Genomic DNA, 72089 nt, shown 5'->3' with positions numbered 1-72089 from the left:
GCACAGTAAATTTTATTTATTAAAGTTTAAAGCTTTAAGGTTTTAGTATTTAGTTATCTGCTCAAATCTATATTTGTTGCTCGACTAGGAAGGTTTCGTTTTTGATATTGTGTGTACAAGTGAATACTTGATTTCCTAGTTTTTTAAAGGTTGTAATCTAGTTTTGTTATTAGTTTGGTATCATGGTTTGAAACCTTTTTAGGTATTAAGATTAAATTAATGTGTTTCATTTGCTCTCTGTTTTCTAAACAATGGATTCAGTTGATTTTCCAATTGAAATGGTTGGTAATAGTGATGAAATGACATTTTTTGTGCCCATTGCAGATTGAGTCTCTGTCAGTTACCTTCCATGGGCATGATCTGATAGTTGATTCTGAACTGGAGCTTAATTACGGAAGGTTAGTTGTACATGTTTTATTCAAGTATAAAAAAAATCATGATTTAAGTAATTTTGTTTTACTTATAGATATGCTAAAGTTGTGTGTTTCATGTTCCCTTTCAGACGCTATGGTTTGCTTGGGTTGAATGGGTGTGGTAAATCCACCCTCCTAACTGCCATAGGGCTCCGAGAGCTTCCAATTCCGGATCACATGGATATCTATCATCTCAGCAGGGAAATTGAAGCTTCAGACATGTCTTCACTTGAGGCTGTCATTAGCTGCGATGAGGAGAGGATAAAGTTGGAGAAAGAAGTTGAAGAACTGGCAGCTCAGGTATGCTGTAGTAAATTAAATGTTAGATTTTGTATTACTTTGCTCTTTGGTAATCAAAGTACATAACCAGAGTTTGGTTAGTCGTTATAAATTAATGTGAATAAATTTAAGGGTAAAAACTAACAGGTTTGCATAATTTGGTATGAAAATCCTCTTTAAATGACCCTACACTATGTTTGGATGAAGGAAATAAACTTGGAATTTGGATAAAGGTCAGAATTTATAAATTGACATGCACCAATTCCTTTGTTTGGATTCATAAACATAGAAATTTTGAATTTCCGCATGGAAAAAAACTTGGAATTTGGGACATCCAATTCCCAAGTTTAAATACCATGTAAATAGGTGTCATTTCCCAATTTCTATGATTGAGAGTTTAAAAATAACAAATTCTGTATTCAATTCCATTATTCTTTTAGGTTAACCAAACAAGAAAATTCACAAATCTTAGAAAATAAAATCTCGTCATTTCAATTACCGTGATTTTAAAATTTCTTAGTAATCTTAAATTTCTTGATCCAAACATAGTGTTATAGTTTCTTAGCGTAATGTTACATGGGTTTTGTAAACTTTCCGGGTTAATAACGTCACTAGTATGCTCCAGTAACCTATTCGCAGAAGTCTAGATGCTTTTATTCATTGTGTATCATAGATCATACAGTCATTGCTTCAACTCGTTAGAGAGGATAGAGTCATCGCTTCAACCCATTAGAGGATAGGATCTAGTAATGGAATTGTAATAGTGCTTTTGTTTTACGCAACTTCCTACCTTTGTAAGCATTTCTTATGACTTGTTTTACCTATTTTTAGGATGATGGCGGTGGAGAGCAGCTTGAACGCATTTATGAGCGCCTTGAAGCATTGGATGCAGCAACTGCAGAGAAGCGTGCTGCTGAAATTCTTTATGGTCTTGGGTTTGACAAGCAGATGCAAGCGAAGAAAACTCGGGATTTTTCTGGTGGGTGGAGAATGAGGATTGCACTTGCACGTGCTCTTTTTATAAACCCAACCATCTTGTTGCTTGATGAGCCCACCAATCATCTTGGTAAGTTTAACTGGTTCGAAATTTTAGTTATTGTGTTAGATTTTTATTTACTCTATTCCGTGGTATTGAATAGTCTGTAGTATGGAAGGAATTTTGTTGTTTATGGGTTATATTTCCTTTCTTTTTAAATTGTTTTTACTCTGCATGCCATCGTGTAAAGAGTCTTTATACTGTTGTGAGAAAACGGGATGGAGAAGGAAAGGAAAGGAGAGACCTAAAACAGAAAGTAGTTGGGTATGGTAGTTGTTGGCTTTAGTTTTTCAAATTTGAGTTTTGTGAGTTGTTTTTTATGTTATAGATTGTCTTTTGTATGGCCTGTGAAATCACATTACCTAGTTAATTTTCCACTTTACAGGCCTAATCTTTTAGGTTCTTTTTTTTGCTCATTATATGGGCAGGATAGTTCTCATTACAACTAGACTTTCGTTGTAGCATCAGGTTTGGTGGTGTAGTGGGTTTCACCATTTTCTTATCTGGTTATAAAATGTATAGCCAGTGTCCAAGATTGGTTGGATTGGTCCACTTATCAGTGACCAAAAGTCATGGCAAGTGTCTTCGCCCATGAGCGGTAGGTCTCGGGTTCGAGACTTGGGAGCAGCCTCTCCATAAATGGGGGTAAGGCTAGCCGACATTCATCTCTCCCAGACCCTGCGTAAAGCGGGAGCCTTGTGCACTGGGTACGACCTTTTTAAGTTTAGGTTAATTGGGGGGATCAAATGGTACTTTTTACTGGTGTGGTGTCATTCCTGAACCAGCAAAGGGAGTTATGTGCAGCCATCTCCTTCCCATTGTCTTGTTAATACAGATTTGTCATTTTAGTTTTCTGAGTTATCATGAAAAAGTGGAGAGATTGGATGCATTTTTTTCAAACAGTACAACTTCGCATAAAGAAATTCTGACTCACCCCCATCCCCAACATTTATTTTTCTTGTTTAGGTTGACTTCTGAACGGTATTAGTTTGGCAAACTTATTTCACTGTGGTGATACTCAGTGTCTGTGCAGCTGTTTGACTCCGTTAATATGATTTTGTGTCCGTCTTTTGGTACAACATATTTTTATAGCTTGAGTTGCTCATGGTTAGTTGTCTTACCTTGTTAACAGATCTAGAAGCTTGTGTGTGGTTGGAGGAGATGTTGAAGAATTTTGAGCGAATCCTGGTTGTTATTTCACACTCCCAGGACTTCTTGAATGGTGTCTGCACAAACATCATCCACATGCAGAACAAGAAATTGAAGATCTACACTGGAAACTATGATCAGTATGTTCAGACCCGTTCTGAACTGGAGGAGAACCAGATGAAGCAGTATAAGTGGGAGCAGGAACAGATTTCTAACATGAAGGAATATATTGCTCGGTTTGGGCATGGGTCAGCAAAACTTGCTCGCCAGGCGCAGAGCAAAGAGAAAACCCTAGCAAAAATGGAGCGCGGTGGGCTTACAGAAAAGGTGGCAAGAGACAGGGTTCTGATCTTCCGTTTTGTCGACGTGGGAAAGCTGCCGCCACCAGTTCTTCAGTTTGTTGAAGTCTCATTTGGTTACACTCCAGATAATCTGATCTACAAGAACATCGACTTTGGTGTTGATCTGGACTCGCGTATAGCTCTGGTTGGGCCAAATGGAGCTGGAAAGAGTACTCTCTTGAAGCTGATGACGGGGGAGTTGTTTCCTTCTGATGGCATGGTCCGGCGGCACAATCACCTTAGAATTGCCCAGTTCCATCAGCACTTGGCTGAGAAGCTTGATATGGAACTGTCTGCCCTAGCGTATATGATCAAAGAGTACCCAGGAAATGAGGAAGAGAAGATGAGGGCTGCAATCGGTAGGTTTGGACTCTCGGGCAAGGCACAAGTAATGCCAATGAAGAATTTATCTGACGGGCAGAGGAGCCGTGTGATCTTTGCTTGGTTGGCGTTTAGGCAGCCCCAGTTACTGTTATTGGATGAGCCAACAAATCATTTGGATATCGAGACAATCGACTCGCTGGCGGAGGCATTGAATGAGTGGGATGGGGGTCTGGTTCTTGTTAGCCACGATTTCAGGCTCATAAACCAGGTAGCTCAGGAGATATGGGTGTGCGAAAATCAAGCCGTGACCAAGTGGAATGGCGATATCATGGACTTCAAGCAGCACCTGAAGATAAAAGCCGGTTTAGCCGATTGAGACCGATATTGAAGTTCCGTCTCGAGTTTGTAGTAGTTAATTTGCTGGCCTTGCTTACACTTGTATGAGACAATATAGCGAGGGTGTTTAGTATTTCCGAGCCGTCTTCGGAGACTCTTGACTACGACGGAAGACGAGATCGGAAACGGGCGAAGGCTTGGTTATTGTTTCAAGCCGGCGGCAGTTTCTATTGCCCTTTGCCCGGTTTGTAGGTGGTATTTTTCTCTACATACCCTTTCCGCATATTTTGCTTGGTTAGCAGCCAAGTTCGATTAAGATTAGTACTATTATTATGAGATAGTTGTTATTTTAGGTAGACACTGTTTGCCTATGGTATGTTTATGTTATACTATTCCCTCGAACTGAAAGGGTATGTTGTACTTATCTGCATTATTTATTTATAAATACTGGAATTTCTATCTTCTTCTGTGTCGTGGGATGGCATTTGTCATGGAATCTACTATTAAGGTTTTAAAATTGTATTGTTTTGTATAACGTCTGAAAATTGTGTTCCCTTTTTAATAAATGTGTTGTAATGTGATGTATAGATCGACACAATTACGAGTTTTATGCTCAACGTGTCATCAATTTAGCTAAAATTGGACAAAAAAACGTAACTAGCTACAATTTTAAAACATTGGGAGCAATGTGAGAGATTGAAATTTCATGGCTCATTTTAAAAATAACCAAAAAATGGAGTGTGAAATGTAGGTAGCTCTACCCTTTATCTCAAGTCTCATGGAACAGTAAAGATCCTCATCCAAAGGCACCATTAGAGCTAGGGTAATGCAAATGAAACTAAGGATTAGTTTGGTATTGCTGTGTTTTGAAAAAAAAAACTGTTTTTATTGTGCCGTAAGAATAAGGAGTTGTGAAATATAGTAAAGTGTTTGGTAACAATAATTGTAAAAGTGCTTTTTATAAAAAAAACAGTGTTATAGTGTTTGATAAATATTTACATAAAACAGCTGTGATTGTGTAAAATGACAAAAAAAAAAAAAAAACAAAACAAAACAAAACTTATGAGCCTTTCTTCCTTTCTTTTTGCCAAAAAGTTCATGATTGTTTCTTTTTATCCTTTCCTTTGTTTCCCTTTCTTTCTAGCTTTTTCATTCTTCTTTCTTTATATTTCGTTCTACCAAAATGTTTCTGGCTTGTCTTCCATTTTTCATCAATGATCCCTCCTGAAATTTCAAAGTCCTCACCCACCTTCGTCCCTTTGCATTTCTCTTTCAGTTATGGCGATCTAGAACTTTTGTCCTCACTCCCATTTCTATTTCCTGCATTTGGATTTCCAAGGCATTACATGTTTTGGAAGGTGCGGTGGTGGATGGGTGGGTGGGATATGGGTTATCATCTAGCAGGGAGTGGGTTAGGATCATGGTCTGCGAGGTGGCGATGGGTGTATTTGGTGGGGATTGGGAGAGAGATGAGGTGGCGAATCTAGGGAGTAAGAAGAGATAGAGGGGATGAAGTGGTGAATCTGGGTAGTATGGCGTCGAAGAGTGACTAGAAAAAGGGGGTGGAGTACAGAACTGGGATGAAGGAAAAAGAGAGGGTAAGGTTGCCGTTTTGAAAAATTCATTTGATGGCATTGTTTACTCGTGTATTATGATAAAAAACTGGTTTTCCAAAGCTAGGTTTTGCTACTTTGCCTTTTTAGCTTTTTTTTCACCTAAAACTATGAAAAAAAAGCTGATTTTGAAAGTTTACCAAGCACAAACAAACTGGGTGCTTTTTTTCATACCCATATTTTTTTTTACAGTTAAGCAATACCAAATTGGTACTAAACCTTTAAACAAAATTTTATAAACCATATGACATGGTTGTTGATTATTTGATTATTGTTGAAGTGTTGATTAACATGCTTCTTTTTTATTGATGACTCATAATTTGATTTGTAAATTTGGTTAAAAAATTTGGCCTTACTAACACATTATCATTCGAGTTATATCATCTCCTTCAATGCTTTACTTATCTGATATCAGGGAAGTGAATTGAGAAAGTTAAATATCTTTCATGTATTGAATTATTGATTGTGAAATGTTGAAGTCGCATTTTTTATATTATGTATTTAGTATTCGTTAGTAAACACATAGGTAGTAGGAAATGGAAATGGATAATTTCCGGATCCATTTCTCCTAATCCACCAAATTAGGGAATCTGTGCCATTAAAATATGATCCAACAACTGAAGTTATTAGAACTTTTAAAGTAGCCTCCTGTTTGTAGCCGTTTGATCAAATTTCAATGGTACATATTCAATGATTTGGTGGATTATGAGGAAGGGATCCGGAGATGATCCCTTTCCGTAGGAAATTAGGTATTGAAATAATTTCAATACTTAAACGTGTCCTTTCCAAGTATACTTATGTCATTGTAACACCCTCTGCAATGTTATGTATCTGATGATGTTATCCATCTGTAATAATATATTTTGTTCTATTCACCTTGTCTGTGTTTATAGTCTTCGTTTCTTTTCTGGTCAAATTGTTAATAGTAATTTTCATGCTTCACTTTGCCCCCTATAATCTAATCCATGTATGTCAACGTCATGCTTGGGCTGAATTACATTAGTAATGAAATCTGGCGGTTTCTCAAATCATGAACAGAGAACAAAGAGAACCATTGAAGCGGGCAGTACAAGCTAAAGCGGTGTGCAATACCATTGGCTTTGGCAATGCACATGGATAGGAAAAGCTTCAGTGATCCCACCGATGAATGCTTTGGTGTCCTCTTAACAATAAGCTTGACGTGAGACATATCGCGTGAAAATCCTGCATAGCAGCCACAACTAGGGATGGGCAAATACCCATTGGTTATAGGTAACCACGGTTACCCGTTTATTTAAATTTCACGATTACGGTTATGGGTAATTGTTTAGATAAATAAACGGTTATGGGTATAACCGTTTACCCACGAAATTTAAATGGGCGGTTATGTGTATTAATCACGGTTATAAACGAGTAACCATTTACCCATTTATTTTATATATGTAAAATTAACACAAACCATGTTTCTTATCAGACAAAACTTAGATCAATACTATTGACTATAATGCATTATTTCTATAGCTAATATAATATAGTTTTCCTTAACCACTTTAAATTTCATGGTCCATTATATATATTATGGTAATATTTTACATTCCGAGTCAAATAACCCAAGAATACTATCTTTTAACAGTTTTCATAACCCAAAAATACTTAGTAAATTTTATATTACTTTCATTGCTAACAGTTAAAAATATCGTCTGTTAACTATTATTTCAATTATTGGAATGATATACGGACTTAAAAAATTAAAATGCGGAAATATATGATGAATGTACCTATAACGGTGTTTAATTGTTAGAAAAATAAAATTATGACAAATTTTTCTTTTTTAATTTTCAAGTTGTTAAAAAAGACACGTAGACGGGTGAAAAAGAAGTAAATGGTTAAAAAGAAAGGATAAAGGGTTTAAAAATGATAAATGAGTAAACGGGTACTAAACGGTTACGGTTAAATGGGTGCACGGTTATAGGTATCGTTAACCGTTTATAAATGGTTATGGTATGGGTATAACTGTTTAGACAATTACCCAACAGGTAAACGGTTATGCGGATATGAGAATAAACGGTTATGGATAAATAACTGCGGTTATCCGCCCACCATAACCGTTGTCCATCCCTAGTCACAACTTAAAGTGAATCACTCTCAATGACAAGATTTTGAAAATCCCTCCTAAGCCAACGCCAAACTTTCTCTAACCGCCAAAGCCTCAAATTGAAGCGGAGAAAACATACGTTCAAATCTGCACGTTTGGGCTGCAACAATTCTCCCTGATCGGCATGAACCACCATGCCCACACAACCAAGTTTTCTCTCTGGACACCGAGTTCCGTCCACGTTAACTTTAAGGAAGCCTTTATGAGGTCTCTCCCACATAATTAGCCAGTGACCATCAGAAATAGGGATAAAAATACTTAATAATACTTGCAAACGAATAAAGTAATCATAGTATAGTCAGCTCTAGTAAGATCGTCTTCCACATGGATTATTTAAAACAATTTTTGTCAAAGCCAAATCTTAATTAATTATTTAAAACAAGAGAAAAAGATTGTTTACTACCCTCATGTTTCGTGGTTTTCAACATTTAGTACATCAATTTTTTTTCGTCCCAGAGTCATACCTAAAGTGTAAATTTTGGGACAGTCTCATACATCTGTTAGTCAAACTGTTAAGTGTTCCGTTAACTGTGACGTTACGTCCATGTAGACAATGACTGGGCGCCACGTGGGTCACCATGTGGATTTAAAAAAAAAAAAAAAAAAAAAAAAAGGGGTTTTCACTTTTTTTTAGTGGTTCAAAAAAAAATTCTTTTTTTTTCCCTTCTTCTTCCTCCTCTTCCTCCTCCTTCTTCTTCTTTTAGGCAGATTATTTTTTCTTGTTTTTTTCCTTCATCTTCCTCCTCCTCATCCTCCTTTTCTTCCTCTTGGGCAGATTTGTTTTTTTTTTCCTTCTTCCTTCTTCTTCTTCTTCTTCTGGGCAGATTTGTCCTCCTCCTTCTTCAGGGCATATTCGTTTTTTTTTTCTTCTTCTTCCTCCTCATCCTCCTCCTTCTTCTGGGCAGATTTGTTTTTTGTTTTTTTTTTTTCTTCTTCTTCTTCCTCCTTCTTCTTCTTCTAGGCAGATTTTTTTTTTTCCTTCTTCTTCCTCCTCCTCCTCATCCTCCTCCTTCTTCTTCCTCCTTCTTCTTCTTCTAGGCAGATTCTTTTTTTTTTTTCCTTCTTCTTCCTCCTCCTCCTCCTTCTTCTTCTTCTTCTTCTGGGCATATTCGTTTTTTTTTTTCTTCTTCTTCTTCTTCTGGTTTTTTTTTTGTTTTTCCTTCTTCTTCTTCTTCCTGAGCGTGGAGTCGAGGATGGTGATGGGAGGGTGGACACGGGTGGGATTGAAGATGAAGGTTTTGTTTGTTTGTTTTTTTTTTAATAAATAAATATATTTTTAATTTAATTTAATTTTTTAATTTTCACATGGATGACATGTGGCGCCCAGTCATTGTCCACATGGGCGCCACGTCACAGTTAATGGGAGACTTAACAGTTTGACTAACGGTGTACGAGATTGTCCTAAAATTTACACTTTAGGTATGATTCTGGGATGAAAAAAACTTGATGTACTAAATGTTGAAAACCATGAAACATAAGGGTAGTAAACAGTCTTTTGCCCTTAAAACAAAGTTTAAAAATGATTGATTTTGGAATTTAAAATAATAGCAACGAATTTTAATAAAAACAATTAAAGAAATCAGCAAAAGTAAATTAAACTAAAAGAAAACAGGTTTTGAAAATCAAGTTTTAAAAGCATTAGGGATCCACCATCACCTTCACGATATATAGTTTTACCAATTACTTAAAAATTACACATGCAGCTTTGAATATTAGGTTTTCCTTATGCATATTCTCCTCGTGATATTTAATCAAGAACGTATATCTAACATGCAATCTGTATGTGATATTCAAATCAAATATGAATAGGGGTGTGATATTCGTACACCCTTTTTTACTTCTCACACACTTCTTATTAATATATATCATTTGATCTTCTTCAATTCATTTGATTCGACGGTCGAAAAATAAGAGGGTGTGAGAAGTAAAAAGGGGTGTGTGGATAACACACCCCATATGAATATGCAAGGCTCATTAAGCTTTGTGAAAATCTTTTGAAAAACCATGCAACCCTTAAATGCGTGATACTTGCTTTAGTGGAATTACAATTATCAATCACAAGAAGCCCTCTCAATCCTTTGGTGATATTTCGACTGAATTGCATCCAATTACTTATCTAAACATCCTAATGGTCGCAAAGCACTATGACATAAGGACAGTTTAAATACAGTAATTAATAATTCAAAGTATGCATGCATAATATCATAAGCAACTAAATAAAGACTACATATTCATGCTAAGTCTCATGGCCTCGCCCTATCAAAAGAAAGTTGGTTACACATGATCATAATAAAAATCAAAGGAAATATTATTAAGAAAAAGATAGAAAACACCTTGAAAGAAGAATATAAATTGTCCAAACCTAGCCAAATTCTCCAAATGAAGCGTAGAGAACCCTAATGGCCGAATAAGCCTTATTCATACTAATATAAATCCTTCATAGAAAATATCTTCTAAAAACTAGGAAACAAAATAAGTTAAGATAAACTAGGAAATATAATCTTGCACTAATGTGGATAACCTGCCCGTTCAAAGATCTGCCACATCCAGAGCCTTAGACACCCCCAAAACAAGCCCAAAAGAACTCTTTATAAAGCTTCAGATGTCCTGAACATATTTACAAAAGCACCCATTGCCAAAAGACATTAACTTGGACGTCAAACTGGCAGCATTGCGCCATTCGTCACAGTTGAATTAAATTCTGAAATTTTGACACGATCATCTTGAAAGACTAAAAAACCTACTATAAATGGAATTACTCCAAAATCCATTCGTTTGTTCTCATTTTTCCCAAAATAGATTTGCATGTGTAAAGTCTAGTGTTTGGCTTTCCTTGTCAAATATTGTAATTTAACCATCACACATGCTCAATCTAGCTTTAGAATATACTTAGATTATAGGTTGTTGCTGCTGAAGGAAATGTTCAGGAAGTAGCTCATTTCACATCAAGAGGTTTGTTCATGCATGTGCATTTCATATCTCATTTTATGTTGCATTCTGTATAGTTTGATTGTCTAGTTAGTTTTGTGCACTGACTTCTAGTTGTCTAGGCACATAAATTAAGACAGTCCACATGGGTTGACTGACAACTTTCTGATGGTTGTTAGTTTCTGGCCATTGATCTGCCTAGATCTCTTGTGCAGTCAACAAGTGTCATGGGGACAAGTTGGCTAATGGAAAGTCAGATTTCCTTGGGTATATCTGCTCCTAGGGTCTTATTTTGTTCTTGGGGGTTTAGAATTTATTTTAGAGAGAGATAGTGCTTTCAAATCTTTGAGCTTGCCTCTTCTTCATTTATGGAACCCTAGCTACAAAACCAACTTCATGCATTAAACACTCAATCATTGTATATTAGGATGGCAGTGTTTTAAAATTTTGCATTAAGTTCATGGTCTGGTTTTAAGCTTTAAATCCATTTTTAGACCAAACTTTTGGATTCAAGTTAGATTCTTCCTTCAACTGTTTGACTGGATAATCTGACTAGTCATTTGAATCCAGATTTTATATGCAACATCATATCATTTCGTGATTGGAGTTGATATCAGTATCGCAAGGTGTAAAGCTTAGGAGGCGCTGCCACTTAGTGAAGACCGAAGGCGTTCATCTCGTGTAAGGCAAGGTTGTACAAAGGTAAAGTTGCACCGTAAATAGGAATCTAGGAATTGAGCTTGTGTGATCTTTGTATGAAGCTTTGTTTACACTAGTGGATTGGACTCAATGGAGAGTCCCCGGTTTTTTAACCCAGAAGTGAATTTTTCCGGCAAAAAATATCTTATGTTCAAGTTACATTTATTGAGTTCAAGTTATGTTTATTGTGTCACACATCCCACACACACATACATGGTACATATATTTGTTGAACATCTAAATGGCATGTGTTCCCTGTTATGCTCACTTGACACATTGATAACTTGCAACGAACTACAGCTTTGCTGACAAGGATAGTTTTTGGAAATTGAAATTGGTATTTGAATATTAGATTTATTGACTAACAAATCTATCTTAGTTGACTAGCGGGCTTGACTAGTCAGTCTAGCATATTATAATTTTTATATACAGGTTATTCCACCTGGTACCAATTTCAATTGGTATAAGAGCCTTGCTCTAGATATACATAGAGTGATCTCTAGGATTTACTGGTATTGGGTGGAATCTCACCATAGGTCGTATCGTGTCGATAGCTCGTGTAATACACCTTAATTCTTTGATGGTACAAATTATGCTGCTTGGAACGAGAAGTTTCAAATCTTTCTAGAATCACAAGATCTTATTGTTGTTGATTATCTCACTCTTGAGTGGAAAGCTCAATCGAGGCTAGTCAATGGAGAGTCTATGATTAAGCTAAAAGGTGAATGGACTCAAGGAGAAATTGCTTCGGCTATGGCAAATAGGAAAGCAACGAATGCAATTGTTTCTGCCATTTCATCTAATCAATTTGTTCATGTTCGATATTGCATTACTACCAAGCAAGCTTGGGAAAAACTTTGAATTCTTCATGAGCGTGATAAACAAGTGAGAGATCTAAAGCTCCAAATGACCCTTTCAAATTTTGAGAATTTGAAAATGCTCGAGTCTAGGACTTTCTCGATCTTCTATGAGAAAGTTGAAATGTTAACAAATGAAGCCTTGGGGTTAGGGAAACCTATTGAAGAAATAACCATTGTTCAAAAGATTTTGAGATGCTTGCCCAAGAGATTTCAAGCAGAGAATGCTACCATTCAAGAGTTTCAGGACCTAAATGAGATCAAGCTTGAAAAATTGGTTGGGAAACTCATTACCTATGAAATGGATCTTAACATGGATGAAAGTGACTCCAAGAAGAGAAAAGAAGTGGCCCTTCATGGTGTTCAGAACTGTGAGGCTGTTGGTGATGTGTGTAGACATGCCTCAGAAGATAATCTTACTCTATTCGTCAAACAAATTCAAAAGAATTCTCAAAAACAAAGGAAGGATTCTAAATGGTTTAGTGAGCCATCAAACAGTCGAGAAAAACAACCCACTGGAGTGAAGAATAAAGGGTTCACTAGAAAATGAGACAAATGTTTATTAAAGGTACCTGGTCCTTGCTTTGCATATGGTGGAAGTGGGCACTGTGCAACTGATTGCGCTAACACCAAACTCTTTGGTCAAAAGCGAGAAAAGGCAATGATGGTTGCTTGGAGTGATGACAATGAACAAGGTTTTGTGTAGTTTGATGAGTCATCATATGATAAAGAAAAGGTTGTTGCTTTCGTTGCTCAAATTGAGGAAGTGTCTTTAAGTGACGATGATTCTGTTCTGAATGTGAAATAGGAGATGACTTATAATGAATTGTGCATTAAGTATGAAACACTATTTGATGAGACTTGCTTTACAAAAGTGAAGAAGATTGAACTAGCTAAGAAAGTTACTGAGTTACAAAAGGAAAACAAGTCTTTTCGTTTAGTCAGAATTGAACTGGATAAAAAGATTGGTTATCTTGAGGCTCATGTTGAAGAGCAAAATGAGAAAGCTCATAATTGCAATGACAAAGTTGAAGATAAAGATGTCATCTCTATTCTTGAAGCTCAGGTCCAGAACTGCTAAAATCTCAAGAAAACTTGACAAATCAAATTCATGTGTTGAAGGCAAACAATGTGATGTATCATGAGGCTGACAAAAAACAACTACTTGAGCTAAATGAGGCAAATGATAAAGTTATTTGCCTTACTATTGGAGCTGAAAAATTTGACAAGTTGCTTAGTTTTGGGAAACTACACGGTGAAAAAAGTGGTATTGGTTTTGTAAAAAGTGGCTCAAATTCTATTCCCACCAAAACAATTGTGAGAGAATCTAGGCTTGTATCTCAGAATGTCAAACCATGCCATGTCCAAAGACAATATTTGTTCCTATGTGTCATCATTGTTGTGAAGTTGGGCACATTCGTCCAAAATGAAGAAAATTCTACTCTAAAAAGACCAACTTGTTGAAGGACCATGTGGACCGTCTAGTCATCGAAGTCAACAGAATTGCTCAGCTTGTTCATTCTTCTTCATCAAGAAATATTAAGCAAAGTTCGAATTGGGTTCAAAATGACTCAAACAGGTGCCTTGTTGTTTTAAATGCTCTATCGGTTACCAAGCCAAATGTATGGTATCTTGATAGTGGATGCTCTTGTCACATGATTGGAGACAAGGAGGCTTTCTCATCTCTTACTCCCTTTATTGGCGGTGGTGTTGTGTTTGGTGGTGGAGATAAGTCTCAGATCATAGGGAAATATGATGTCAAGATCCCTGGATTACTGAAGCTTAAAAATGTTAGCTATGTTGATAGGTTGAAGTCAAATCTCATTATCATTAGCCAGTTATGTGATGATATGGCTGAAGGAAAAATTTTGTCCTAGTTAAGAACATTTGAACACATATGCAAACTAATAACACTTTAAAGTAAGCATGCATTCAAAAACAATTCTAAAACCCATGACTTTCAAAGCCTAGTGAATGGCCTCAAGACTCTTTAACAACATTAAAGAGAAAAAAAGATTTTAAGATTCATTACCCTTGAAGCTCATCCTTGTTTACACAAGGAATTCACCCAAGTGGAGGGCCTTCAAGTCACCTCCTAGCTCCTTAGATATTCCTTGTGATTTTCTTTCTTTTGACCTTTGCTCCTTGAGGACATGAGGAAAGGATCTCCAAGAACACCAAAGATTTAGTGTCTCTAAGTCTCCATACCAAGGATAAGGTGTGAAGATGAAATGGATGACTTACAGGAAGAAAGATTGCTAGCTATCCTTCCCCTAAATGACCAGCCTCTATGGAGAAAAAAAGAGAAAAAGTTTCTCTTCTTTTCCTCAAGAAAACCCCTAGTGAGATAATGGCTATAAAGTTGCCTTTATACCACCTCACATGTGAGTGGCAAACTTGCAATTAAGCCAAGTTTGCATCCACTCACCCTAGGCCGATTTTGACTTTGTTTTTGGGTTAATTTCCATTTAGTTTTAGTTGTCACACAACCTAAACTCAATTGGCCTTGTGGACCAAAAACCCTTGTAGGCCCCGAAACCCAAAACCAACTTAAAAGCCCAATACGAACCTTTCGTAAGATTAATTAATTAATTAATTAATTTTGACCATTCTCAATTAAACTATTTAATTGTTTATCCATCTCATATATATTTCTTCACTTTCATCCTTACTCGGTATACGATCCATTAGGTTCTAATTAGCGAGGCAGTGGGTGATTGTTACTCTTAACGATCGATTGTGAATTGAAACTACATTTCAATTCTCCATTTGATGAAGATTAGTGTTTGATAATCCTCAGGGCTTCCATAAACCATAAGTGACACATAGCAGTATGTCATGGCTACCCAAGCTAAGTAAAAGTGGTTGGAGAACCTATCCAATTACAATTACAATGCAATACGGTCCTTCACAATACTCTTAATCACATTATTTGAGTGATAGTTTGTTTCATGTCTACTATCCAATGTGATACTTCTCTATGTGATTCAACTTAATATGATTTGGACCAAACTTCCTAAGTCATATTCGTATGGTTTGGCCAAAGACTCCCGAATCATATCTCAGAGTATTCTCCCTCTACCATGGAATGTTAGAGATCCCTTGTTGTGCATTCATATGCCTACATGACTAGATAGCTTGACCCCAACAATGCCGTGGACACTCTCAATGGAATGCCTTTAACATGATCAAAGATCAAGAATCCAACCATTAGACATCTATGATGCCTCAGGTTAAAGGATTACTTTGCATATTGCAACTTAAGAGTTCTTACATGACATGTATGTTCGAACTCCTTTTGATCGTTGTTCAGTGTACTCAATTACCTTTTGAGCACCTATGTGTTTGTCCCAGTGTCCAACACTGAATGACTTAAGACTAGTCATACTCACGCTTGAGTTAACATAGCACATACTAACCTTAGCGGATTGTCAATGCCCAATTGGCAATCCTATGGCTAGGTACGTTTTAGGAATGAACATAGGAGAAAAGTCTCGTTAATCTAACTTACTTAGATCACTTCTCTCTTAGATTAAATACACTCATTGGATTCCCTTATTGCTTAAACACACAATACAATAAATAGTGATTAACAATAAGATTTTCCCTTCATTAAACATATTATAGTTTAACACAATAAGTATTCCAAAAGCTATTACATCAAACGAGTGGCTTTGTGGGCATACTTCCAACAATGGCGGATGAAGTGTGCTTCTCAAAAAGAGGGTGTTGGATTGTAAATGGACATGGAAAGAACTTGCTTGTACTCTAGAGATTTGGAGACAATTACTACATTCTTGATATCTCTAAAGTTGCTTAATACTCCAAGTGCCATAAAGCTATTGATGAAGCTAGTGTTCTGTGGCATAAGAGACTTGGGCATGTGAACTTCAAAGACCTCAAGAAGTTGTCCAAACATGAAGTTGTGAGAGAGCTAACACATCTTTCTGTTTCTGACTCATATGTTTGCAGACCATGTCAGCTGGGAAAGCAATCTAGAGTGGCACACAAGAAAGTGACTGACAACTGAACAACTAAGCATTTTCAATTGATTCATATGGATCTTGTTGGACCAATTCAGACATTATCTCTTGATGGCAAAAAGTTCATCTTAGTAATTATGGATGACTACTCTGTATTCACTTGGGTATGCTTTTTAAGAGAAAAATCTGATACCTTTCAATAGTTCCTCATTGTGTACAAAGTAATGTTGAATGAATCTCTGTCTAGCCATTCTGTTCTAGTCAGAATCAGAATTGATCATGGAACCGAATTTGAGAATGATGACTTTGATGATTTATGTTCAACCAACAGCATCAAACATGAGTTTTCTGCTCCAATCACCCATTGACAAAATGGTGTAGTGGAAAGGAAAATTTGTGTTTTGATTGAGATTACTAGGGTGCTAATTAACAGCAAAAACTTGGCAAATCACTTTTAGGCCGAGGCAATGAACATTGCTTGCTACATCTCAAATCGTGTGTTCCTCAGACCTAGCATTAATGTGACTCTTTATGAACTCTAGAAGGGTAAGAAGCCAATGGTAAAATATTTCAATATGTTTGGAAGTGTGTGTTACATTCTACGTGATCGAGAACATCTTGCAAAGTTTGACATTTAGAGTGATGAAGGAATCTTCCTGGGGTACTCAAACACAAGATGGGCCTATAGAGTTTATAATTTGAGGACAAAGACCACCATGGAGTCCATAAATGTCAAGATTGATGACACTGATGTCCCACCCTCTTTGGTAACTAAAAATGACAATGTGTTATTTCCTTCTTTTAAAGAAAATAATGATGCTTCTGGTGAGTCAAGTGTGGTGTCAGAAAGTGACTATGAGAGTGAATCAAGCACTGATCAAGACTGTCGTGTCCTATTCAAAGACAAACCAAAGTGGGCCAGAGGTCATCGTGATGAGGAAATTGTGGGTCCGATTGACAAATGCGTTAGAACTCGAAGATAAATAGCTGATGAAGTTGCAAATGTTTGCTATGTCTCCCAGATTGAGCTTAAGAATATCAAATATGCTCTAATTGATGATGAATGGATCTTAGCCCTGCAGGAAAAGCTGAATTAGTTTGAGTGGAATGAAGTTTGGTCCCTTGTTGATCGTCTATTGAACACTAATGTTATTAGGACAAAATGGATTTATAAGAACAAGTCTGTTGAGTCAGGAAATGTAATTAGAAATAAGACCAGACTTGGTTCTCAAGGATACTCTCAACTTGAACGTGTTGATTTTGATGAAACCTTCGCTCTTGTTGCTCGTCTTGAATCAGTTAAACTTCTATGTGCTATTGCATGCCGTTTAAAGTTCAAACTTTTTCAAATGGATGTCAAAACTGCATTACTTAATGGATATCTTAATGAGAAGGTCTATGTGAAACAACCAAAGAGCTTTGAGGATCCTCAAAAGCTAGATGGGGTGTACAAACTGAGAAAGGTTCTCTACAGTCTCAAACAAGCCCCAAGTGCTTGGTATGACAGGTTGTCATCTCATCTTCTTACTTATGGCTATTCTCGTGATTTTGTTGATAAAACCTTGTTTGTTAAGAAGGTTAAATCTCATGTTATGATTTCTTAAGTATATGTGGATGACATAGTTGTTGGATCTACTTCTGATTCTTTTGTGAAATAATTTATCGATATGATGACAAGTGAATTTGAGATGAGTTTGGTTGGTGAATTAAACTACTTCCTTGTACATCAAGTGAAACAAGAAAAGGATGGCATCTTCATCTCTCAAACAATGTATGCCAAGAATTTGGTGAAAAAGTTTGGTCTAGAGGGGTCAAAAGCTGCTAGATCTCCCATGAGCACTTGTGCCAAAATTCACAAAGACTCAAGTCGCAAGGATGTTGATTAGACTTTGTATAGAAGCATGATTGGAAGCTTATTCTACTTGATTGACCAGACATCACATTTGTTGTTGGGGTATGTGCACGATTTCAAAGTTGTCCCAATGAGTCTCACTTACAAGCAATCAAAAGGGTCATCAAGTATGTGAGTGGAACCATTGAGTATGGACTTCAATATACTCATGACACCAACACAAACCTGGTTAGGTACATTGATGTTGATTGGGTTGGGTGAATTGACGATCGAAAGAGTACCTCAAGAGAAGCTTTCTATGTTGGGAACAATTTGGTTGCTTGGCACAACAAGAAGCAAATTTTTGTCTCTTTATCTACTACCAAGGCAAAATATGTGGCTATCGGGAGCTATTGCACTCAATTTATGTGGATGAAACAAATGCTCAGTGACTAGGGTATATCTCCATCCACCTTTTTTGTTTATTGTGATAACATGAGTGCAATTGATATCTCTAAGAACCTTGTCCAACATTCGAGAACCAAACACATTGACATTAGACATCACTTTATTAAAGATCTAGTGGAAGCTAAGATTCTTACACTAAACTTTGTGCCAATTGAAAAACAACTAGCTGACATATTCACTAAAGCCTTAGATAATCGATGGTACGAAGATCTTCAACGGTCTATTGGTCTTTCTGTAATGAACTAAATTGTTTGAATAACTACACTTCCAGGTAGTGTCTGTCTTGTCAGCATGCTCATCAGATACCTACGGTTTGTCTTTCTATATGCTTATCTTAACTATCATATATTCATGACATTTTTTGGATTATCCTTGGTTAATTATTTACTGTGATGTCAAATGTTCTTCCTATTATCTTGATGGTCTCTGAAAAATCACTTTTTCAATCATCCAAATCTAGTGATGTTCTTGAATTTAATGTTGCTTTGGCTCTAATTGAGTGGTAGTAACTTTTCTTAATCTATAATCTGGACCATGTGCCAATTTTCTTCTTTTTGTCCTCTCCCCAAATCCAAAAAAGGAAGAAAAAAAAAAAGGGAGAGTGTTTTCTCAAAGGGGTATCTTCAAAAGAAAGAATGTATGATCAAAAGGGAAAATCCATTCATTTAGCTTTCCATGCAATGTCATTAGTAGTGCCTTAAGATCCCCCTCTGTAGGTCATGTATCAAATTCTCTTAAATATCAATGATGATTCATCAATATTTCACCTTCATTCAAATGACCTTGGCATTTCTAAAATTGGTGCCTCACTCAAAGTTCCCTATAAAAATTGGTTTTTCCTTCAAGGCTTATGCCTTGCTTTTTGCGAGTCTTGTCCATTGTCCATTGTTCATATTATGTAGGAAGTGTTGTCTCTTAAGGTCAATGGATTATTAAACGCTTGATTAACTTTGAAAATTCTTTTGAGATTAAATGTTTGGTTCTATGATTTTAAGATGGCTACCCAAAATCATTTTTCCCATACCTTGACACATCACTACAAGATTATGAGCTTGTGTTAATCTCATTATTAATGTTTGTGTATGCCCTTGAAGATTTGTCTATTGAGAACTGCATTGCATGTCTACTTTTTGTGTTCTTCAAATTACATATGTCTTGGAAGCATAGACATTCAAGCTACATTGTAGTTTGTTCTCATCTAGTTATTATGTTGTTGGTTGTTTTTTAGTGCAAAGTTTCAACTGTTATCTTGATCTCTATCATCTTAATGAGTTGCCTTTGGTTGTTTGGGTGCTTTGGCTATGCCTTTTCTCAAATTCATGTTTCAATGGTCATTTCTTCTTTCTGTTGAGTCATTGTCTCTCATCAGATAAATGAAGTTATAATTTAGAATTATGGGGGAGTGTGTTTACATGAAGCGAGTCAATTTTGGGGGAGTCAATTCACAATGCATGCATCTCTTTGTGCTTACTTGTTGCTAGTCTATTTGTTGCTACACTTTGCTTGGGCATATCCATATGATCTATTGCAATTTCTTTATCCGTTGCGGTCTTGTGGTTATTCTCATGTGTTTGTGCAACAAATTTGACTTTTATATGTCATTTCCATCATTTCTTTGTCTTACCATGACAAAATGGGGAACAAAAAAATTTTGTTGTGCCTCATATCTTGCAAGCCTTCACCCATGATAAATTTCACTTATTCTTGTCAAGAGTTGTTCTTTTGTAGGAGTTGTTACTTGGTCTTCTTTTGTTGATTGATGTTCTCTTGAGTGTGGGTTTTGGGTGAATTTAGGTATAGGCTTGGGATACTTTGTCAAGAAAAGTCAAAGGGGGAGATTGTAAAGTCTAGTTTTAAGTGTTTTGCTTTCCTTGTCAAATATTGTAATTGAACCATCACACATGCTCAATCTAGCTTTAGAATATACTCAGATTATAGGTTGTTGCTGCTGGAGGATATATTCATGAAGTGGCTCATTTCACATCAAGATGTTTGTTCAAGCATGTGCATTTCATATCTCATTTTGTGTTGCATTCTGTCTAGTTTGATTGTCTAGTCAATTTTGCGCGCTGACTTCCAGCTGTCTAGGCACACAGATTAAGACAACTCACACGGGTTGACTGATGGTAGTCAGTTTCTGGCTATTGATCTGCCTAGATCTCTTGTGCAGTTAACAAGTGTCATTGGGATAAGTTGGGTGATGGAAAGTTAAATTTCCTTGGGTATATTTGCTCCTAGGGTTTCATTTTGTTCTTGGGGGTTCAAAATTTATTTTAGAAAGATAGTGCTTTCAAAGCTTTGAGCTTGCCTTTTCTTCATTTATGGAACCCTAGCTACAAAACTAATTTCATGCATTAAACACCTAATCATTGTATATTAGGGTTGAATTGTTTTAAGGTTTTGCATTAAGTTCTTGGTTTGGTTTTAAGCTTTAAATCCATTTTTACACCAAACTTTTGGATTCAAGTTAGATTCTTCCTTCAACTGTTTGATTGGAGAATTTGATTAGTCATTTGAATCTAGATTTTAAATGCATATCATAATATCATATCATTTCGTGATTTGAGTTGATATCGATGCGACAAGGTGAAGAGCTTAGGATGAGCTGCTACTTAGTGAAGACTGAAGGAGTTCATCTAGTGTAAGACAAGGTTGCACAAAGGTATAGCTGCTCTGTAGATAGGGATCTAGGAATTGAGCTTGTGTGATCTTTGTATGAAACTTTATTTACACTAGTGGATTGGACTCAGTGGAGAGTCCTCGGTTTTTTAACCCAGAGGTGGGTTTTTCCGGCCAAAAATATCTTGTGTTCAACTTACATTTATTGAGTTCAAGTTATGTTTATTGTGTCACACATCCCACACATACATACATGGTACATATATCTGTTCAACATCTAAATGGCATGTGTTCACGATTATGCTCACATGACACATTGATAACTTGCAACGAACTATAGCCTTGCTGACTAGGATAGTTTTTGGAAACTGAAATTGGTATTTAAATCTTAGATTTATTGACTAACAAATCTATCTTAGTTGACTAGCGAGCTTGACTAATTAGTCTAGCGGATTATAATTTTTATATAGAGATTATTCCACTTGGTACCAAATTTAGCATGTTCTACAATTGAATTATCGAACAAAGTATCAAAATTCTCACAAAATAACAAATAAATTATAATTAAAATTAGGATAAAAATACAGAATAATATCGACTCATCACTGGATGTCAATGAGGAAGATGACACTCGAAGAAGTTTTGAGAGATGGATCAAATGACCCACTACTAAACAAACATCGATACGTCTCTGAGGCCCAGCCCAACATTCATTCACAAATCCTGATTGCTGCCACCAAGCGATGGCCTTTGCAGGTAAAACATTAAGACCTTCCATTTTTCCATTCCAAAGGAGATTGTTTCTAACCCCCCACATCAGACACATAATTATCAACCCTAGTTCAAAATCATGTTGCTTTAGAGTTGAGGCAAGCATAGCCATCCAGTGGCGAAGCTACATAGGGGCAAGGAGGGGCGGCCGCAACCTCTCTCGCTGGAATGAAGCCCTGATTTCTGCGCAGCCGCCGAGTCATTAACATATGGAAGACCACTCGTCCAGATTGCCCCCATTAGCGGCTTCGCCTTTCTCTTCAAAGTTGTAGTCTTCAAGCCAAGCCACTGCCCAACTTCAAAGCCGCTTACATAGCTTACCTGAATTCTTCCAAAACTTGACATCAACAATATATGAGCACATAACTTACCTGAATTCCTCAAAGCTGCTCCTTAATCTCATTTGAACCTCCAAATGACACAATTGAAATCAAGAACACTTGAAACATGAGATTACAGACTAGTTTCTAAAAAATCCCAAATTAAAAAATAAAATTTGAAACCTGATTACATGCCCAATTTAGCACTTTGCAGAGAAGAATAGATTGAAGAGAATATGAAGAAACATATTGCATTTTGGTTTAAAAACCCACGTGGCTGACTACACTCTGTATTTTTGGACTTTGTCATGTGGTGCAACTAGATTGCGCCATGTGTATTCCTCTATTCTCATCCATCTCAAGTCTAGTGAAACATGAATATCCTTTTCTAGGGTATTTTGGTGGATAAAGAAACACAGCTAACTGTTTCACATAGGGTAGTCTGATTTGATTATTTTTGCTCTCAAACTATACACTGAATCAAACGTAATATAAATGTCTCAACTAGTTCGATTTAGGCCTTAAACTAGTAGTAACTAAACTACATTTCATGACTAGTTTGGTTTTAGCATTTCTCCTCAAAAGCATTTGTGAAGATGCATGGTAATTTTTCATCATTAAAAGAAATTAGTGATCTTTTAAAGGAATTGGTGAATACTAAGAGGTGTGAAAGCTGTAAGTTAGTGTATAAGCTTCTTACATGCTTTTAGTGTTACCAGTTGCAACCACTTCCAGGAATAAAGCATTTCTACTATAACTATTGTGAAAACACCACTACATAACAAAATGAGAGATCAATGGTTGATGGATATCATGGTTGTTTACATTGAGAGAAATTTTTTGGCATTTCTTAATAATGAGCCTATTTTGCGATGTTTATATAACATAAAACCTCGTCAACAACAATTATAATTTGTTTGTATTGATAAATTATGAGCAACATTAATATTTTCTAATATAAATATCTAAAAAAATTTAGTTGTCTACATTTTTTATGACCTTTTGTCTTTTTCTATTTCACTCCTCCCCTCAACGATTCATGGCTTTGCCACTGTAGCCATCCACTCCTTAATCGACATCCCATCGCAGCTCCATGGTGGAGGGCCTAGCGGCGACGAAACCCAAGCACAAGCTGCAAAGTGACAGTCCCCCATCAGGTGGATAGAAGACTGGCCTTGAGCACCGCACAGAACACACGTTGCGTGAGACCCAATATATCTCGTCGCCAAGTTCACTCTGTCTGGGATTTATATCGTTGCAGACTCACCACATTCCAACCGTCACTTTTGGAGGCACACGAGCCCTCCAAATCTTCGTCCACAAGTTAGCAAAAGAATCAGACATAGCAGATGTGCATGGATGCATGGGTTGAGCTAAAACTATTGTTTAACATGAGAATACATCAAATCCAGCAATGTTTCACTCATGTACTTTTTGTTATTCATTTTTTATTGGCTAAATAGCCAAAATGGTCCCTGAGATTTGCATAACTCATCACTTTGGTCCTTACCATTTCAAATCAATAAAAGTGGTCCCTGAGATTGTCCACCATCCATCATTTTGGTCCTTCCGTTAAAAACTCCATTAAGTATCTTGGAGCTCTTGGCCGGAAATTTGGGCAATTTTCAAAGCTTCGTAACTCAATCGTTTCTTAACCAAATTCGACCTATAATATATCAAAATGAAGATAGAAAAGTATAGAATACGATTATACCTATTTGGAAGCCCAATGGCTGCCAGAGATGGCAGGAAAATAGCCTCAAAGTTGACTGGTCCAAGGGAAAACTGGGTAAACTTTAAACGTTCATAGCTTCTTAAATACTCAACTAAATCAAGTGATTCAAAAACAAAAATAATACTTCTTGACGAGATGAAGAGAATGGTACCTTTTTTGATGGCTAACTAGCTGTGGTTTAGCCGGAAAATGGCTCGAAAGTGGCTAACTTGAGACCAAGACAGCCACTTTCGAGTAGTTTTCCGGAAAAAACATGGCGATTTAACTATCAAAAAAGATACCATTATCTTCCTCTCGCCTAGAAGTAAGATTTTCGTTTTTGAATCACTTGATTTCATTGAGTATTGAAGAAGTTATGAACATTTAAAGTTTACTCAGTTTCCAGCGAGTTTTCCAGTTTTCCCTCATACCAGTTAACTTTGAGACTATTTTCCGGCCATCTCGGGCATCCATTGGGCTTCTAAATAGGTATAATCTTATTTTACACTTTCCTATCTTCATTTTGATATATTATGGGTCGAATTTAGTTAAGAAACGATTGAGTTATGAAGCTTTGAAAATTGCCTAAACTTCTGGCCAAGAGCTCCGGAACACTTTACGGAGTTTTTAATGGAATGACCAAAATGATAGATGGTGGACAATCTCAGGGACAACTTTTATTGATTTGAAATGTTAGGGACCAAAATGATGAGTTATGCAAATCTCATGGACCATTTTGGCTATTTAGCCTTTTTTATTTGTTGTATGCAGTCAAGTCTTTAATGCTGCAGCAGGAAACGGAGTTAATTTGCATTCAAAACTCAACTCATTAGAAGCTCTGGATTGTTAAGAACAACCAATGATTGCAATAGATTGATGCAACATTGTAATTAAAACTCGTAAATAATCCTAAAGCACTTATGTCTAACAAATTATGAAGAAGAAAAATTCTCTTATTTGGATGTTGTATAGACATCAAGAGCATCTCGAATAGTAGAGATGTAAATTTGGGACCTCATTTATTTGTCTCTTTTTTTACTCGCGGAGTTTGCTTTCTAAAGATGTAAAACAAAGATGCAAATATATATTTTTATTTACATCTTTCAGCGAAGATAAACAATTTACATTATGTCGTTGGAGAGTTTTCCGGCCAAGAGAAAAAAATATAAAATGCATCTAGCATTGAAGATGAGTCAGGCTGTGAGTTTTTCATGTGTTTCTTTTTTCTTTTCTCCAGTCCTATTAGACAGATGCTTCGACTTTCGATCGCCTTTTGCTTTTTAATTATAATGCCACATTGTGAGGTTTTATTATATGTAGTTTTGTTCACTTATATTGTAACATGTGAATTATTTTTAGAGCACATATTTCTGTTTTTCAAAGTCACTTTGTATATATTTAGAGAACCTAAATTTACCACCATTATGGCCTATAGCCTTCCTTCAATGGGGAATTGCAAATTTGAGGTATACAAGTTATATTTACATCTCACTTTAGTTTTCAGGTAGATTTAAATGCTTTATGTCAATAGGAGAGACGTAAATTTGAGATCTCATTTAATTTTCTCTCTTTAATCAGTACGATACGTCATCAAAAGATGTAAAAGAGAATATAAATTTAGGTTTTTATTTACATCTTCTAGAGAAGATAATTAATTTACATTTCGTCATTGAAGAATATTCCTGCAAAAAAAAAATATAAAATGTCTATTTCAAAGCATTTTGCATCTCTCCTTGTCATTGGAGATGCTCAGGCATAGACTTGAAACTTCATAATTTCGAAGGAGGAGAGAATAGGAAACAACAAAGACACAATTTATGATCAACCTAACCCACCCATAGGTGAATGACATGTCGCCAAATCAACATCATGATAACTATGATCCAAACCTAATTATTCCTTAAGAGCTTTCATATTAATAAACTAATTATTGGCATAATGGTGTCACATAAGCACTTTTTGCAAGCTAGAGAATATTAACAAGTCCACTACATTAATGTAAACAATGTCAAAACTCCTCTGGCTCTGCCGGTGGATAAATTTACTCTCTATATATTGAGAAACAAAAACAATTTACTCAAACAAAATGTAAAATATGGCAGAGAGACTAACTTATACAGCCTCAACAAAATTAAAAAAACCAATTCCGTACCATAGATTTACAATAACCCCAGTTAACATCACTAGATGAGCCTCTTTCTTCCTCCTGCCATTGCCGATCGTCTAATATCTTCTCGAGCTCGCTTGACTGGCAAGGAATGGTTAGGGCACCTTCGTGAACAAAACCATACTCCTCAGCTGCTTGCTCCAATAGCTTCAAGAAAGTTGAGTGTGTCAAGTAACTCAATGCCACCACAAATCTCTTTGGTTCATCTCCTTCCACCGCAATCACAGCAAAGTGGCCCTCCTTAACATCTTCCGGCACAGTCGTTGAGTCGCCATTGGAATAATTTGACGATTTTGATCTTCCCAAAGATAGACTTCTTTGTAGCTTTTCCACTACAATTTTGAGCTTCACAATGCTCTTATTCTTCGTACAAGTACTTGTGGTTCTAGACTTAGCCATAATAGTTTCTTCTGGTTGATGTGTTGGACTGATGGTATATTTGGTACGTTAGCTCACTTTGTTATATAGAGGGTTAAGGGGGAAAAATTGTACAGTTCCTATATGTACAATTTGTCACATAGCAAGAAGCTAGAAATAACACGTTGTTGCTGAGGATATCAATCCGGGGGGAGAGGGGGGGGAGGTTTTGGGGGGGAGGTTTTGGGGGGGGGGGGGGGGGGGAGAGGTTTTGGGGAGACCATCCCATGTGATTGTGCCTGACTTATGTCTTCTAACTTACCTACCATGATACGTCCCTTTTGAATTGTCATGTCAACCACTTCCTCTACCAAAATCATTAAACGGCACTTCTACTTCTACCCTACTACCTCTGATCTTTTTTTCATGCCTTCTTAGCTTTCTAGTTATATATCCCGTCCCCCGTCCCCTCCCCACCCCATCCGTCCTCCCCTGACCCCTTCCCACCCCCATCCGTACTCCCCGCCAACCCGTCCCCCCCCCCCCCCCAACAACATATATTCCTCCCCTACCCTTTTTATGCCTCCGCTAATGATCATTATCCCATTCAAAAATGCACTCTATGTGTTGTGGCTTGCAATTCATATGACTATTTTTAATCATTTCGACAGCATCTCCCTAGGGTTCTCCAAATGCACAACATAGATATTGTAAACAAATATCTAGTATGCACTCGAAGAACATTAGGGGATATAACCAAATTTTCCACGATTGAAACTTAGCCATGTTAAGGACATACTAGTGCACTTTCGAACTGTCTAAACTGGACAATTCAAGAATCAGTTAGATTGTAGAGACGCATACTACATATACACGCACACCCAGCAGACTCTCAAACGGATCTAAGGTTTTTCTAAATTTATTATTCGAATTTAATCAACATAATTAACTTCGTATAAACGGTTGGGGAGATATGGGTATGAGTGTGTGAGAGAGAAAGATAATGAAATTTTTCTACAAGAGGAGAGAGCAGCAACGAGAGAGAAAGAAGAAGGCACGAATCTTTTTAATGAATAGGGTTTTGCCCGACGAACCATTTCGTCGAACAAATATAAAAAACCGTCGAGCAAAATATCGGTGGTTCCTTTGTAGGTTATTGTGGATCTTTGCCCAATGTTGTACACCCTTGACCCGATGAAATGTGTCGCCGGGCAAACCTCTACATATTATGCGTCATTTTTCTTCCTTGGCGCCAAAGTATATCGGGTGAATATAATCTTACCCTGAATGTTGACTAGCGTTGCTTAACTACTGTAAATTTTCGTTGGGCAAACTCCATTGACCTAACGAAATATGGTTCGTCGGGTCAAACTAGTAGGACAAATACTGTTTTTTGGTAATGCGTGTAAATATTTGGAGCACTATCTCTAAAAATCCCCGCCTAGCGCTGCCTAGGCCCCCACCTATGTGTTAGGCGGTTGGCCAGCACCACGATTAGTGCCTAGACGTTTAAAAATTAAGAAAGTGCACCTAGATCCGCTTAGGCATCCGCCTAACTTGCCTAGGCGCCTAGATAAACTCACTTAGGCACCTGCGTAGGTTGCGACTCTCACTTGGAGAGAAAATCAATAACTTTCATTTTGCATTTTATTTTTTTAATAAAATGTAAGAAACCTGTTGAATACTAGGATGAACACTCATTATATTCTTGTGTGTCTCATGTTTTCAACAGTTCTAATATAATCTATATGTCATTTGATTTTACAATTTATGTATCCCAATACAATTATGTGTGTTTTTAAGTATAAATAGGCACTTATTTGTCCAATATATAATAAATTTACTTAAATCCGCCTAGTCCGCCAAGGCCCCACCCATCTGCTTAGGCACTAGGCCCAGCCAGCCGCCCGACTAGCGCCTAGCATTTTTAGAACCTTGATTTGGATTGTTTTCACATCATAAAGCAAAAGAACTTTGCATGATCTTATAAAGAGTTGATTACTCTACAACCACGTTTTCTGCCTAGGACAGGGATGGATTAGATTGGATTTATTAGCTCACTAAACTCCAAGTATGTTAATGGGATAACGGGGCAAACTTTTAAATTTTATCCAAGTTGAAGTTAGACATAAATGATGTTTCACTTGATAGACCTGGAGGGCATGCGCATGCTTAGAACAAATTGAGCACATGGAGTACCCACATTATTACACGGATTCAGCCTCCATCACACAAATTTTTTGACGAGCGAAATGCATGTCTAAATATATAGTACTGCAGTAAACCTGGGTTCTGTGGTTCTTGTTGAGTTTTTCGACTTTTTCGACTTTTTCTTCATGCATGCATTCCACAAATTCATCGTACGTGTTAACTTCTACATTAAATAAATATTTTCCTTTTCAACATGGAGAAGTTTTTCCATGTCCTTGCACGCGGCGATGAAAGGCGTCCGCAGTTGAGTTTAAGTAGTTAACAGTTCAGGATTTGGCTTTTACGTCCATCTATGATTGTTCTCACGTTTTTTTTTTTCATTATATTTTATAGTGTCCCATTGCTTTTAAAGTTTTAAATGATATTTTCTCAACTTGGTTCCCCCCTATATATATTTTTTTTCTTTCTAAAAATTTTAATTAAAACATCACAGATAATATCTAGAGTTATTATGTTCAAAACATAAGACAAACTTGGCTAATCAATTCGCCGCGGAATTAGATGTCCAACTTGGTTTCTCCATTAAAGTTTTGTTCTCTTGATCTATAAAATTTGTTTAAACTTCTTCATGTTATGGATTTTATTTTCCACTGTTGATAAGGTAAAAATTGAGTTGTGCCCTAGAAAAATTAGACTGGATATATGTGGTGATGCAGCTGTAGTTATCACATGGACATATATATTCGTCCCATGTGGTGTGCATAATACAGTCCCTACGGACGTGAAGTTTTACTCTAACCACCGTCCTTTTTGTCCTTCCCCACCCCTAGTCCCCTCAAACTACATATACAAGTGTGGTCTGTTCTAACTTTCGGAGAAGATTCTCTTTTCTCATAATCTCTCTCCCCATCTCTCTCCTCTTACTTGAATTACGATTAAGCCACCTTAACATCTTATATTAATTTTTTATAGGAACAAAACAAAACAAAAAAGTGTGAGAGGAGGGGAGTGAAAGGGATGGAAATAGGAGGGGAGAGAATCCTACTTCCTAAATTTTCTAATGCTAAAAGGTGGGAGCCATACAAAAAGGAACCAGAGCTTTCTACACACGTATCAAAACTCAGAGCTCTATCAATAGATATAAAAGGGCGTTGACGTCATGCTGATGTCAGCTTGCCGAAGGTAGTAGGCCGGACTTGTGAAGGCTAGTTGAATATCAGAATGCGCAACGAATAAGACTAACAAAATAATAGGAATATTATTAGATAAACGAGAATGCCGAAACGGCTACAAAATCCTAAGAGGCTATATTGTGACTAATTTATACTCAACTGAATAACAAGCATGCTATTTATAATAAACTAACCCTAAGGTAAAAAACCAAAACCCTAATGTTAACAGGCTAAGCCCAGAAAACCAAACATTTAAATAAACCAAAATACAAATATTTTCCAACACCCCCCGTCAAACTCATGGGGGTACACGATATGAGTTTGCCAACAAGCAGATGTGGATGCAAGCCTCCAAATTCCGATGTCGATGCCGATGCCAATGCCGATACCGATGCCAATACCGATGCCGATACCAATACCAACTTCCAAACAAACAATAAAAAAAAAAAAATTTTTCTTTGCTCGTATGGGCCTCAAACAAGCAAGCAACCAATTTTATCTTTTTCTTCTTTTTTTTTTTTTTTTCCTTCTCCTAAATCCAATGATCTCAAACTCACAGATGCCGTCGCTGATAAATCCTTCATCTTCGTCAAGTTTCCTCTTCCTGTTCCCACTCCTGACGGTACACACGCCATCTGCGGTTGCTTTTCCAAAACGAACGATCGATCCAAGTCTCCGCTCCTCTTCTCTTCTCTTCAAGAGACTTCCCCACATCAGACTCTTTCCTTGCAAACAATCAATACCAACTAACAAATCTAAAACGATAACACAAACAGCGAAAGATGACGAAAACAAAACTGATACAAACAAATTGATACCAACGAGAACAGATTGAACCCTAAGGATTGAACCCGCTCTGATACCAAGTTGAATATCAGAGTACACAACGAACAAGACTAACAAAATAATAGGAATATTATTAAATAAACAAGAATGCCGAAACGGCTACAAAATCCTAAAAGGCTACATTGTGACTAACTTATACTCAACTGAATAACAAGCATGCTATTTATAATAAACTAACCCTAATTCTACAAGGTAAGAAACCGAAACCCTAATGCTAACGGGTTAAGCCCAGAAAACCAAACATTCAAATAAACCAAAATACAAATATTTTCCAACAGGCTGGGCATCTGGGTTGGCAGTGGTTGGCCCACCACTTGCCCTTGATTTTATGGACTACTCAACATTGTTGTCCTTGCTCTTACCTTCCACCAACTGGTTGAGATGCTCTCATATTAGAATATAAGGTAACAATTGAAATGTGTCTCAACTTTTTTTAGCACAATAAACCTAGCATAATGTCACTTCTTATTTATTGATCTAGTATGGTGAGTATTTTTCTTCACTTATAAGTAAAATGTCCTAAATTTTAATGTCATGAATAATAAATTTGTAATCAATTTGTTTCTCCCACGCTTTAGTGTAAAATATATCAATGGAAAAACCCTAGCATAAAATTTTTCAGATTTGTGGTCTTATTTAGTTGTGAAAAGTAATTCCATAAAGATCTTTAAGATTTTAGGACCATGACATATATTCATGGTATGAATTCCCAACTGACTCTACAATCATCAGCTTCATTTTTCACAAATACAAACTTCATCCATGGAAATATGTTTAAGAAATATCTATGCAAATCATAAATACTTCGAATTCGAGACTTGATATTTTGCTTTTGTGGGATCAAATCTAGCTGTCCAGGTAGATATTTTGCTAGAGAAAGACCAACGATGTGGGTTCGATGATAAGTGACATATCATCTCATCATTTAATTAAAGATTGACTAATTATTGGAAAAGATGTCGACATAGGCTTCATGTGTTTTCTAGGAACTGAACTAAACTAAACTAATTAGGTTTGCCACACAAGGGACCGGAGAAACAAAAGGCAGCACTGTTTAGGTTCTTCTTCAAATTATTGTCTTCTGTTGAATGAGAGGGCTCTATAGTTTTGATCAGTTTGAATGCTATGTTTTAAGGGAGATACTGCTAATTGAGGGAGTAAAGGCCAATCAATCAAGAGACAAAACACATAACTTGCGTGCGTGCTGGCACATTCATTTCCAATAAGTTCTGATATTATTAAAGTGAAGTTATTGGCTGGTATCTTCGTCCAATTTATAATATTTTGTACATTGCCGATATTTTTGCAATCATGTATATTAGCTGGTACGATTGGTACTCAATGCCAAACGATATTTTCCCTTGTAAGATATTTCAGTCCAATTTTAGGAGTAGGAAAAGGTTAATTAGGAAATAAGAAACTTTCATATTAAGAGTACGTAAACTTATAAATAAAGTTGGAAAGTGAAATATTTAAAACATATCTAGAATGCTTGTAGAATTTTCAAATACAAAGTAGAGCAATTAGATTGTCTGATTAAACAAGAAGGGTCCATTAAATTAAAAGAAACAATGAGGTCCTGCATACATATCCATGGAAAATTTTTTTTTTTTTTTTTTTTTTTTTTTTTTGTCAAACGAAGTAAATTTCATTAATTTTATTTTTAATACTTGAATAGAAAGTCCAAAAGCAATTCAAATACAAGCATAGTCTAATCGTAAATACAACAGAAAAGCCCAAAAAGAGCAAGTCCACAATAATAAAACCCTAGATCTAGAAGATTGCAGACTTCACCACACTAGCTGGCCCACCATCGTCGATCCACCACCACCACCACCACCAAGAGGAAGAACTCACGAAAAAAATTGGATGAACGGAAAATGGGGGTGAGCAAGCCACCCTTGCAAAAAGCGCTCCCGTAATCCTAACAAATAGTGCTAATAAAAGCACATTAACAACCATCAAATACCAAAGTGCGCCACCAAGGAGAGACACGTGGTGGGCCAAGTGCTAGAAGTCGGCGGTGAAGGACTGACGATGGAGAGAAACATTAGAGCAAAAAAAGGAACATAAAAACTTAAATCTTACACTATGTTTGGACGAGGGAAATAAACTTGGAATTTGGATAAAAATGAGAATTTATAAATTGACATGCACCAATTCCTTTGTTTAGATTCATAAACATATAAATTTAGAATTTTCAAGTGGAAAAAAACTTGGAATTTGAGATCTCCAATTCCCAAGTTTAAATTCTATGTAAATAGGTGTCATTTCCCAATTTCTATGATTGAGAGTTTAAAAATAACAAATTCCGTATTCAATTTCATTGTTTTTTTAGGTTAACCAAACTAGAAAATTCACAAATTCTAGAAAATAAAATCTCGTCATTTCAATTACCATCATTTTAAAATTCCTTAGTAATCTTAAATTTCTTCATTCAAACATAGTGTTAAACAAGCTCGGAGATGTCAAGACAAAAGCTCAAGAAAAGTAAAACTTGAAGTTCCAGAAAAGGATATTCAAATGCCAAAGAAGATGAGGAAGGATTAGCTTGGATTGGCAAGCAAGGGGAGCCGCCGCGGACCCCCACCCAAAAGTAGGAGTCGGCGGCAAGAAGGGCAGAAAAGTTGTATGATTCAATTCTGTCATGCTATTAGAACCCAATGCTAAAATGCTAATTAAGGTCATACGTAGTTGCAACAACAGGCAGATTGGACCTCCGCATGAACTTTTTGACTAAATATATTATTGGCATTGCTCAACGAGCTGATGTTTATATTGCAGATTTTCCCACCATGAGACTGATAAAAAGTTGAAATAATGATTGGTCAATAAACAGATTCAAATTTTGGGTTTGGAAACAAAACATGTCAATAGTGATGGATCGCCCTGGTGATCAGGGCCTTCTTTTGCATTTGCTGCATCATACTCATTCTCTTTTTTATTCGGAAGTCCTCACACTCACTCTCACGTGGCATTTTAGTTATATCTTTTAACTCCATTTTCTTTTCTACAACTCCCTCTACTATAATGTAGCTTTAGGGGCACATTTGAAATTCATCCCACAACCTCAAAATGTATAAATGAAATAATCAAATCATCAAATAATCAAATAAAAATTGAACAAAAATATAGGGGAGGAGATATCTTAATCCACCCTATTGTAATTAAGAAGTTGAAATTTTTGTTTGATTAAATTCTTTGGACTTGTCTTATTTGCCCAAAAAAAGGAAGAAATTAGCGGAAAGAACACCACATCACACGAGAGTGAGTTTCAAAACCACTAAAAACAAAAGAATAAAGTTCAAGGACGAAAATAAAACATGACCTCGTTTAACCAAAAGAACAATGGACGAACTCTTGGTCTAGTGGAGAAATTTTCATTTTCCAGGAACGTCACGTGGCGGGCGTTTTAGAATGTCAAAATTCACAAGGTAACTGATGATCCATGTACTCCAAATGGATGAAAAGGAACCTCTTACAATCATAAAACAAGATTTTATTTGTATAAATACAACAAAGTGTATGAATCTCCCAACAAAATCTGCATCTCTTGTATCTACAATCTGTTTATCTACCTAACCAACCTCAGAACCCCCTTCCTCTCAGGGAAAAATAAAGAATAAAAATTTCAAAACTAAATTTCTCATATGCTATTTCGACACGGTAGGGGACGATGAACTGAACCGCCCCTTATATGTACCTCTAAATCCTAAAACAAAAATCATTTCAACCTATGGCGGAATATAGTACAACAAGCTGTATGTATCCTCGGTCAGCAGATTAGTTGTATATATACAAAAGAAAGTGCTCATGGGAAGCCCGTGAACGAAAAAGAAGATGATTCTGGGCAGCTTTTTCGCTGCTGTACATATTTTTCGTCCAGGAGGTTGGAGCGCCATTCACAAACACAGAAGGCTGTAGAATATGAGCGGTATGAATGCATTATCAAGTTGTGCTGTGTAAGCCTCCAACATACCACTTACGGTCACGGCTAGGAGAAGAGAGCACCAATGCTGACAAAGTTTGGCATCAAAAGCATAAGCACATGCATTAACAAGTTTAGCATCAAACGCATAAGCACATGCATGAACAAACTCGTTGACGGGAATAGAGAGACAACTCCAGTTACTTGATGACCTCCTATGTGCATCTTTTTTTAATGGGGTGGGGTTAGAGGAGAGGGTGCTCCATCAAATTATGCACATGCAAACATCGACAAAACTCATACTTAAATCACATGCATTATCAACCATGGTGACAAAAACCTGCAGCACAAACAGATTATCCTAATTCGGCAACAACTATATGCATGTGCACTTTGTTTCCAATTAGGAAACACTGATGAACATGAATTGCTTGCACATGCATGATTCATCTGATTCACAGAGTGCAACTCAACTCATCTAGGTGGCTTGACACCGCGTATGTGAGACCAATTAGATATCTTATTCTTATGTTAGGAATTCCTTTTCTACATAACTTTAAAAAATAAATAACCAGTTCAGTTATTCACGTAGTAGGTTCCGTGAACTACAACAGTCATATACTAATTTGGCAGAAGGAGAGAGAGACAGATATACACACCTCTGTAAGAATATATCCAGTGGATGCTAGAAGGGGAAGCAGAACTGAGCAAGCAGCCAGGACCGATGTTATACCAGCCGCAGTCCCTTCAATGGTTTTCTCTGCAAAGAAAAGTTCCACATGCATTAAGAAAATTAATGGAAATCCCATTTTTGGTGAAATTAATTAATACAGATACTTACTGCCAGTTTTACTCCACCTGAGGACACCATACTTATACCCAACAACTGATGCCTGAACATAAAAACACAACCATTAAACTAAAATTAAGCAACAGTTGTTTCGTGTCCAGTTCATTCAGTGCAATCACACTCACCATTGTGTCTCCAATTCCGAGGCTCAAAATTCCAGAAAAAGGAGCAAGGGGTCGATCATTATACCCCGAAGATATCCAGATAGGAAGAGCGCATCCCAACAAGAGTGAAAAGTGGCTGAACAAAGCATATAATATAAAAGACAAAACTTGTGAGACTTTTTTGCATCAAATTTATGAGTTTTAAGGGTTTGATCTAGGGGGAGAAGGAATTCCATACCTGACAATAAGAAGATCTGAGTCACGATGATCAGTGAAAGCATTCATAAATTTATCTACAGATTGTCCTAATGGCGAAATTCTCCATACCTTGTCACAAAGGCAGTCAAGCAAATGAAATAAGATTGACTTCAAAACCACTTTAACATACAGGCCCAGCACGCGCGCACACAGAAACTCTCTCTCTCTTCCAAAATATTCAAACACAGTTTTTTGACTAGGCAATATTGTATCCTCAACATGTGGATTTAATTTATTGCATCAGAAATTAAATTTATAGACCAATCAACCTCAGGTGCTAGTTTGAAAACTTACTCGAATAATTTCCAATGCCAAGAAAACTGCCAATGCTGCACCGAATGAAAGATCAAGAAACTCTGGCTGGAAAAGAAACATACAGGGAGCATATAAACACACACACACAACTAGAATGATGAATCCAAAATTTTACTGAGATGACAATCAATTCTTAGTCCTAAATCACCTGGAAGATAAGAGCAGGCACAAACATTGACACAGCCATCAGATGGTAGTACTTTCGGAGTAGAATCCTCTCAATCTTGCTATTTTTTGAAATATTGTAGAACCTCAAAACAGACACAAATATCACACAGATCCAGTACGCACACAAAGATAATCTCTTAAGTGGTTCTGAAAAAATAAATGAAAGTACCCTGCCAAAAGAAAAAAAAGAGATTTGATGCGGATATAAGAAAGCCATCAGACAGAAAGACAAATCTTTTGTAAACAGAATCAAAATTATAATCATGCACAGCAAAGAGCCAAGTTATGAAACAAAAGGAAACTTAAGGAACCTTATATAAGTCATTGCCCATGCAAATTTTGCCAAAAATTTACCGAATTGCACAACCCCTCAGAACCACAATCCAGATCAATTGCCACAATTCATGGCACTCTGGCAGTCCAGTTCCTTGAAACTGGAATTCAAGTGTACCATGATATATGGGAAATAAAAAGTAGATAAAATGTCAAAATTACAGAAAACTTAAAAACAGAAAATGCTGGTGTACCATGAATGACAAATGCAATTTATTGATTTTACAAACTCTGATTTAAGTATTTATGCATAAAGCGGGAGCCTTGTGCACTGGGTACGACCTTTATGCATTTTTGAACACATGGATGGATGTACTTCAAGTTGTATGCAAGGAACCAAACTGATATGTGTAACATTGCAAACTTACAACTCGAAATTAGCTAACCTAGTATACCATGCACGCCATGCACCAGGCTTAAGAGCACACCAAATCTCATACAGTACCGCAAACCCAAACATAAAAAAGATCCTAGTAACTATGGTTTTGGTAGAACCTACCTTTCAAACTATTTGAAAAGGAAGTTGCAAACACAAAAAGAGTAGCATAAAGAAAGTCCCGGTAACTGCAATTCTGGGCCTACATCACAACCAATGGAAAGCTGCTTCGCTATTATCACTAATTTCATATTCTTGAATAAGTCATACTTTGCAATTGTGCACACCAATACGAAGTGAGAATTAATTCAGAGTTTGTTTGTTATCTAGTTTTTTACATTCAGATGAAATCGGTGCCAATGCATGATATCAACCAGCATGCCGACCCTTTGATGTTTTGTTCAGACTGCAGCATTGACTTTTTATTAAATACCATTCAAAGCTTGCATTCCACACATCTAATAACTTCAGCACCAGTTACGAGAAATATCAGCCACCTAACTATAGTGAAACTAACGGTAACCTAATAACCAGTCGTATAGAAGATAATAAAAAATCCAGTTGAAGTAACAAGTATCATACAAATCGTTGAAAAAGGTTATACCATAACAAGGGATGCATATGAAAATCCTGAACCAACTGCATCCATGATGGAATGATCACAATCATGATGAATCCAAGGGAAGAAAAGAAGATAATAGATCTCCAAATCTCGTTGTTTGTCCTCACTTCAGAGCGGGCTGTACTTAATGAGAATTCCCACATTCGGAGAACAAATTTAAAGGCCATTGGGAAAAGAAGAAGGCCAAGCAGCAACCCCTGCATAAAATAAAACACTGTTGGTTTTCCTGCCAGACCACTTACAATAAATTTCATCTCCTAAGGAAACATACCTGTATAATAATACTAATCTCACTTCGTTTGCTTCCATACTGTACCACCTCTGATTTCATAAAAAACCCAGACACCTGTGCAAGAAATGTCATAACCAATATAATGAGTATATAAGCAGTTTGAATAGAGAAAGAAATAACTAAATAGAGCAGAAAAGCAATAACCTTTTCAATGGTATATGCCAACATGTCACCAAAATAGAGAACAAGACCTGAAGTCACTAGACATGCTTCCCCTAGAGTGAAACCAAAAACATGCGACATCAACAACTATTGAGAAAGAATCAGAGAAATATCTCAAAACAATAATTATCAGAAAGAGAGGTATGAATAGAAAGAAAAATAAAGAGAAAGATAGAGAGAGAGAGATCTGCTCACTGGCTGACTAATGATATGGCAATTCAACTTGAAGTACTCAATATGAATTCATTAATGTATTACTATTATGTATAAAGAACTTAATTTCTGGAAGAACAGATTGACTGGGCAAATGCATATTCATGTTTTTATTTTAATTGTGTAACCACTGAAAGCCACTAAACATCATGGGACCATCCGTGAATAGTAAATTTATTCCTAAGAAGCTAAAGCAGCCATTTGAATTAGGAAGTTACGTTTTTCCCCTTCAATCCATAAGAAAAATTCAATTGAATTTTGCAAGAACGAGCAAGTAAAATAGAAAAAAATAGCAAGGCATATACCAATGGAAGCACAAGACGGGAAAGTTCTAAGGACATGCTGAATTAATTTTACAGCTGCCAATCCGTGACAGAGCATCCATAATAACTTCAATGCAGTGTCAAAGCCTGTACGGAATGAGTTAATAAAGTTTCAGTTTTCCAATTACTATTGACTTAACCACAAGTAGAGAACACTTTTCATGCTCCTTAATCAATTCAGAAGAAAAGGACTTGGAAGATGTGCAGGAAACATACTAGTAAGAGATAATGTACCAAGAGTCACGCAGCACACCGCTGTGTGCAATACTATGCAACTTAAGCTAAACTTTGCATGCCAAATACTACGTGAAGGTGGAGGCATATTCTCGGATGAACGCCTTATAGTTATGCAGAGGAAAATCAGCACACACAAGCAACTGGCAGAAGCAGCCCAGTATTGCATTGTCAAAGATTCGAGTTCTGGATGGTAATATTGAACATATCAGCAACATATTACAGAGGAATGATATCAGACAAAGGTGCGATGTAAACAGTTGGAAGCATGAAGCCCTACAAAATCAGCTTATAAAACCAACTAAAAGTAATAGATGAAAAGAGTTGCCAGTTAACATAAACCGTTGCAAAGTTTTACAGCCAGAGAGAAAGAGAGAGAAGGAGGGTTACGATCTCCAAGAGAGGAAACATTATGCTATAAGGACCTATGCACCAAGTTAACAAAATGTCTCTACCAGAACAACTTTTCCCGTATCCCACGTGACTTGGCAGCTAGGACAAATGCTGTCTCTTCATGAGCACCATAAAACCGAGAGAAGGAGTGCTAACGATTTATTTCTATCACTTCATCTTAATAAGATCAAAGAGGTCGCACTTGGTGCAATGGCAAGTGCCTTCGCCCATGAGCGGTAGGTCTCGGGTTCGAGACTTGGGAGCAGCCTCTCCATAAATGGGGGTAAGGCTAGCCGACATTCACCTCTCCCAGACCCTGCGTAAAGCGGGAGCCTTGTGCACTGGGTATGACCTTTACTTCATCTTAATAAGATCACAGGAAAATACCACTTTCATCCAAATTCTTTTCTCTTACTAAGTACTAGGAGCAAATTCTGCAGAATTAAGAATCATCTTAAATATTTGGTTGAAAAAGGAATTGCTTCAAAACACACATAATTATCCACATGTGCAAATGGAAGTTTTCTTTTGATCTTCAGACCCATGCACTCCATTTTCCCTTCTCATCGATTCTTTATGCTTTTTCCCACTAACCAAATTTCAAATCTATTCAAACATCACCTATTGCCGTAACTATCTAAAGTAGACTAAGAATTTACTATGGCAATATGTCATACTTAGTGTAACAACATTAGCTTATTAAACCCAGTACTCCGATGAATATCACGAGCTTCCGAAACCCCAAATGGCACAGTGAATAGCCCACAGAATTTAAAATCGGAGCATGTTTATGATCAGCAGAATCCTGTCACATTCAATCGTCGACTTCCCACCAGTACCGATAAGTTCACGTCATCATGGAACTCAAATTTCTTTTACATAATCGTCAAGGTTTAAACTTTTTCGGCTCATCAGTACAGTGATAAAACAAAAGACAATAGTTTCAATAATTTGATGTTAATTACGTTTATTTCATGGTAATTATTTTTAGGCGCCACGGATAACGGTGAGCTGAAGTCGAAGGCTAGACAAAGTACCTTCAATCGCAGCTTGGTGCAATGAAACCGCCCGGGAAAGCTGTATCATCTTGGATATGAAAACAGCGGGCAACGTGACAGCCCCTAACAATATACCCGACGAAGCACCCGGCCTGAAAAATTGAAATTACAATAATGCCCACATCCACCACCGCAAGAGCCCCAACAAAATCAATTTCAAAAATCGAAAGCGAAGAGTGCGCGTACCTGGTGCTGAATTGGGAAAGGGAGGTGGAAGAATCGGCGAGGATGTCGAGGGAGAGGGCGGAGAGGGCGAGGAGAGAGAGAGCGACGCCGTGGGAGATGAGAGAGAAGGGGAGGGAGAAGAGGACACGAGTAATGAACAGCAACACCACGGCTCTCTCTCCGTTCATCATTCCGGCCATCGCCATGGCCATGGCCGCCATTGGAATTGGCGATCCTAAGCCTGTTCCGGCTTCGAGACGACGGAATTGGGATTGATCGAAGGATCAGGGAGGGGATTGAGAGGGAGGAGTCGTTGGGCTTTTTCGCGGGAATTGGGAATTTGGGAGGCGAATCTCCATTTTTTTGTGATGATAATTCCAATGGGGTGTGTGGAACGCTTGACCCAACTTGGAACAATGCGATTGGATGCGGTTGGAGACTTTGGCAGACGGGGACCAAACCAAACTCCACCAACGCGTTGAGAATCTTGACATTTACCAAACCCAGTCACCAACTACGACTTTGGAAGATAAATAAATTACACTATAGAAAACGCCACATTACATTTTAAACAAGAAAAACGCTTCTTCAACGAAATTTGCAATTTAAGTAACAAATTAAATAAGTAGTAGTTGAACTTTTTCGGTTTAGCTAATAATTCATGAGATGCAATTTGAAAAATATACAAGTTTACAGTTCGATGTAGTATGAACTCTTTTAATTTATTGAAACTTAATCCTAGTTGATTAGATGGAACTTTTGTGTTCAAAGAAACTTCATCTTTTGAAGGAATTTTTGGAATGTCTGAGAGGTGTGGATGTTTAGAAAATTATCTCTTGAGATGTCGGAATTTTTTTATTGATGTGTTAGAATAGGCATAAAATAACCGAATCAGTCAATTACTAATAGTTTGGTTTGGTTTGGTTTGATTTGGTTACAGTAGAGGTATTGGTCAAAACCAAATCAAACTGCTGAAATCAATATAATTATTTTTTTGAGTCAAATCGGATCATGCTCACCTTTGAAAAGTAGCCATAAAAAAAATCAACAATGCTAAGAAAAGCAAAATAAAATCACATGAAAATAAATCTTCTTTTTCAATTTTATTTGTATTGAAATAAGGGAATTTTAACGAAAAACTCCCGGTACTGTTTACTTTAACCAAAAATCACATTTTTACACTAAAAAATCAATTATGGGACTATTCACTCTATTATTTATTTTGTCCTTATCGTTAAAACTCAAAGTTTTCAAACTATTTTCATTAGTTTTCGTTTAAATCAATTGGAGGCAAACAAAATCTTGTGGCCCAAACTGTTAAAAAATCATAACTAAGGAGGAGAGTGGGGGTGGGCTCGACGAAGAAGAGAGAAAGACGGTGATCTAATATGCCATGGCATAAGGCAAAAGAGAAGAAGAAAGGTTTGAGAAAATATTAAATGGACGGGCATTCTATTGTTATTGGACCATGTTGTTGGTGAGTAATTTGCATACTAACTAATTAGCAGCACCCAAGTACTTCTACTAAGAGAACCCTCCTTGTTATATATAAGAAAACGAGAGTGAGTTGAGTTGGTAATGATTGTTTCTTCTCTATATTAAAACTTAGGTTTGAGTGCAGACAATTTTTTCTGGTGAGTAATTTGTAAAATTTGAAAAATTCTAAGAGCTCATATGTTAGTCATCAAAAAGGTTTGTGATATCATGACCCTGAAATCGGATAGCCTAACCTCCCCTAATCTTTTCCTCACCAAACACAAAAGAGCATCTCCCAAATGCCTTCAATTGTGTATTTATTGTTGGCCAAAAAAATCTCTAATGGAGAGACATCTTCGCAAATGAATGAAAATAAAAACCTAAATTCACATCTTGTGGTGGTTATTCCTGCCAATAAAAAAAATGAAAAATAAAATCTTAAATTTAAATCTGTCTTATTAAAGTAATATTTCTATTTATATTTTTTTTAAATATAAAATAAGATATAAATGTAACTATGTGTCTCAAATTTGATGGGACCTTTCACCAAATCCAGAAGTTCGATGATCTGGACCATTGAAATTTAATCAAACTACTACAAACAAGGAGTCTATTTAAAAATTATAATAATTGTAGTTGCTTAATCAAATATTAACGACTCGGTTTCCGAACTTTATGAATTTAGTAGAAATGATCCGGAAATGATTCTTTTCCAATTTGATGTATAAGTATAGAAGGAGTGGGACCACAATTATTGGAATGTAGCTGCGGATCGAGCATTGGATGCCAAATTTGCCCCTTAAGAAAAAAAACATAAATCATCAGTGGAAAATTTCTTTTGCCAACATTACAATTTTTTTTGTCAAATGATATATTTTATTAAATTAAATATTAAATTAGTCATTGATGAAATTTAAATCTACATCGTTATGCAAAAACTTAACAACTTTCTACCGCTGTGGTACAATGCTGCTCTTTACCAACGTTACACTTTGGATTATGCAAAATAGGACAAAAAAAGATAAGGACAAAAAAAAAAAAAAAAAAAAAAAAAAAGTGGAGAAGCAAAGCATACATGTACAGGAAAAAGCGCGTCAAATAACCCGCTGAATAAATTAATTTGCTTCTCTTTGTCACTGCCACACTCCAAACCCTTCACACACACACACTCAGTCTCTCTCTCTCTCTCTCTCTCTCTCTCTCTCTCTCTCTGTGAGCTCCTACTCAGATCCAGGTATGTCTCTGCTTCAATCTCTCAAGCTTCTACTTCATCTGTTTGAAGCAGCTTAGGGTTTGGATATGAAGCTTTTACTTGTGTTTGGTCTCTCAGAAATGAAGAGAAAGGCTTAAAAATATGAAACAATATTTACATATTTAATGGCTTTACTTGTGGTTGCTGTCTTAGTTTTTAGCTAATGATTCTATGTTTAAGGCTTAAGCTGGAGAGCAGAATTTGGTTAGTGAGAACACTAAAGAAAGAAGGAAACAGGTTGTAGTTTTCTGATTGGTTTCGAACTTGACGTGTATGTTTGCGTTTCCATTTCCGATTACTCATAGAATAAATGAATATAATCGAGAAAAATAATTTACCAAGATTAACTTTTGATGACAAAATGGCTATTTGGGCAGTTTTTTTATGAACAGCAGTTAAAATGTTCCACTAAAGCAGTTACCTGTGTAGTTTTCCAATATTTCAGTTCCATTATTCTGCAAGGGGTGAGGGACGGATGAGGTAATGTGGTAATGCGTTAGGATTAGGATAGGTCCAGGGTTCAATTCCCTCCAATGAGACCGGTAAAAAAAATCCATTTCAGCCTCAAGTATAAATGACAACTGATTGGGGTGACTTTATTTTCTGACGGTTTGGATGTAACAGACAGTGATTATGGTGGTGGTTCTTGATGCAGGATTCCGCATATGAAGGGTGTTTTTGACAAGTATTGAATTGTGTCGTCGATGAATATGTAGTATTTCAAGTTTGTTGCTGATCATAAGTTATTGTAGAATGAGTTGAAGTTTGTAATCTTGAAGAAGATGGAAGAAATACAATCACAATCGGATAATTATAGGTCTTCCTCATCTTCAGCAAGTAGTCCAGCAAGTCGGGTGCCCTCAAGTAACTTTTTCTACTTGCGTAAACCTGGCTCACTGAGACAACCCATCTCATTTGAAGATTCACCTGAATGGGAGGATACAGATGTTGATGTTAGGTTGGGGGAAGGAGGTGACTCCATCAACATTGCTGTCACACCGGTCTCCCCATCTCTTTCGAAGCTCAATAGTGGGTCCCTGCCATCCCCAGGGTTACCAGAGGGTGCAACTGTTGTAAGAAAGATTGCAGGGGCATCCCTTGTGTGGAAAGATTTGACTGTTACAATCAAGGGGAAAAGAAAGTACTCTGAGAAGGTTGTGAAGAGTTCGAATGGTTATGCATTGCCAGGAACTATAACAGTAATTATGGGTCCTGATAAATCGGGGAAGTCGACGCTACTAAGAGCACTTGCAGGTCCTTAAGCTTCCCTCTCACTTTTAAATTTCTAATTGTGCATAGAACTGTGCTTCCTCTTATTTTTGCATACTAGAGTTCTAAGCATTGTTTGTTTCCCTTGCTTTAGGAAGATTGCCTCACTCAGCCAGAATGTACGGTGAGGTGTTTGTGAATGGTGCCAAGTCGCACATGCCGTATGGTTCATATGTAAGTTCCACGTACCATCACTATTCTGCTCAGTTTTTACTTTTTATGTGGTTTGCAAGTTGCAACTCATACATTGTTTTATTTGCTTTCCTGCTATTACCCGACTAGTCTTGGGCTCTACTTACAATTTTACTCTCTTATCATTTTGTTTGTCATGAGTCTTTGTCGTGACATTTCCTCTTGTCATTTTTCTGTTATTTCTGTTACATTCGGACACACATTTGGTGATTTTTTTTTAAGAAAAAGTTACTCAAGTGACTGTTAGGATATGCTCTCAAATTAGTTTCAGTGCGCATCGCTTTTCTTCAAAACATTTTAGTACGAGTTCAATCAAATTTGAAACATAATAATTCTGATGTACTTTTTCATGGTTATTAAAAGTTTTTTTTCTTATAGGTTATCATAAACAGCTATGTTTTTTTGTTAGAGATGTCATTCGTCTATCATTAGGATATTCTGAACCATGCAAAAAGTGATTAATAACCTGAAGTTTAGATATGAAAAAAAAAAAAAAAATCAGAGCAATGTCTAACCAGTCTTGGTCCCATGCCAAGCCTGTTTTAGTGTGGTAAAGCCAGGCTGTTCTCATTTCCCATTGAGCCTCAAGTCTTTCAGGCTTCTCAATTTGCCCCATTAAAGTTTTACAACCTTTTCCTGATTGGCGTGATTGCGTCCCCTAGGTCACTTGATAGATTTTTCTCAGGGCAAATTACATGGAGGGGGTGTGTAAAAGGTCACATTGTTTTTCTATGGCTAACTCTGTGTCTGTGGACTCTGGCTACATTTTTGTTAATCCAACTCGCAGGGCTTTGTTGAGAGGGAAATCACTCTAATTGGATCCCTCACTGTTCGAGAGTTTCTATATTACTCTGCGCTGCTCCAGCTTCCTGGTTTCGTTTGTCAGAAAAGGAGCGTAGTAGAGGATGCCATCCATGCCATGTCACTGGGTGATTGTGCAAACAAATTGATAGGTGGTTACTGTCTTATGAAGGGCCTTCCAAATGGTGATAGAAGGCGTGTTAGCATCGCTCGAGAGCTTGTGATGAGGCCTCATATTTTATTCATAGATGAACCCCTTTATCATCTTGATAGGTAAAATTTATTCTGTTTGCCGTGCACTCTACATTATTCCATTCCATGGTGTGGTAAATTGTCAGTGCAGCACTATTTTGTGTATAACTAAATTATGAGTTTCTATAATTGTCTTTGAAGTCTCTTAGTTGTATTTTATGTTTTTGAAGAAATCGTAAGATATATAAATATTAGTGCGCTAAGTTGTCAACTTGATGATTTCCAATAATAATTTAGCTAACCTTAGAACTGATACAATATAGGATTGTTGCTGCATTGTTTCCTGAGGGATCTTGCAGCATCATTGAATTGTATCGATTAGGTCTCCTTTATCCATATGTAGTTTATCGCATGGACTCCATGCTCATGACCAATTGCCTTTCTATTGATATATATTTGATTCCTTAAAGTACCATAACCGAAGTGTTTTTTTTTTTCAGTGTCTCCGCACTGCTGATGATGGTAACGCTGAAGAAACTTGCAAGTACGGGTTGCACCATTATATTTACCATTTACCAAAGCAGCACAGAAGTATTTGGCCTTTTTGATCGGATATGTCTTCTTTCAAATGGAAATACCCTGTTTTTTGGAGAAACCTTGGCTTGTTTGCAGGTAAATGACATTTAAATAAGTTTGTTTTGTCATTTACTTTTTAATTCTGGACTCGCTGACCGTAAAATTAATCTGGTTTGTCATTAATATTTTAAACAAGGTACTATTTACTTATTAGTGTTGTGTGTTTCATATGGTTGAGATTATTGTGTAAGAGAAGAAATTCAAGAAACCAATTATGTTATAAAAATTAAAATTCTAAAATTTCGTGTTTTTATTTTTATTTATTTATTGTTCTTTTATGTTTTTGGGAGCTAATTAGAGAATTGTAGATAATTGCTAACATACACTTTATGTTGATTCAGCACTTCTCAAATGCTGGATTTCCTTGTCCGATTATGCAAAGTCCGTCAGATCACTTTTTACGGGCAATAAATACAGATTTCGACAAGATCATTTCAACGTGCAAAAATTGGCAGGTAAGTACAGGATGCTGCAGTTTTCCTTATTCTACACCTTAAATTCGTACATTATAATTTTCCTTTTGAGAAGTTTCAAAATTGTTGGACTGTATGTTTTTATTTTGACTTAAAAGTCGAAGGATGGCTGACAATAGTTTGTTATGAATTCACCATAATAACTGTGGTCCAATATGTCTTAAGACTTTAGTGGGATATTCACTGTGTTTAACATATGCTTTGCATGAACTACAACGTGATAACAGGATGACAACGGAGATTTTTCATCAGTGAACATGGATACTGCTGTGGCAATACGCACCCTTGAAGCAACTTATAAAACATCAGCAGATGCTGCTGCAGTTGAAACTATGATACTGAGACTCACAGATAAGGTAAAAATTTGAGATGCAGCTGTGGTTTTCTGTGTTATATTGGAAGTTTCCTGTTTTCCATATTGTGTTCCATAATTTGGTGATGTTTACATGTTGGCATATATATTAGGTTCTGTAATCTTTGTTAACTTGTGATGTGCATATGCTTCTATAGGAAGGTATGGTACTTAAAAGCAAGGGAAAGGCTGGAGCTGCTACGCGGATAGCAGTTTTAACTTGGAGATCTTTATTAATAATGTCAAGGGATTGGAAATACTACTGGCTTCGTCTTATTCTTTATATGATTTTTACATTCTCCGTTGGAACAGTATTTTCTGGCTCAGGGCATTCTTTGTCCTCAGTTATGGTGAGCTACTTAACATCACTTTTTTCAATCACTGAGAAAATAAAATAAAAGTCCATTGCATATTTCGGAAATTGTTTTCAGTTCTCCTTTATGAATGCCACTTTCTTAATTTAACACTTCTTTCAAAAAATTTACTCTCGCATGCAGTCAAGTCGAGTTGCAGCAATGTTTATTTTTGTTCTGTACTGCACTAGCAAACGCTGCTGGAGCATGTGCTATATTCTAGATAATGTTAAACCTTTTATATGCAGACAAAAGTTGCAGCGATATTTGTATTTATTTCGTTTACCGCACTGCTAAGCATTTCTGGAGTACCTGCAGTTATCAAAGAAATCAAGGTAATCCTGATTGATTCATGTCTTAGATTTTGACTTAAAGTAGTGTGAAAGTTTGCCTAGTTATGATTAATATAGTGGCAACATTGGCAGATTAATTAAATGAGTTATGCTGGTATTAAGTTTCTTCTTGAAAGAACCCAAGATTTAGAGATCCAAAATTGATCTCTCAGTTTAAAACTTCGGCAGTGTTAAAGAAATTTCATTTATTTGCGATGATGATGGATACTGTAATTAGTTAGGTTCATTGTTTTCTTGATTCTTCTAATCAAACTGATTATGGATACTGTAGATATATGCCAGTGAAGAATCGAACCACCATTTGGGGGCACTAGTCTTTTTATGTGGACAACTTCTCTCTAGCATCCCGTTCCTGTTTCTCATCTCCATCCCATCAAGTGTCGTCTTCTATTTCCTTATAGGATTGCATGATGAGTTTAGCTTGTTGATGTACTTCATGCTGAATTTCTTCATGTGCCTCTTAGTAAATGATGGGATAATGCTGGTGGTTGTTTCTTTATGGCAAGATGTTTTCTGGAGCACCCTCACTCTGATATGCATACAAGTAAGTTCCTCTATCTCAATGAAATAATGTACTTGAAGTCATCTGCGAACAAACAAGAACTTTTACATTTTTCCGCATGGTAAATGATACTGCTTTTTCCTGATCAAAGATCATTAAATTTGGTATGGGCTTGGATAAACTAAACTGTGAAACCAAATCATAAAATACGTCGCAGTTGTGTTTTATGGCATGGTGTGCAATAAAACTGTCTCAGGTATCATATCAATGAATGTCCATGATATAAATTATAATTTTGCTTTTCTGACCAAGATTGGCGGTGTTATAACGTTATAATCAGTTTCCTATCCTTCCCTAATCTTACATTGCATACATATGGAATTTCAGGTGGTAATGATGCTATCCGCGGGATATTTCAGAATTCGAAATGCTTTGCCTGGACCAGTGTGGACATATCCAGTATCCTATTTAGCTTTCCATACATACTCTATACAGGCAAGAGGATTTACTTAGTCCCATGTATTTTCTTCCTTGCTGCATAACAACGCTGAAAAACAATTGTTGAGCAACCTGGTTTAGTTTCAAATTTCTCGAATTTGGGAAGGGAAAACAAAGCATTCCAGAGTGATATTTTGGAACTAGTTGGTTAATTTTAATGTTTTTCTAACTGAACATTCGTAACTATTATCTTCCTGTTATAGGGGCTGTTGGAGAATGAGTACATAGGGACATCCTTTCCAGTTGGGCAGGTAAGGACCATATCCGGGTATCAAGCACTTAGTAACGCATATGACATCTCCCCGGACAGCAATTCCAAGTGGGAAAATTTACTGATCTTGTTTCTAATGGCTGTCGGGTATCGTGTTCTTGTCTTTGTTTCATTGTACTTTCGTGTAGGCGAAAAAAAGTATATACGTAAGATTTTGAAGTGTAATCAGGATACAAACAGTGCAAGATGAATGAAGTTGCTACTGGCCATTAGTGTTGTATTTCAGCCATCGCATTTTTGTGACTTCATGCAGTCTTTGGCATGTACCTTTATCGTCTATGAATGAGAAAGTCTTTTGTTGCCAACTCCTTGTTATTTTGAATGCTTACAGACCTGAGATCTGCATTTCATGCCTGATTTTCATTTCAATTAGGGCGATGCTATACACACATATTTTTATCTCTTACACAAGGATCGGATTAACCTAAATTTACTATTGAGATTGACTTCAAACTAAACTTAAATTAAAGATGGATAACGATGACAAATTCAAATATGCAAAAACCCAAACGAAATTGAAAATATCAATTGAACAAACACAAAGTAAAAGTGAATGAATTATGAAAAATTAATATATTGAAGCACTAGGACATCAGGTCCCTCATTCTCAATCCCATCTAATCCCGTTATTCATATTAAACTCAATTTATTCCCATCTTGCTAGCAATTATCCCTTGATTCGTCAATATTTCCTTTCAGAATATACTAACTGTGTTTCTAACTAGGACATCAGGTCCCTCATTCTCAATCCCATCTAATCCCGTTATTCATATTAAACTCAATTTATTCCCATCTTGCTAGCAATTATCCCTTGATTCGTCAATATTTCCTTTCAGAATATACTAACTGTGTTTCTAACTATCTACCCATGCTATGTCTAGCCACATAAGTAGATAATCGAATCCCTTTACGCTAAATGGATAATTTCACAATACTACACAAATCATAACCAGTATGTCTACTCAATTATGTAATTCATGGTAATCGTTATGAGAAGCAATCTACTAAACTCAACCTGTCAGTCCCAATTTAGTTCTTCACACAAATAATGGCCAGTTATTTGATAACGATAAAGCACAATAACAATTACTCAACATGGAAAACAACCGAGATCAATATGAAATAATAAGAATTAGATGTTCATGATAAGAGTACACCCTAATCCTAGCAAAAGGATTTAGTTCATGATCGAAATAAAATACACCACGCTAGAATTCGAAAACAAAGAAGGAAACAACTGAAATTCCATTCTCCACTCCACAGCAAAGCTAGAATTCCCCCAATTGCTTCTTCTTTCTCTCGGCTTATGTATGTCTCTGCGCTGTGTTATTTTTTTATTTTTTTCTTAGGTCTCGACCCCTCTTGCAGCTCTTGAAATCTCCCCCATGCAATTCAATAGAAGCCTCGGTTCCGTCATCCCCCCGGTTGGACTTTCTTCCTTCTTTTTTTTCTTCTCTCCCTTTTTTCCTTTTGTTCTCTAATCCACATGCCGTTTTTATGAAGCCCAAATTGGACTTAATTTGATAAAGCCCAAATTCCAGCACCACTCTCACATAGCATCAGTCCACTTCGTTATTCTTTCGTGCTTTCCTTGTAATTCTTCTAAAAAATCCAGTTTTCTCCGAAAAAATAACTTCTATAAAATTCACACAAAATACATCAAATCCAACTGTTTTATATCAAACCATGACTAAATTAATAGGTAAAAGAGATACAAAATATACCTATTATATCAACCTAACAAATACCCCCAAACCTATCTTTTGCTAGTCCTCGAGCAAAACATAAAATGAAAAACAAATAACATTAACTAAAAACAAAAACCTAATTAAGCCCACTTTCGCTGGCGAAACGATTGCACTGAGCATGTGCAACAAGCCTTTAAACCCCTAGGTGTCCCTAGTCGGAGGAGTTGTGTCTCCTGAGGGTTTACTAGTTACGCTACCCACAAACGCTTTACTGAAAAGCAAAGGTGTTACAGTTATCACTTCCATCAATTAATGAAAACCAATGCATGCCAATCATACTTCCAAAACTAAAGTTATGCCCTTATAAATCAATGCATCACAATGGAAAGTATGAAGCCAACATCCCAAGCACTCCGGCTTAAAAACAACCACACTTTGCGTGTGTACAAATTCGCCTCGACTCTAAGCCTCACAAGATATCACTCAATTTTCTCATAGAACCTAGGCTTTCTCTCTTAACAAGCATATGTGATGAGTTTATGCAAAAGGAATCAATATATTATCACATATGATCAACATTGAAAAACAGCAATTTCTGAAAATAGATCTCATGAAAGGAATCGAATACTAAGAACATGGGTATCAACCTTCACCAAATAAGCTAGACTTCCCTATAAATCCGTTAGGTCTTTGAAACGGGTGTAATGTAAGGCTAGGTATTTGGGCTAAGAAAGAAACGATATGGAAAAGAAAAAAAAACAAAAACTTGAGAAACACCAAGACTTTTCGTATGTAGTTCGGTTGGCACCTCTTTGAAACTTGATATATGATTTGTGGCATCCAGGACTCATGTTATAATGAATGGTACAATTTCTCTTCTTTTTCTTTTTCTCGACTCTTTTTTTTTTTTTTTTTTGTTGGAAATAACTACAAGAAATAATAATAAGAACCATGGTACCTCGGTACACGCCACTACTTTGATGTAGAACTCAACCTTGATTTCTTTTGATATCACCTTGGTATCTCTCAAGCTATATGGTATGGCTAATATAGGGTAGATTGGATAAGAATTTATGTGAGTAATGAAAGATAAGGCTAAGTGTTTGGCTTCAATGGGGTTAATGGAGCACACAAAAGGTAGGGAATAGGCCTTTTAGTGGTGGAAAACATGCATAGCCTAACTTCGTTTCTATAGTTCCATCTAACCCAATGGCAAGAATACCCAACATATATTAAAGTTCTTTAGTACCCAATGCAAAATAATGTTAATGAGATCATAAAAATTAAAGAAAGAAATTGGAAAGTGTTTAAGAGTAGAAACAAATTAACCCTCTCAAGAAAAGCTTTGGCACAACAACTCACATGGGTAGTCTCCACTATTTCTCCACATCATCCAAACATGGACAGTTTGTCCACCAAAGTACTTGAGAAATGGCAAAATGAATGGTAAAAAAAATGTGATGCAAAAACCTTCTAGGCAACCCTTTAGCAAAGGAAGAATTCTTAGCAAGACATATACATCGCCATTAATAGAATAAAGTGATAACCTTAACAACTTATGCTTCCAAGCTCTTATTGTTTCCAACAAATTCTAACACCCAATCCCAAAATTTTAATTCCTACCTCATCCTAAAAATTTTAACAAAACAATTCATCACATAAGGATGTATAAATATAAGCATGAAAGAAAGTAAGAGAATAGGAAGAGAATACACCTATTTTTGGGCATCATGGAAGATGGAATGGCTTTAAAAATAATGAATTCCGAGCCAAAATTGTTGCCTTCATCATAGGATAAAAATCTGCAAAAATAAGCAAAATTGACTTTTAGTGACAAAAATAATTCCCAGAAACCGTCGCTAAAAGTATGAACAAGCCTTTTGTGACAGAGAAAATCTTTGAAGATCGTCACTAAAGCTCTTTTATGACAGAAAATCTGCAGAAATTATGTAGCAAATTTACATGTTTATTTTCACTTTTTGAGCTTCTAAACCTCCCAATTCACAATGTAGGTCGAATTTTTGTCCCAAAACTATTCCAACACATCATATTAACCATTCTAAACATGTTAGCATCACCAAATTAACTTGAAAAACATCCAAAATTAATTTAGGCAGATAAGTTGATTATGACCAAAATATGAACTCAAAGTGCAATTTTTCAATTTCTTTGGCACATAACAACAAAGCCACTCCAAACACATTTGAAATGACAAACTAAACATGTTCAAATCATCATGTGGGTGAAGAAGTCAATATTATTAAACTTGGAACATAAAAACCTTAGCTGTTGACCTTAAAAACAAAAATTCAAATGAATCAACCAAACTAACAAAAAAACTAGGCTCTCCCCCCAAACCTAAACTAAACATTGTCCTCAATGCAAAATCACAACAAAAAGATGCACAATGAGTAGTATGGAACAGAAAGGAAGAAAATGCAAAACTAATAATCAAAGAAAGGAACGAATGAACCTGGTTGGGTTGGCTCCCAACAAGCGCATAGTTTAAAGTCCTCAGCCCGACTTGGCATTGCAATCAATTGGGAGAAGCAAGGGTCACAACATTCGTGTTTCGCTCAAAACTGGCAGCAAGATATGGCTTCAATCGCTGTCCATTAACTTTGAATGTAGCATCCGTTGTATGATCACGAATTTCAATTGTTCCATATGGAAAAACTTGAACAACTGTAAAAGGACCAGACCATCGTGTTCCCAACTTCCCAGGGAAAAGTTTCAGCCGAGAATTAAACAAAAGAACTTGCTGGCCAATATAAAACTCACGACGAAGAATATGTTGATCATGCCACTTTTTGGTACGTTCCTTGTAGATTTTAGCATTTTCATATGCATCATTCCGAAATTCTTCCATCTCGTTCAATTGAAGAGCTCTCTTTTCTCCCGCTGCGTCCATCTCAAAATTAAGCTTCTTCACTGCCCAAAATGCTTTATGTTCCAGTTCCACAGGTAGATGACATGCTTTTCCAAACACCAATCGATATGGAGACATGCCAATTGGAGTCTTGAATGCAGTCCGATACGCCCATAGCGCATCATCCAACTTTGCAGCCCAATCTTTGCGTGAAAGTCTCACGGTCTTCTCTAAAATATTCTTGATCTCTCGATTGGAAATCTCAACCTGCCCACTAGTTTGTGGATGATAAGGTGTAGCAACCTTATGTGTGATTCCATATTTCGCCAAAAGAGCATTGAAGTGACGATTACAAAAGTGCTTGCCTCCATCACTAATAATGGCGCGCGGGGTGCCAAAGCGAGTGAAAATATGCTTCCGGAGAAAATGAACAACAACCTTAGCATCATTAGTAGGTAAAGCAATTGCTTCAACCCATTTTGAAACATAATCCACAGCTACCAAGATGTATTGCTTGCCATAAGATGATGGAAATGGTCCCATGAAGTCAATACCCCAAACATAAAAAAGTTCGACTTCTAGAATATTATTCAACGGCATTTGATGTCTACTTGAGATATTTCCAATACGTTGGCAGCGATCACATGTAGAAACAAAAGTATGAGCATCCTTGAACAATGTAGGCCACCAAAAACCAGATTGTAGTACCTTGGCAGCAGTCTTTGTGGCACCAAAATGACCACCACATGCTAGAGAATGGCAATGTCGCAATATTTCCTCCATCTCGTCATCAGGAACACACCGTCTTATACATTGATCTGGACAATGCTTCCACAAGTACGGCTCATCCCAATAGTAATGTTTGACTAACGAAATGAATCTTTTTTTCTGTTGCCAAGTCAAATCAGGAGGCATGATATCACTAACTAAATAATTGACATAATCTGCATACCAAGGAGTGACTGAAGATTTGATGGTAAAGAGCTGCTCGTCAGGGAATGTTTCGGAGATAGGAACTAAGTCATTATCACCTTCATGATGCATAATTCGAGAAAGATGATCCGCCACCACATTTTCAGACCCCTTCTTATCCCGTATCTCTAAATCAAACTCTTGTAGTAACAACACCCATCGAATCAACCGAGGCTTTGCATCTTTCTTGGATAATAAATACTTCAAAGCTGAGTGATCGGTGTAGACAATTACCTTTGAACCAATGAGATAAGAACGGAACTTGTCTAAAGCAAAGACAACGGCTAGAAGCTCTTTCTCGGTAGTGGCATAATTCAATTGTGCGTCATTGAGAGTTCGACTAGCATAATAAATCACATGCAGTAGCTTATCTCTCCGCTGACCCAAAACTGCTCCAATAGCATAGTCACTTGCATCACACATAATCTCAAAAGGTAATTCCCAATCCGGTGCAACTATCACAGGAGCTGTCGTGAGCTTCATTTTCAACACATTGAACGCCTCAAAACATGATGAATCGAATACAAACTCCGCTTCTTTCAGGAGCAAGTTACACAACGGTTTTGTAATCTGAGAGAAATCCTTAATAAAACGTCGATAAAAACCAGCATGACCTAGGAAACTTCGAACTCCTTTGATGGAAGTGGGTGGCGGTAACTTTGAAATTGTCTCAATTTTCGCCTTGTCTACCTCAATGCCATTGACCGAAACTTTATGACCCAAAACAATCCCTTCTTGCACCATAAAGTGACATTTTTCCCAATTTAGAACTAAATTGGTTTCTTCACATCTTTGCAACACCGAGGACAAATTATCCAGACAAGAATCAAACGATGAGCCAAAAACTGAGAAGTCATCCATGAATACCTCAATACAACGCTCTACCAAGTCAGAAAAAATACTCATCATGCACCTTTGAAAAGTAGCAGGCGCGTTACACAACCCAAAAGGCATACACCTATACGCAAAAGTACCGAAAGGGCATGTGAATGTCGTCTTTTCTTGGTCTTCTGGTGCAATCGGAATCTGATTATAACCAGAGTACCCATCTAAAAAACAATAGTAAGCATATCCAGCAAGTCTATCCAACATCAAATCAATGAATGGAAAAGGAAAATGATCTTTTCAAGTCTCATTGTTCAATTTCCTATAGTCAGTGCATACTCTCCATCCTGTTGTAGTCCTCGTTGGAATTAACTCATTCTTGTCATTCTTAACCACTGTAACTCCACCTTTTTTCGGTACCAAATGCAAAGCACTCACCCATTTACTGTCCGAAATTGGATATATTATTCCAGCGTCTAATAACTTCAAAATCTCAGCTCGTACCACCTCCTTCATATTTGGATTTAATCTGCGTTGATGCTCAACTGAAGGCTTGTAATTGTCTTCCAACAAGATCCGATGCATACAAATGGACGGACTAATTCCTTTGATGTCAGCAATACTCCACCCAATTGCCATTCTATGCCTTCTTAACACTCTCAATAGTTTTTCTTCTTCAACTTCACTCAAATATGCAGAAATTATAACAGGTAAAGTCTCAGCAGCTCCCAAGAAAGCATACTTTAAATGTGATGGCAATGGCTTCAAATTTAAGGTAGGTGCGGCTATGATACTTGGCAGCGATTTTGAAGGTACAGATCCAAGGTCTTCGAACTCCAATCGTCCACTCTTTGTAACTGATTTGAAAGCATCCAAATAAAGAGCACATTCTGCTAACAGTTGATTTTCATCTTCTGAAGTAGCAGCATGAACTAGTGCAGCTTCCATAGGATCACTGGGCTTCTCAACTCTGAATTTTTCAGAAATCGCGGTCTCGACTAAATCAATGCGAAAACAATCTTCCGTTTCTCTTGGAAATTTTCCAGCCTCGAACACTTTGAATGTTGCTTTCTCTTCCCCAATTCTCAATGTCAAAACCCCTTGTTCCACATCAATTAAAGTCCTAGCTGTGATAAGAAATGGCCGACCCAAAATCAACTGAGTCTCATAATCTTCTTCCATATCCAACACCAAGAAATCTGCTGGAAAAATCAGCTTGTCAACCTTCACTAACACATCTTCGATAATTCCCTTTGGATATGCAATTGATCTATCCGCCATCTGCAAAGAAACAGTAGTGGGTTTAATTTCACCTATTCCAATGTTCTTAGCAACAGATAAAGGTAATAAATTAATACTAGACCCCAAATCACATAATGCTTTTTCAAATAAATTAGTGCCAATAATGCATGGAATTTTGAAACTCCCTCTATCTTTTTGCTTGAGCGGAAGCTTTCTTTGAAGGATTGCACTGCATTCTTCTGTCAACTGAATCTTCTCATGATTGCCAAATTTTCTTTTCTTTGAGATGATATCCTTCATGAATTTAGCATAATTCGGCATCTGCTCCAAAGCATCGGCAAATGGAATATTAATCTCCAATTTCTTAAACATCTCTAAGAATTTGAAATACTTCTCATCTAACATATTCTTCTTGAGCCGTTGAGGAAAAGGAATAGGGGGCACATATGGCTTCACGGGTTGGACAACAGGCTTAGGGAGTGGCGTGGCTGCAATGACTGATTGTGGTGAAGCTTTTGAAGTGGTTCCCAGTATAGCTAGTGGCTGTACAACATCGGACAGTGGCTGCTCCCCTTGTGAAATGGTTTCTACCTTTTCTTCCTCATTGTTTTTCTCAAAATCAGCTGCTGTTTTCACTTGTTTCCCTCTTCGAAGAGTTATTGCTTTAGCTTGCTCATGGTTTCTCGGATTAACTTCAGTTTGGCTTGGAAAAGAACCTTTTTCTCTAACTGCCAAAGAATGAGCTAACTGCCCCATTTGAATCTCCAAATTTTTTATTGAAGCAGCCTGGTTCTGAAGAGTTGTCTCAGTTTTGCTCATAAATTGATTTGTATTGACAGAAAGAGTATTCACGTTACCAGCAAGCTGTGCAATGACATCTTCCAAATTATTCTTCTTCTCTTGAGGTTGGAAACCAGATGGTGGCTTATGTACATTCTGATTATTGACCCATGAGAGATTTGGATGGTTTCTCCATCCTTGATTATAAGTATTGGAGTATGGATCATTACCAGGACGTCTGTAAGCATTCACCATGTTCGCTTGCTCTTGAACAAATTCTGGAAAATCAACACTATACGGACAACCAACTGTGGCATGACCAGGAACTGCACATATGGAACAAACCTCTGGAACTGATGCTCTCCCATTCATAGAAAGCAAAGTGTCAAGTTTACTAGCAATCACATCGACTTGTGCCTTTGAAGCAAATTCGGTAGAATTATTAATCTCAAAAACTCCTGCCCGTCTTCCTCTTGCTTCAGAATGTTGTGTTTCGAGTGCTAGAGTATCAAAAAGTGCTTGACATTCGGCTGGCGTCCTGTTCTTAATTGATCCCCCTGCATAGTTGTTCACTGCAGCTTTGCTTGAAACTGTTAATCCTTTATAAAATATCCGCATGAGAACTAGAGTAGGCAAACCATGGTGCGGACACTGAATCAACAAATTATTAAATCTCTCCCATGCCTCAGAAAACGTCTCATCTGCCTGTTGAGTGAACTGCATGATACTATCTCTAAGGGTATCGGTCTTCTGAGTCGAGAAGAATTTCTCCAAAAATTTATTCTGAATATCGTTCCAACTCGTCAAGGTTCTAGGCCTCAAAGAATTCAACCAAGTCTTCGCTTTGTCTTTCATAGTGTATGGAAAGACCTTCATCCTGAGATGTTCCTCGGTGACTCCTTCTACCAATGCCATGTTGGACACCATATTGAAGATATCTCTAATATGTGCCAATGGATCTTCAGTGCTCATGCCATGAAAAGAAGGCATCATATTAAAGTGGATAGTCTTCAATTCATAATTCCTTGCAGCTGCAGGAAGAGCTATGCTGGACGGTGATTCCGGAATGGTTGGCATATCAAGATCTCCCATCGTTTCATTCTGAACTAACGCCATCTTGCTCTCTTGCTGCTTTTCTTTCTCACTGACTTCTCTTTGTTCTCTTCGGATTTCACGGAGTATTTTCTCAATTTCTGGTTCAAACTCAAGTAGTACACAATCCGACGAACGAGTACCAAGCATTCACCTTCAAGAAACAATGAGACAAGGTGAGAATACTCCGAGAAAAAAAATAATCAAAATTAAAAAAAACGAAAATAAAATTTAAATAAACTAAACAAAATCACAAAAGTAAAATAGAATTAAATTCGATCCGAGGCAGCGGCGCCAAAAACTTGTTATTGAAAATTGCAAGTGTACAATATCGTCCAAGTAATATAATGATAAGTAGAGTGTCGTTCAAACAAGGATCGGATTAACCTAAATTTACTATTGAGATTGACTTCAAACTAAACTTAAATTAAAGATGGATAACGATGACAAATTCAAATATGCAAAAACCCAAACGAAATTGAAAATATCAATTGAACAAACACGAAGTAAAAGTGAACGAATTATGAAAAATTAATATATTGAAGCACTAGGACATCAGGTCCCTCATTCTCAATCCCATCTAATCCTGTTATTCATATTAAACTCAATTTATTCCCATCTTGCTAGCAATTATCCCTTGATTCGTCAATATTTCCTTTCAGAATATACTAACTGTGTTTCTAACTATCTACCCATGCTATGTCTAGCCACATAAGTAGATAATCGAATCCCTTTACGCTAAATGGATAATTTCACAATACTACACAAATCATAACCAGTATGTCTACTCAATTATGTAATTCATGGTAATCGTTATGAGAAGCAATCTACTAAACTCAACCTGTCAGTCCCAATTTAGTTCTTCACACAAATAATGGCCAGTTATTTGATAACGATAAAGCACAATAACAATTACTCAACATGGAAAACAACCGAGATCAATATGAAATAATAAGAATTAGATGTTCATGATAAGAGTACACCCTAATCCTAGCAAAAGGATTTAGTTCATGATCGAAATAAAATACACCACGCTAGAATTCGAAAACAAAGAAGGAAACAACTGAAATTCCATTCTCCACTCCACAGCAAAGCTAGAATTCCCCCAATTGCTTCTTCTTTCTCTCGGCTTATGTATGTCTCTGCGCTGTGTTATTTTTTTATTTTTTTCTTAGGTCTCGACCCCTCTTGCGGCTCTTGAAATCTCCCCCATGCAATTCAATAGAAGCCTCGGTTCCGTCATCCCCCCGGTTGGACTTTCTTCCTTTTTTTTTTTCTTCTCTCCCTTTTTTCCTTTTGTTCTCTAATCCACATGCCGTTTTTATGAAGCCCAAATTGGACTTAATTTGATAAAGCCCAAATTCCAGCACCACTCTCACATAGCATCAGTCCACTTCGTTATTCTTTCGTGCTTTCCTTGTAATTCTTCTAAAAAATCCAGTTTTCTCCGAAAAAATAACTTCTATAAAATTCACACAAAATACATCAAATCCAACTGTTTTATATCAAACCATGACTAAATTAATAGGTAAAAGAGATACAAAATATACCTATTATATCAACCTAACACACACTCTTCTCGATTTCTGGCCGTCAAATCGAGTGAATTGAAGAAGACCAGTGGTCAAAATTTAACAAGTGTGAGAGGTAAAAAAGGGTTTGTGAATAGTACTATTCTTCAATAAATGCGGACTAGATTATTACAGTCGAAAAAGTTCGGTACGTACGAGTGAGAGGAGTAATCTCGTTGTTTGCTGAGTTGGGACTGGTAGTAGTCAAGTTATCTAGAGCAATGTACTTCCTCCCATCTACGCTAAAATTCGAATAACTCTTCTTGTAGTTTAAATTAGGTTAATATCGCCTGAATCAAAGTAGGAGAGGCAAGTAACCCTAATGACTACTAATCAAAACTTCTGGTATTTTTGTCCAATTGAATCATCATTCCACGCCATGGTGATTGGTGACAACACTTCATGGTACAATAAAACTTTTCTAAAGTAATACTCTATAACGGAATGATCTGTATGTGAGATTCATCATTACTTTGTAATTTTCTTAATACTAAAACCAAAAGAAAATTAAAAATTTAATTGCGTTTCTTTTTAAGGTAAGGTTGCCACAAATAAGGATCAAGATGAATTTGGTTTATTCTGTGGTACACATGAGGCGACAATACACTTTTAGATGCTGAGTCAAATTTAGTAACTCTAAAATGCATTCGTGAAAATTCAGACTCGATTTGAAAATTTCAAACTTTTGCTCGTTTTCCAATAAACCAACTCTTTGAGGTTAAATTTTGGGATTTAGATCCTATCCGGATCCAAATTATAGGGATCTTAGGGATTCTCACATATTAGTCATTCATCATGCATAGTGCGATCTGAAATTATTTGATTTTTTTAATTTAAAATTAAACAAAAATAATACCTGATGAAAACAGACCACACCGTGTACGATGTACGATGAACGACTAGGATATGGAGATCCATAGGATCCCCACAAAATGGATCAGGAGAAAATCCTCTTCCTAAATTTTGAACTTTAAGCCTTAAATAACTCTATTTTTCTTTTCTTTTGAAATCATTGGAGATGAGCTAAGTTTGGATCAGTTTCTAATTATTCTGTTCCTATTTCCAATTCCAATTCCGGTTACTGCCTCTCCATATAACCAAACAGTCCGACTAGTGAGAAATATTTCTCCGAATTTCCTGCCAAACAAGCCATCCTCCATAAAAACTCAGACCCTGAAAGATAATCCTCCTACACACTCCATCTCTCTCCCTGTCTCTCCCCTCCGTTTACCATAGTTCCTGATCTCTGAAATTCTCCATGGCTCACCCGGCCGAATCGTCCGACTCGTGAGTCAACCCGCTTCCATTAATTTTGTTTTCATTTTCCACAATTTTCATAGATCGAAGTTTTTCGTTTCCGTTTTATTTGCGTAGATTTTTCAAATTCTGATTGGGCATTTCATCGTTTTGCAGGAAGAAGAAGGACTTCTCGACGGCAATTTTGGAGCGGAAGAAGTCGCCGAACCGTCTCGTCGTTGATGAAGCTCTAAACGACGATAACTCCGTCGTTTCAATGCATCCCGAAACCATGGAAAAGCTCCAGCTTTTCCGCGGTGACACTATCCTCATCAAGGTACTGCTTTATTTCAATCTAATCAGAAAAATAAGATATACGGTAGCTTGTAAAAAAATTTGAAATTTAAAATTTCACGCTAGGTTTTGTTGGGATGAGGTTTTAGGGCATTTTTTGTTTCATAATTTGTATTTCTATGAAGCAAGTTACTTTAGATTGTGAATTGTGGTTGAAATTGCAATTTTAGTTCAAACCCAGAATTCGGTTGTTTTGTCTTCATTGGTTTGGAAGTTTAAGTTAGAATTAACAAAAGAAGGAAAGTTTTCACTTTTACTTGTTCGGGACCTGTTAGGTAGCATCCTGATGCGAATAAATATTTGTTACTTGGATTTTATCAACGGAGCAAGACCCAAGTGTTTTACTGTCTTACTTTATTTTTATGACGCTGTTTTTTTAATTATTTGCAATTGGGTTTTCAGGGGAAGAAACGAAAAGACACAATCTGCATTGCACTTGCTGATGACACCTGTGAAGAGCCAAGGATCAGGATGAACAAGGTTGTCAGGTCAAATTTAAGGGTTCGACTTGGAGATGTTGTGTCTGTACATCAATGCCCTGATGTTAAGTATGGGAAGCGTGTTCACATTTTGCCTATTGATGACTCTATCGAAGGAGTTACAGGAAATCTCTTTGATGCCTTCTTGAAACGTGAGTTGTTGACCTCTTTGGTGGTCATTTGTTTTACTTTTAAAATATTTATCTCTGTGTTGTACTTGTTTATTCAGGCCCATCCAAGACTACGTACATTTTACTTTCCCAGGGTCATTGTGGTGATTGTTGCTCTAGGAACAGATTAGTGTGCTTTTCTCGTTTGTTTATGTTCCTCTTGGTAGCCTTTTATAAGCGTTTATGTTACATCTACATTAATGGTTAGTGTTTATTAGGATTGCTTCCTACTCCATTTAACTGATCATGCCATTTCGTAGAAAAATTGTAAGTTTGATGCCAAATGATTTGCACTACCTCAGCATGCTGTCTGCCATTTTGTATTGGATTGAAGTTCTTTAGATTTTTTCTTGAGACTTGACACTAAACTTGGCTTGCGCTCTCCCCTTGTTTGGTTTGCAGCTTACTTCTTGGAAGCTTATCGCCCTGTGAGGAAAGGAGATCTGTTCCTTGTCAGAGGAGGAATGAGAAGTGTAGAGTTCAAGGTCATTGAAACTGACCCAGGAGAATATTGTGTGGTTGCCCCTGACACGGAGATCTTCTGTGAGGGGGAACCCGTGAAAAGGGAGGATGAGGAAAGGTTGGATGAAGTTGGTTATGATGACGTGGGTGGTGTTCGGAAGCAGATGGCTCAAATCCGTGAACTAGTAGAGCTTCCACTAAGGCATCCCCAACTCTTCAAATCAATTGGTGTTAAACCTCCGAAAGGAATTCTACTTTATGGACCCCCGGGATCAGGAAAGACATTAATAGCCAGAGCTGTTGCCAATGAAACTGGTGCTTTTTTCTTTTGCATTAACGGACCAGAGATTATGTCAAAATTGGCTGGAGAGAGTGAGAGCAATCTCAGAAAGGCATTTGAAGAAGCGGAGAAGAATGCTCCATCCATCATCTTTATCGATGAGATTGACTCAATTGCTCCTAAGCGGGAGAAGACACATGGTGAAGTTGAAAGGAGGATTGTCTCTCAGCTTTTGACTTTGATGGATGGACTGAAATCTCGAGCCCATGTTATCGTTATTGGTGCTACAAATCGTCCAAACAGTATTGACGCGGCTTTGAGAAGGTTTGGTAGGTTTGATAGGGAGATAGACATTGGTGTTCCTGATGAAGTGGGGCGCCTTGAAGTTCTCCGCATACACACAAAGAACATGAAACTCTCTGATGATGTAAGTTGAACCTCTCCTTTATTCACCTAATTTTTATTAAGGTAAAACATTTGCTGTATCTGGAATACATTATGACTGCTTTGGTTCCCATGTATAAACAGATCTGGTTATTCAAGGTGGTGAAACCCTAAGTTAAAATTATTAATACTTCAAGTTAGACACATTATCTGAGCTTACTGAAGCTTAGGTTTGATAGCCCATCCTTTAAGTATGAAGTATCTGGATATTTGTTCAGAGCTGGCACTACAGTTTGTCAAAGTTTCTCACTTAAATGCCAATTTGGTTTCCATTTTCATTATTTATCTCTATTCAGGTGTTCTAAATGATGCTTCCTGCTGTACAGGTTGATCTAGAGAGGATTTCCAAGGATACTCATGGGTATGTTGGTGCCGACCTTGCTGCTCTCTGCACTGAAGCTGCTCTGCAATGCATTAGGGAGAAGATGGATGTGATAGACTTGGAAGACGAATCCATTGATGCGGAGATACTTAATTCAATGGCTGTTACAAACGAGCACTTCCAGACTGCTCTTGGAACAAGCAATCCATCTGCTTTGCGTGAAACAGTGAGTGATTCTTTCACTTGGATCCCTTCTAATGTATAGAATTGTTGATTTATATCTTTGAGATATTAAAGAGTCCTCTCTTTATACATATGAAAATTTTATTTTTCAAAATATTTTTTTTTGAAATCTTTGTTTCAACTTTGATGTGGTGCAGGTTGTCGAAGTTCCTAATGTCAGTTGGCAGGATATTGGAGGCCTTGAGAATGTTAAGCGGGAGTTACAAGAGGTAATAATCTTTATTTATTGGTATTATGTTTATATCTTGTAATTTTTTATCTCCTCAGTGCTTACAACTAACTCTTTCTAATTCCTGCCTTGTTTGCTTAAAAGACCGTTCAATATCCTGTTGAGCACCCGGAGAAGTTTGAGAAATTTGGCATGTCACCTTCTAAAGGAGTACTTTTCTACGGGCCCCCAGGATGTGGGAAAACTCTTTTGGCCAAGGCGATTGCAAATGAATGTCAAGCTAACTTCATCAGTATTAAAGGCCCCGAACTCCTAACCATGTGGTTTGGTGAGAGTGAAGCCAATGTGCGAGAAATCTTTGACAAGGCTCGATCATCTGCACCGTGTGTCCTTTTCTTTGATGAGCTTGATTCCATTGCTACGCAGGTCTGTTTCCTGATCAGATTAACTTTTATTTACTATTATCTATCCACATAAAATTGTGTATAAATTAAAGCTACCTGAAGTATGAAATTTGGTTCTAATCGCCGTTTAATTTGAATTGCTGAAAGTTAATTAGCTAAGTGAATTGATTTAATTCTTGTCATTATTTGCACAACAGTTTCCTTTTGGTTTGTTGGTCTTCATTTTACTTTCCACTGATTGTTGCAGAGGGGAAGCAGTTCTGGGGATGCAGGTGGTGCTGCTGATCGTGTTCTTAACCAACTCCTGACTGAAATGGATGGCATGTCAGCAAAAAAGACTGTTTTCATTATTGGGGCCACAAACCGACCTGACATCATTGACCCAGCACTCCTACGCCCTGGCCGGCTTGACCAATTGATTTACATTCCTCTTCCAGATGAAGAATCACGTTTCCAAATATTTAAATCCTGCTTGAGAAAATCACCTGTTTCAAAGGATGTTGATCTGAGAGCACTGGCCAGATATACACAGGGCTTTAGTGGGGCCGATATCACAGAGATCTGCCAGCGGTCATGCAAGTATGCCATAAGAGAGAATATAGAAAAGGTATGTCTTCATTTGTCATTCTAGTTCTTCAAATGTTTAGTAACTTTAGCTTCCCATTGATGCACATTTAGACTAGTAGTGAATTTTGATAACTTAAATTTGCATGATCTCACCAACAATAGAGGAAGAAAAATAAAAGGATCGCATGTAGTCTTGGTTGGGCTTTTAAGATTTAGTTGGTGTAAAATTGATCAAATATGAAGTGCAAACTTCAGTGTCGTGAGTCCTGGAAATTACAAACTCTGCTTATCCAAGTGAGTTCTGGAAATTGCAAGCTCTGCTTGTTCAGAGCTGTTAATTTGGTTTGGATCCCAATTTGATTTTCAAACCTTTGCATGTCGGATTTTGTTCTGTTCCTCTCTTTGGGTTGTAGCTGGTGGGGACTTTATACGGCAATATTTTCTTTATGCAGACAGGGAATGACTGGTACATCGTTTCATTTGCTGAAACATGCAAGAACCTTTCTTGTTTGCATACCGAAAGTTTGGACCTCGTACACTTGGCTTGATATTTACTGCATGTAGACATTCTAAAGTTAGGACCCGTTTGATTTAAATTTTTTAACTACTCAAACTTCTCAAAAATTCTATCATATCATCTCTTCTGAATCCCTGATAACTGCCTCCCTCCACTTCCGTGCCGCCCAGTTCGGTGGCCGTTCCCTTGACTCCATAAACCCTGACCAGTCACCCCTGACACCGCAAGGGATACCTGTTTGGTCGCTGATTTCAGATCTGAAGTCCAGCAACCTCTAATCCAGTGCGCCACCGTTGCCAGGGGCCGTTTGCCGCCAGCGATTAATCTTGCCCATGGGAGGGAGGGGTGGAGGTGATGGCTTTGGGGGATTCAAGTGAGGGGAGAGAGAGAGAGAGAGAGAGAGAGAGAGATCTCTAAAAAGTTTCAAAAAGTTTTAAAACAAACTTTGTGTGTTCAACAACAAAGCTTTTCAGTTATTTTTTGAGTTCAGTTTTTGAGAAGTGGACTATCAAACAAGAATCTTGAACTTGTGACTCAAAACTTGTTTTTGAGTTAAAAAAAGTGGAACTCAAATAGAATACCAAACGGCCATCAAATTCTGCACTAGATCTATATATCATTAAGATTTGGTGTGTTTGCAGGATATTGAGCGGGAGAGAAGGAGAGCAGAGAATCCAGATTCTATGGATGAGGACATTGACGATGAAGTGGCGGAGATTAAAGCTGCTCATTTTGAGGAGTCGATGAAATATGCTCGTAGGAGTGTCAGCGATGCTGATATACGCAAATACCAGGCCTTTGCTCAGACCTTGCAGCAGTCCAGGGGTTTCGGAACTGAGTTTAAGTTTACTGAAAATACACAAACTGGGACAACTGGTTCTGATGCATTCGCAACTTCTGCTGGTGCGGCTGATGAAGACGATTTGTATGGTTAGTATTTATATATGCATGGTTCCCAAGGCATTTCTGTCTAACGATACGCCCTTGGGAAGGCTTTTCTTTCCACAGTTATGACTCTCAAAGTCTTTTTTGTACTAAAGAGTTTGTGGGGTTTTGTAGGATAACATGATGTTTTTAAGTTTATTACGCTGTTAATCGTATTTTATCGATCGATGGATGGATTGTAAAAGGGTAACTACTTTGTTCATGGGATTTGTTATCTTTAAGTAGCGTTGTCTGTATTGGATGAACGCTAGTTAAAGGTTTCTGTTTATGCTTGCTAGTTCCTCTACGGAGTTCGATTTCCATGTCGTTTCTTATGGAAGATTCATTTCTCATGTAGGATGATGTTGGGAAAGAAACTAGAAAACGTTATTTTATTGCTTTTCCATCTTTGTCTCGTGAAGGAATTAGAAACAAAATTTACCCTCGGACGAGGGATGTAAACTTGAAATTTGGATAAAAGTAAGGATTTATAAATTAACACACACTAATTTCTTTATGGGGCTTTTAGATCCGGGTCTAAAAACATAGAATGTTTTTAGGAGTGAGTCTAGTTATTTAATTATATATTTTTATTTCTTTTATACTTATTTTATATTTTCTAAAAATATTAAAAATCAATTAAAATTTTCTAATATTATGCATTTTCCAACTCCAAAAAATATAAATAATATCTTATAACAAAAAAACTAATATACTAACATAAATTTATCTGCAAAACATTTTACCCTAACTCAAGTAACAAATATATAAATGTATATTATACCTATACGTTAGATATGAAACCTAATTAAAAGGTAGAAAAAACATAACATACCTACAAGTAAGACGCATTAATCTGTGACAGGTTGATTATTAAGAAAAAAAAAATCTGTCATATAGGTAGATAAGTACAATTAACCTATGATATAGGTTGATTATAAAAATTAAAAATAAAATCTATAAATAGGGTTTAAAGCAGATGGAAGAATGAGAAATAACAAAAAGATAAATAAAAAGAAATAAGCAAAGAGATAATTGGGAGGAAATTTGATTTTAACAATAAATCTTATCATTGAACAAATAACTATTGATAATTAAATATAACAAATTGGACTTATTTTAATAAACTAGACTATTCCTACTATTGGCTCAAAAAATTGGATCTATATCAAGTTTCCCCTTTCTTTATTCTTTTTTTTTTTTGGATTTTGTAAGTACAGAAATTTAAAATTTTTACGTAGGAAAAAAAATAGAAAGTGGAACCTCCAATTATTAAGTTTAAATTGCACGTAAATAGTTGTTATTTTGAATTTTCATGAGTGCTTAAAAAACAATGAAAAAACTCAACTATGGGTAGCCATCATTATCTCCCAGCACTACCACTATAACCACCACCACCACTATTTACCATCTTCACCACTCCCACCACAACCACCCACCACCACCATCGACTCTGCCACCACCACTCACCATCATTGTTGCCGTTGCCGACCACACACCATCATCACCGTCACTGTCACCACTACTTAACATCGCCAATGCCGCCACCGCCTACAATCATCATCTCCATCGGTGCCACCGCCTCCCCCACCATCACTGCCTCTATATCCACCACCAACTATACCATCATCACCGTCACCACCACTTACCATCATCACTGTTGCCGCCGCCGCCGCCACCACCACCACCATCATATACTACCATCTCCCTTGTCATCGCCGTCAGCTCCACCTGCACTAGTACATTTCCTAACTATTATTTATCACATGTATATGTATGTGTGTGTGTATATATATATATATATTAATGACTCTAGATACACATTAAACCCCGTATTTGTATTTCTTTATTCTTTTAGGTTACCTAAAAGAAAAAGTTCATGAATTTTAGAAAATAAATTTCTAACATTTCAAATTCCATCATTTTAGAATTTCTTGGAAATCTTAAACTCCTCATCCAAACAGTACTTTAGATCAAAGGGCCTTTCTCTAAATAGTTAGATATTTCGACTGTGATTTTATTTTTCAGCATGGGTCAATGTAAACAATCATTTTGCTTTTGATTTTTTACCTTAACAATTTATGCTTGAGATAGGAAAAAAGAGTAAATTGTAGTAATGGTCCCTCAATTTTAACTCAATTGGAGCAATGATCCCTCAACTAAAAATTCATAACTAGTGGTCTATCAACTCATCAAAACGTGTATCTATGGTCCTTCAACTAAAAATTTATTACCATTGGGCCCTCAACTTTAATCCGATTGGAGAAATAGTCTTTCAACTTTAATTCGATTGTAGCAATGGTCCTTTCAACATAACTTATTTTGACAAAATTCTAACGAAGTTAACAAAAATGACCATAATTACATGCTTTGATAAGTTGAGGGACCCCAATTGTAGCAATAGTCATTCCAACATAACTCGTTTTGACAAAATTTTAACGAAATTGACGAAAAGAACCATAGCTACATATTTTGATAAGTTGAGGAACCAATGGTAATAGGTTTTTAGTTAAGGGACCATTGCTTTAATTTGATTAAAGTTAAGGGACTATTGCTACAATTTCATAATAAGATGAAGTATTGTGAGGGAGATGGAAAAATGAAAACAAAATATTGAAAATTTAAAATGGGTTTTGGTTTTTGTTTATCTGTTTTTATTCGTGTCTTTTGTTTTGCATTTTCGTTATTCATTTCTTCAATTGCCCTACTTGTATTATGGATTCTATCTCCACTAGACAGATAATTTAGATGTTATCTATAAAGTGATTGCCGAACAGACCCTTAGCTTTTCAATTATATCTCTAAATTAGATCTAGTTATTGGCTTGATTTCTCATGACATTCTGAAGACTGAATTGTTAGTGGGGACATATTTGTATGATTTTCACGGGAAAAGAAAGCAACACCCAAACTGGACGGAGGGTTTCGTTTTTTCATCTCATTTTTTTCAAGAGAAATGCTAAAAGAATTCTTCCATAGTGTGATTCTCTACATGTATTCTCTTCTACCTCTCTAATCAACGTCAATTTTTATGCTGATATTATAACAAATTGTGCCAAATACCTAATATGGTAGAGAGTTCATGAAGAGTCCCACTTTTGAGAGTCTCCTAAGCATTTCTCTTTTTTCAAAGGCAAGAAACGTTTTTTCAAACATCGGAATGAAAGTGAATTTTCTATTCCCAACCCCTTTCCTGCCAACCAAACGCTTGGATTAGTTGCAAAATGGATAAATGAGTAAATGGACAAATGAAAACTTGATGAAACTCATACGTCGCGATCGCAGGAGTGTAGTTATTTTGGTTGGTGAATTGCTCAGCAATTGTTAAACTAGGCCAGGTTTTTACTGCCCTCAACTTCCAATTTAAATTGGCCTCTATCTTCCTTTACACTTCATATGAAATAAATTACGGGAATTTAATAGCCAAAATAATTAATTACTATTTCTTCAAATTTCATATGAAGTATTTCCATTTGGCATTCCATGATTATATTAATCATATAGGAGACTAATGAGAGATGTATTCAAAAGCAAAAGCAAAAGAAAGAATCACACATTGGAGAAGCTTTGGTTCAAAAACTTCATACATATATATAAGATAAATACAACCATCACCCACCTAGGTGAAGAAAAACGTAACAAATTAAACTCACACAAATGAATTTTTGAGAAATAAATAAATAAATCAACACTTCTCATATTTTGTCATCACGACCCAAAACTATGTTTTAAATTCATAACTTTCTCGGTCCATCTCCTTTCAAGAGTTATTGTATGTGCCGATTATATTCTCACAACATACAATGTTTGATCCACTATAAAATAGTGAGACTCACATGCATACTATGAGCGACAATGTTACGTATAACCGGCATATACAATAATACTTATTCCCCATTCAAATCCGCCACCACGCATAAATGCCAAATCCATATACAAAGCACCCATTGAATACCTTTCCGGCATCAAGGTTTCTTGGAACCCTGAGCAGAAGAACACCCCGAGCCAAGTGCGTGATAGTTCACAAACCGGCTAGGAGCCGATGCATGCGTAAACCCTTTTGGCAAGCAACCCTTCACTTCCCTCCCATGAAAAACTTCTTGTTTGGGATTCAAGTCCCGAGGCATCATGCTCACGTAGCGATCTCGTCCTTCGGTAACCAGAGGCCTCACCATCGTGCTCGGAGCGCTAGATGGGATGTTTCTTGCAGCCATAGAGATGTCAAAACAAGACAACAAGAGTAAGGAACATAAGAGTGCAACGGAGAGAAGATAGGTAGACATATCTGGAATATGTTTTGAGTGTTTTTTTTTTTTTTGGTTTGTGAGGGTTTGAAGTATATGGAAGTTTTGAGAGGTTTATATAAGGATGGGGGAATTGGAAAGGGGTCTTAAATAAGCTCGTGAGTAGCTGAACAATGGAGGAGGTTGCACAGCTTATTGTCTTTGAAATATTAGTGTTGGGGTTGTGGTTGGTACATGATTCTTTAGACTGCAGGAAGGGGGATGTCCGTGAGTTTTCTGTCATAGCACGGTTTGCACTCGGTTTCTTAATATCTTTCATTATTTTTTCTCCAAACTAACCTAATGTTTCCCACCAAAAAAATTAAAAATTGAAAATTTTGATCGAGAGCTGGAGGTGCTAAGTGACCACTTCTTTTTGGTGAAGGGGAAACTTCATAGAAGCCCAATAACTTCAGGATTTAAGAAGTATTTGGCTGTGCACTTACCTTTTGTTATTCTGTAATCATGACTCAAACAAATTAAAAGGCGTGTCACTAATTCAAATTATCATCGCATATAGTAAACATATGCCAGTGAGTTTGAGGCTTGATTCAAATACATTAAAATGAGTTGAGAGTTTGCAAGTCGTTGATAGCTTAGTTGATTAAGAACATCCTTTCTTGAATCCGAGGTTTCGAATTCAAATCTCCCTCTGTTAATATTGTGTATATCAAGAGTTTAACTTCTCATGATGATTAGGGAAACGAATGGCTTCGTTAATTCCAAATTTTGTGGATACGGTGGTACACCCATGGGATGAAAAGATTTTTCAGTGTGCTCGAAACACAGGGCAGTACACCATATGTTTTTTTACAATTAGAGGAAATTTCTTTTTCTTTTTTCAAGTATTCCTCTAATTGTATAATAATATGTAGTGTCCTGCCCCGTATTCTGGACACGTTGAAAAATCTCTCCATGAGATGGATGCAAGTAGAAAGGCAGCAATGAGCAAATTACTCACTCTTCTAAAGGATCTCATTAACATCATCTACCCAAAAGCTCATCTACCCATAAGCAATCAACTATTAAATAAAACAATAATTAAGACAGAAAATAGGCCAACTACTTTCTTGGTGAAGATAATTAGGATTTTTATCCACCACCATATTAAAATTGCCTCCCAAACAAAAAAATGCTAATGCCTAATATTCATATCAGATTTATGAAACAAGTGGGAATAAATTATGTATTTTATCAGTTAAGACACTAATGTAAGTTATGAAAGAAAGAATGAATGTGCATGCTGCAATCATGTGTAACAACTTTTAATTCGAC

The 72089-nt window shown here is 36.8% G+C and overlaps 5 protein-coding genes and 1 pseudogene across 7 annotated transcripts in view; 4 read left to right on the top strand and 2 right to left on the bottom strand.

Moving 5' to 3' along the window:
* LOC126590133 (ABC transporter F family member 1) overlaps positions 1-4339 on the top strand; it is a 5273-nt gene extending 934 nt beyond the window's left edge. Inside the window, exons 3-6 of the mRNA XM_050255655.1 lie at positions 325-398; positions 503-713; positions 1524-1758; positions 2861-4339. Coding sequence (XP_050111612.1) covers positions 325-398; positions 503-713; positions 1524-1758; positions 2861-3918 — 1578 coding nt within the window. The 3' untranslated portion in view covers positions 3919-4339. The remainder of the gene's footprint in view (positions 1-324; positions 399-502; positions 714-1523; positions 1759-2860) is intronic.
* Positions 4340-25759: 21420 nt separating this feature from the next.
* LOC126590138 (auxin-responsive protein SAUR50-like) lies at positions 25760-26450 on the bottom strand. Its single transcript, XM_050255664.1, has one exon. It carries the CDS (start codon positions 26379-26381, stop codon positions 25947-25949), a length of 435 nt encoding a protein of 144 aa, XP_050111621.1. The 5' UTR covers positions 26382-26450; the 3' UTR covers positions 25760-25946.
* Positions 26451-33968: 7518 nt separating this feature from the next.
* On the bottom strand, positions 33969-40782 carry LOC126590134 (dolichol kinase EVAN). Of its 3 annotated transcripts, none has more exons than XM_050255657.1 (14): positions 40324-40782; positions 40117-40229; positions 38669-38872; positions 38435-38539; positions 37899-37969; positions 37734-37808; positions 37445-37659; positions 36112-36301; positions 35943-36008; positions 35629-35717; positions 35412-35526; positions 35278-35329; positions 35096-35196; positions 33969-34524 (listed from the first exon to the last, which is right to left on the bottom strand). In XM_050255657.1, the coding sequence occupies exons 1-14, from the start codon at positions 40521-40523 to the stop codon at positions 34411-34413; spliced, it is 1710 nt and encodes a 569-aa protein (XP_050111614.1). In that variant the 5' UTR covers positions 40524-40782; the 3' UTR covers positions 33969-34410. The 3 variants fall into 3 exon arrangements, with proteins under 3 accessions (XP_050111614.1, XP_050111615.1, XP_050111616.1); XM_050255658.1 differs by having other exon boundaries at positions 38687-38872; XM_050255659.1 differs by lacking the exon at positions 38669-38872.
* A 2102-nt stretch (positions 40783-42884) lies between these two features.
* On the top strand, positions 42885-49227 carry LOC126590132 (ABC transporter G family member 3-like). Its single transcript, XM_050255654.1, has 12 exons — positions 42885-43012; positions 43686-44284; positions 44394-44473; positions 45279-45565; positions 45985-46156; positions 46462-46575; positions 46821-46949; positions 47104-47295; positions 47547-47633; positions 47923-48195; positions 48541-48648; positions 48855-49227. Exons 2-12 carry the CDS (start codon positions 43813-43815, stop codon positions 49110-49112), a joined length of 2172 nt encoding a protein of 723 aa, XP_050111611.1. The 5' UTR covers positions 42885-43012; positions 43686-43812; the 3' UTR covers positions 49113-49227.
* An 8705-nt stretch (positions 49228-57932) lies between these two features.
* LOC126591665 (small nucleolar RNA R71) lies at positions 57933-58039 on the top strand (annotated as a pseudogene).
* A 2939-nt stretch (positions 58040-60978) lies between these two features.
* On the top strand, positions 60979-66821 carry LOC126590131 (cell division cycle protein 48 homolog). The gene is made up of 9 exons (XM_050255653.1): positions 60979-61248; positions 61375-61534; positions 61954-62182; positions 62603-63369; positions 63713-63934; positions 64089-64160; positions 64265-64546; positions 64772-65131; positions 66250-66821. Exons 1-9 carry the CDS (start codon positions 61220-61222, stop codon positions 66541-66543), a joined length of 2415 nt encoding a protein of 804 aa, XP_050111610.1. The 5' UTR covers positions 60979-61219; the 3' UTR covers positions 66544-66821.
* Positions 66822-72089: the final 5268 nt, after the last annotated feature.

Source organism: Malus sylvestris, chromosome 11 (genome assembly GCF_916048215.2).
Source record: "Malus sylvestris chromosome 11, drMalSylv7.2, whole genome shotgun sequence".
Lineage (NCBI taxonomy): Eukaryota > Viridiplantae > Streptophyta > Magnoliopsida > Rosales > Rosaceae > Malus > Malus sylvestris.
This window is presented reverse-complemented; position numbering and strand designations above follow the sequence as displayed.

Bases quoted from the DNA above. Each gene is read 5' to 3' on its own strand.
- LOC126590138 (XM_050255664.1), bottom strand. From the start codon at position 26,381: ATGGCTAAGTCTAGAACCACAAGTACTTGTACGAAGAATAAGAGCATT.
- LOC126590134 (XM_050255657.1), bottom strand. From the start codon at position 40,523: ATGGCGGCCATGGCCATGGCGATGGCCGGAATGATGAACGGAGAGAGA. The intron at 38,540-38,668 runs GTATGTTTCCTG...CATTCCGTACAG, and splicing joins TGGTACATTATCTCTTACTA to GCTTTGACACTGCATTGAAG. The intron at 35,330-35,411 runs GTGAGTGTGATT...TTTTATGTTCAG, and splicing joins TCGGAATTGGAGACACAATG to GCATCAGTTGTTGGGTATAA.
- LOC126590132 (XM_050255654.1), top strand. From the start codon at position 43,813: ATGGAAGAAATACAATCACAATCGGATAATTATAGGTCTTCCTCATCT. The intron at 46,576-46,820 runs GTAAGTACAGGA...ACGTGATAACAG, and splicing joins CAACGTGCAAAAATTGGCAG to GATGACAACGGAGATTTTTC. The intron at 47,296-47,546 runs GTGAGCTACTTA...TTTTATATGCAG, and splicing joins ATTCTTTGTCCTCAGTTATG to ACAAAAGTTGCAGCGATATT.
- LOC126590131 (XM_050255653.1), top strand. From the start codon at position 61,220: ATGGCTCACCCGGCCGAATCGTCCGACTC. The intron at 63,370-63,712 runs GTAAGTTGAACC...CCTGCTGTACAG, and splicing joins ACATGAAACTCTCTGATGAT to GTTGATCTAGAGAGGATTTC. The intron at 63,935-64,088 runs GTGAGTGATTCT...GATGTGGTGCAG, and splicing joins CATCTGCTTTGCGTGAAACA to GTTGTCGAAGTTCCTAATGT.